This window comes from Lagopus leucura, unplaced genomic scaffold (assembly GCF_019238085.1).
Source record: "Lagopus leucura isolate 7727_CA_CO unplaced genomic scaffold, USGS_WTPT01 Super-Scaffold_100024, whole genome shotgun sequence".
Classification (NCBI taxonomy): Eukaryota; Metazoa; Chordata; class Aves; order Galliformes; family Phasianidae; genus Lagopus; species Lagopus leucura.
Genome location: NW_024962276.1, coordinates 2354777 through 2426865, shown reverse-complemented (window position 1 = coordinate 2426865; position 72089 = coordinate 2354777). Strand labels below are relative to the sequence as shown.

Genomic DNA, 72089 nt, shown 5'->3' with positions numbered 1-72089 from the left:
ATTGCTCTGTAGAACTCGTGTTGATTTAGTGAGCTCAGTTATTTTGCTGCTAACACAGATATCTATTCCCTGTTTTCTGGCTCCCTACCAACCCGTGGTGGAAGCTTGCTGAATAAGAATATGTGGCTGCCCAGGTTTAACTCATTGGCGGTATTTTAAAGGGAGGATTCGTGTTGGTGCTGTGTGTGAAACATTTGGCTTTAATCCTCCGAAGAGACATTTTAAAACAAAGCAAAACGAAAGAAAAGAAAACAAAAACCTTTGTGCTAGATAGTTACAGCCTGAGAACCCTGCCTGCATCCCAAAGGAACACTGCTTCAGAGAGGTGGGAGCAAAGAACAATTAGACAAGAATTTGGTGGTGAGATGAAAAGAAGGGAGAATTCCTAAACCCTCAGAGGAGCAGTACAAGTTGATTTACCATGAAGTGCAAAATGATCAAAATGAGTAAAATTTAAGTATGTGGCAATTTTGCCTTCCTCTTTCTTCTTTCTTTTGTCCTGAGGCAAAAAAGATAACATTGTGCACTTCAGTAATTTGGCTTTTTTTTTTTTTTGATGGAAGTTTTATATATGGGTCTAAGCAGCCTGAAGTAACTACTTCACCCGTAAGGTACCATTAGGATTTTGTCTTCAAGTCCTTTGTGTGTGAAAGTAATTTTCATTTACAGCAAAAATTACCTTTCTGGGAGACCTGAGTGTTTGCATTCGCTGGTAAAGTGTGCATACATACAGAATGCCTGGGAGGGAGGCAGTCTCACGAGGATGGAGCTGTGCTGTCTGCCAACTCCTAACTTCAGTGAATACAACTTTCCAAAGGCCTGGTTCAGGCAAAGGGACACCATGGTCAGAACGGTGGTTTTCCTGTAATAATACCTCATGCTTTCAAATATGCTTACTGTACTTACAGGTACATTGCTCATGGTGGGGAAATGATGCTAGAAGTAACAGCAGGCTGCCCAGCACCAATGCCTTTTGCCTAAAGCCAGGGTGAACTCTGCACATGGTGGTAGGTTTTGCAATGCTGCAGCTTGGTGAGGATCACCTGAGAGCCCTGCATCTGATAGAAGTCAGCTTCTGATTTCCCCTACAGACTGAAGTGTTGGAAACTTTAAGTACTCATTCTGATGCAGGATGAAAACAAATATGAGGCTTTCAGTGCAAACATTTACTGGGAACTCCATAACAACCAACCTGGTTTTCAAACAGTGGAGTTCTTCCCCATTGTTTCCCTTAACAGACTTAGTATGGCATGAGCACCTCTATATTCACAGCTGAGGGAGATGAGGCACAGCTGTATTGCACTGTTGCTAGAACTTAGATTAGTGTATCCACTTAGTGTATCCACTGCTGTGGATCTTGCTGTGCAGCCCAGCATACCAAAGTGAGCCTAAACGTTGGGGGTGAGAGCAGTGATCTCATTATTCTAAAAGCTTTTCCTGGTGTTTCCTCTCCCCCTCTCCATTGTTCTATATTTTGCCAAGGATGCATATTTCTGTCTGAAGGAACCCCCTGATGGGTTTACCTTTATATATTAGCTCAGCAAACTTGAGGTAACTGTCATATACAGAGTGGTATCAGTGAGTGAGGCTCTCCCTAGCAGAAGAAACTTGTTACCTATGTCCAGTTTACCCTGAGAGGCTCTGCTGAAGCTTTCTCCATGGAAACTGTGTTTTTCAGTAAGCCTGGGAATGAACTGCTTACACTGTAGGAAGCAGCAGCTGAGGGCAATGGACAGAGAAAGGATGTGGTTTGATTGGTGCCTATCTAGTTTTCTTGCTTCCTCTGAAGTTAATAAGGGAGAATGAGGTTAAAACAGATTTTTACCTTTATATATTAAAAGCAACAGAAACGTCCAGGAAGGTAGAAACTGATGAAACAATACAAAGGATGGAGAACAGCAGGAGGGTTCATTTGTTGTACAAAGCAGTGCATAAAGTAATGAAGGTTGGATGACTCCTCAGGGAGATTTAAGCGCTTTTCAAGGCCTAGTGTGCCTAATGGGAAGCTCCCACTGATTTTAAACTGGTTTTGGGTCATGCTTCTGCAGAGAACTGAGACTGTTTCTGATGAAGTGATGCCTTTTTTAAGTGATAAGCATAGACACAGTCTCTTCTTTGGGAGTCCTCCATGAGGCAATGGAAATACGGATGCCACGTGAAGGGGAGGCCATGTAACATGGGAGAACTGTGTATAAAGTCTCAAATATATGCATGATTATTAAAATAATGATTGTATACTTGCAAGAACAGCGGTAAGTAATGCTTGTAAATTTGTGCTTGGATGGTAGCTACAACAAAGGCTTCTTGGTTCATATATAAAGCCCTAAGCATGATTAATAATGACAAAAAATAGTACCCTTGCTTGAACAAAGCAACACCTTTCAAGGTGTGAATGACCAAGTCAGCTCTGAACATGTGCAGGGTTTCAAACATTCCTACATACTGCCATGGAAATACTGCTAGCATACTGCTGACATGAACTCTTCTTTCTCTCCCTGTGTTGACTGGGTGGCTGTTCTAGGAAAGTTTTGTCCTAATGCTGTCACAGCGTTAGCATGGCTGATCCTGCAGCTTCGATATGTTTTGCATTCTGCTACTGCTCGTATTTTATTTGCTCTTGTTTACAAGGACTTGTGTGGCAATTGTTTGGAAGTGTGTGACTCAGAATGGTGTAAATGTCACCAGCTACATTAATATTTAGAGTGCAATTAACAGAATATTGTGGTGTGCTCCTTCCCCCGCCCCGGCCATGTGTAAGCAACTCGACAGTCATTATTTATGTTAGTAAAACAAGATATTTTATAGCTCTGTGGCACCCAGTGCTGAATCCCAGAATTTGATTACAGGAGACTCAGGGATTCAAGGTGACTGCCTGATATACTGAGCAGAGGTTTATGGAGGCAAACTTCAGGGGCACAGCAACACAAACCTTTCAAATAACATCGCTTCCCAGATAGGTCTTAGGTCATAAAGCAAGATGCAGTGATTTCCTCCTTATTTTACAGATGGGGAAACTGAGGTGCAGAATGGTAACAAGTCCTGTCTGTCACTATGGAGGAAGGACAGAGCTGTAAGTTGTATTTCATGAAAATTGAATCCGTTTCTTCAGTGAAGACACTGGAATATCACAGTGGACATCAGGTCTCAGAGCCTTCCTTCCAGATTACAAGGGAGCTGTGTGAAATTTCAGATAGGCCCACATAAAGGTTGCTATACAGCATGCACAAAAACAGTTTTTGTAGATTCCTTTTGTGGGTCTGCCATGAGTGGTTCATGGCATGGTTCTCCTTCCCTGCCCCCCAGAGAAGTGTAAGGCCTGAAGTGTGATAAAAAATGAGTTTGAAAGCAGTTTTGAACTCGTTAGATTAATGTTCTACTTTGCTCTTCAGATAGCTGCAGCTGGAGAAAAAAGCTCAAGTGAAATTCTCCTGTTGTAGGTGCCTGACTTTAGGTTAGAAAGTGAAGTTTTGAGCTTTAGTTTGTGCAGAACGGCACCTGAGTGCACAATCCTGCTTTCTTCGTGTATTTACTGTTAGGTTTGGCCAAGTGTAAATTGGGAACAGTAAATCATTCCTTGTCACTATCTATCTGGAGCTGGCTTTCTTTGTTCTGAATTAAATAGCAGGGAACTTGCCATAGCGTGCAGCACAGATGGTGGAAGGATGGGTCAAATAATCCCTTAAAAAGTTTTGCCTAAAAATCTCCTGCGTGATTGCATTATTCTCAACCACCACACTGTGCCTTATCAGTGGGAAGCAATACTTCAGATGTATCTGCAACGATCCCAGGGCAGAAAGCAAGTGTACAGCACGTGTGCTGTGTCACATTGTGATGGCCTTGTATCTCCGTGCAGAAGCAGGGCCAGTAGTTGAGTGGAGCTGCTCTGACCTGAGTACCTGCTGTAGCTGTTGGGTTTCCCAAGCAATGCTGCATTGCATGGAATGGATTAACCTCAACCCTCTTCAACAACAAAACTGAGCTGAGCCAGCCCAGTCTGCCAGGAATCAGAGCTTTAAAATAAAGAGTCTGTATTTGAATGTACCTTTGAGATTGCCCCACGTTGTGTTTCCCACGTGTGGTTGGTGGATATACCATACACAAGCCTATGGAGGTCTTGATCTCAGCAACTAGTCAGAATGTGTCTGCTTTCAGTTGCGTGTCCATATATTACTCCAAAGTTTTAGTTGTGTTCCATATGGGCAAAGTGATAGGAATTCTGATTGTGAAGTAGAAGAGGAAGATTGCTTATGTTTATTATTAACTTTTATGCTACATTTGTTTGCACACTGGGAGGAGCTGGCCTGCAAGCAGTGCCCCGTATTTTAACAGTTCCCTTCTTTGCTGAGCATGGAGCATCTGTAAGCCATCAGATATTGTAGCAGCTGATACTAGAAGTATAGCCACCTCAGGCATGTATAGAAGTTGCATTCATGCATTCTATTTTGTGCAGAGAGTAGCTCCTTTTCCCAAGCTATAATATGCAGTTTCTTGATGACATTTTCAATTCCAAGTTTGATGATGAGAGGACACTGCTAGAAAAGCACAGAGGCCCTTTGGTTTGATGCATTTTATTTAGAATATGTGTTATCAGTTCCTAACTTCTGATAGGAGGTTTTCCAGGGCCTAGGGCTAAGATCCACCCTCTGACCAAACCACCTCCCCACCTTTGCTGCAGGGAGGTGAAAGCTGGCCTTGTTAACTCTCTAGCTAGCTGAAGCTCCAAGGAATACAACTTGACAGAAACAAATGTGGTTACCTTCTAATCTGTATGTCAGCTGGTATCATGTAAGTGTTTACAAGCTCATTCATCCCTCCGCATGCTTTAGGACAGACACATTTTCTCTGTTTCTTGAGGACAGGAATGATTGGAGCAATACACTGCTGTTGGTTGCAACATCACAGTATGGCCTGTGCTCTTTGGAGGCCATTCACATGAAGGAAGGCCATGTGAGCTCTAACACCTTTCTGCCATGGTACCCAGTAACACCAGTTGGTACAGAATATGCTCCTGTATCGCATGTGTCACTGAACAGGAGTTAAGGGTTGCTTCAAGAAGCTCTTCGTGAATTTATGACAAGAACCCAAACTGGAATTCGGAAGTTGTCTTTCACGCAGTGGAAATCTGCTTCACGTATTGCTAGAGCATATTGCTTTGCATACAGAATTTGATTTATTTTCTGCAAAAACAGATTTACTTTTAAACACCAGAGTATTTCAATGTATTCATTCACCTCTGATTTATTTGGATAAACGTGACAGATTTTAATTCTGACCACCTCCAACCCTTTGCCCTTCTGCTGGTGATTAATTCATACTTTGTTCCTGTACCACTTAGAGCAGACTTAATCAGTTGTGGATGTTATCCACATCTGTGACGTTCATACAAAACCCATAGGAGCCTGACACTGTAGGAAATTGCTCTCATTACACAGTTCATTTTGAGGCTGTGAGTAGCCGTGTTGCTCAGAAAACAGGAGTAGGGTGAAGTATTCTATTAACACGCTTAATCCATAACTAAAATAATATTCATAACTCCTATCATGTTTTTTGGAGACAAATGTGTTATTTAAGCTGTGAATGACCTTTCTGAATATGAGCTACACAGTTGCAATATAAAATGGAAGTCCATAGTGATAAAAATATGTTGAAGCTTGCAGTGCATCAGAGAGAAGGCAGTGCAAGAGGTGTCATTACTTTGTCAGAGCTGCTTCTTGGCAGCTGGCAAGCGTAAAATGGTAATTCCTTCCTTTAAAAACTATGCTGTGATATGCTGGAGAAGTCCAAAAGCTGTCTTCCCAGGAAATGTCTGAGTTACTTTCTATTAAGACGCTGGTTTTTCAGATCACTGACTGGTTGCTGGTATTTCCATGATATGTGTGGCAGTCACATTTCTGGCTTTGTGCGCCAGGACTGAACTGGAGGAGTCCAGAACTAACACAATGAGAGCCGACAGCTTCAGTGTAAGAGCCAAGCTCCTGTCGTGGGTGGCTGTCACAACACACATGCTTCGCGTGTTCACTAGAGGACAGCGTGAACAGTAGTGCTGTGTTTCCCCCCGTGCACAAAGGCTGTCTGTAGTCGCTGTCAGAATTACTTCTTCTGGATTGCAAAGCACTGCAGGTTCTTTGTCAGCGAGCATGCCGTGCAAGAGTCATGCTGATGACTGCCTTTCATTGAAGTGAACGCAAAATGGCTGGCTGTAGGAGCAGAGCTGCAGCATCATGCAAGGAAAAGGAAGGCACAGCTGCTGTGTGCCAATTAGCTTTGCAGTGCTCCCTTGCCTGAATGCTCTAAACCCATCGTATTGCTCATGGGTGTCCAACCTTCTGGGTTGCACTGAGTGAAGAGGAATTTCCTTATGCTGCTTATAAATAGGTTGCTCCAAAAGTAATGCCTCCTACTTGTTTCCATGGAAATGACAACGGATACAAAGAGCCCAATAACACTTCGATAGGACAAATTCTCAGCTACAAAACACTATTTTTTGATGTGGTCACCATCATTATCTGTGCATTTTTTGTCAGCAACGAACCATGTCATGCTTGTAAAAATCTGTACTGGGAGGGGTTACCACTGTGGCTGTCAACACTGCTTAAACACTCTACCCATCACCTCTCTGTACTTACATCCACTGTTCAGTCTCTACAAACCAAGCATCAAAGAATGTCACTGGGTGCCTATTTTCCACATGGAGGAATTCAGTGACACACCTTTGCTTCATGCACACTTTCATGCCAGACATCATTCTATCAGACTGCCCCTCTGCTGCTGTCTGTCACACGGTAGCAACATGTCATGGAATATGGGTGGGAAGGTTCAGCCTTTAACTGCCTTACCTCCATCATCTGCCTCTGATATCGTGGGCCAACATCATAAACAGGAGGCAATGCTTTTGGAGCAGCCCTCACTAAATATATTGCATAGTTAATGTATATGAAGTAACAAAACTTATTTTAATGTTTAATGTTTTTATTTAAACGTATACAAAAGAGAGCGATAAGTAAAACTAGTGGGATGTGTGACCTTGTTATTGTGACACGAATGTCCTCGTCAGGTTTGTTGGCAGTGGTTGCAGTTCTTGGTGAGTTCTCATGGTGTTCAGCAGAGATTTTTGATGAAATTTCACTCTTTCTGTGGTTCATCCTTGACAATAATTGTTCACAAATGTGCGCACTGCCACAACGATGACATGAATATTGCGTAGCTGTGAAGCGAGGGGCATTTCTTTCTGGTAGAAGAGGGCTTGTAAAAGCCTGGTAAGAGACAAAATGACATTTTTAACTGCAACTCCACACATTCCATCTGAAAATTCACGAGCCCAGGGGAGGCTGCAGGCGCGCTGCTTTGGGTTGGTGTGAGGAGCTGGGCCGCCATGATGGCATGGGGGTGAGCTGCATGCAACCTGCAGGCCGCAGCTTGGGCATGGCTGATGCTGCGAGTCCTAACAAAGAATAACAGATCATTTAAGAAAGTATTAAGATGTTTCTAGTGATGGGAAACCTTTAAAAGCAGTTGAATGCTTCTTTTATTTGAGGCATCCTGGTGAGGCAGAAGGAAGCATCACGTTTTTCACTCTTCTTTGGGAAGGGTTTTGTCAAAAAGGAGTTGTGCTGAGGAGAGGCATGCGTGCATCTGTGGTGGTAGTTTGTACCAAGGATGGCTGAGCTGAGGGATGCTCTGTGTTTTGTCTCTGTTCTGCCCAAATCAGAGTGAAGTTCTTCCATCAGCAGAGTTTCAAATGAGCCCGAGCAGGGACGAGATTTGTTTTGCCCAAATTCACAAGCCTAAATGCTGTTTTTCTGAAGTACAACACGAGCACATGGGCCAGGAAAAGAGGAGAGGCAGCGTTGAGAGAAAAGAGGGGAAAATACGAGTAGAAAAACTTAAGAATTAGCAGAACAAGTGACAGAAGTAATGAAACTGCAAGGTAAAATTCCCATTTTGTACTCATCCTTTGTTGAATGTTGGTACCTAGAACAAGAAAGGGGAATGGAGGGTAGGAAAACATCAAACAACTAATTCTGCACAGTTTTTGAGATTTACTTTCTTTTCTTAGTGAGAAAGAAGCAGCAGCAGAGCAGCCCGGGTGTGTTTTGGATAAGGAACAAACCTGGACATTGTCAATGCTTTGCTCAGGTAAGTTAAGCAGTTTTCACGAGGAGACTTCATGTTTTGTGCAGCTTCCTGTGCCACTGGGTAGAGAACCCTTCTGGGTTTCTTTTCTGAAGTAAGAATCATAGAGGTGGCAACAAAGCAATCTTTTGAAGGCCTTTTCCATCGTGACAGGGACAGGTGCCCAGGATTGTTCAGAAATAAGTCCTAACTCCCTCTGAGAGATCAATTCCATACTTAGAGGTGGAAGTAAAATCTTTATTTTCTGGACCACCAATTGCCTTTCTTACCATCTCTGTGATAGCATTTGTTTGGTGTTTAAATTGTGAAAATATTTTTATATTTATGGACAGAGGACATAATTATGGACATAATTCTGTCAACACGAAGCTGCTGTGGGTGAACGATCATCGTCAAGTGTTTTCAAATGAGTTTTCAGTTGAAATCCATCTTGGAAATGAGGGATTAAAATAGATGAAAAAAAAGAAACCCAAAAAACAATTTTTTTTTTTTTTTTTAAAGTCAAAATTATCAATGAGATAAATATCATAGAATCATAGAATCTTTAGATTTGGAAGGGACCTCTGAAGGCCATCTAGACCAGCTCCCAAATATTTCAGTTAAAATGCGTTCATGTTTCATTCAGATGCCGTTTCTTCAAAAGTCTGATCTTGTGGAAGCTTTCAGGGATTGTTCAAGTATGATGTAGAATACCTATCATTTTCTATGATCATTTTGCTGGCTTTTGTGTGCCATTTATGAAGAAGCTATTCAATTTTATCTGTAATAAATTGTATGGGTCTGCTCCACAAGGGAGCTGCATGTGACTGCCAAGTGAATTATCATGAAATCCCCTTTTCACATCTTCCTGGGAAATCAGTGCAGCAAAAAAACCCTAATCTCAATCAGAATACAACTTCAATGAAAATGTGTTTGGGCATAGAAACAAGCAGAAACTTCGCCAGTCCATGTAAAGTGAGTGCATGTAAAGCGAGTGCATGTAAAGTGAGTGCTGACGTTTAGTTTCAGCCAGAAGCATAACCTCTGATCTACATAAATGAAAAGAAACTGTCTCAGTTGTTTGCTTCCCACTGAACAAGACGAGGAAAGCCATGCCACGAGGAGCACTGGTGAGGAGCTTCATTTCATAAATGAAAGGCACGGGTCATTTAGTTCACTGAATGATGATAATCAAGGTGCTGAACCATTGGTCAAAAGGCAGTGGGGGCTCATCTATGGAGATGCTTGGCTGCAGAGCCCCCCAGGAGCACTGGGTTCCCCTCTCTGGATGGGACTCTGGGGCCCAGACACCCAGAGGTGCCCATGGTGGGGGTGAGATGGAAGCGCTCACCCTCTGCTCTTAGCAGGCTGACAGAAGTTCGGGGTTCTGGTTTTGTGGTTTTGGAGAGAGGAGTTAAAAAAATAAAAGAGCCAACCCAGGTGAATGGAAAACTTTTTACTTGTAGAGATCTTGTGTAGCACAAGGTGGCAGTAATGCTCCACCGTTTTACTGTTTTTGCGTTCACCTTTAATAGAGCAAGCATGAAGTTTCAGAATGCAGCTGAAATATTTCTTTTCCCGTGGAGACAACTTCATCTCCCCTCACCTTGCTGTGTTATCCACATTATTCTCACCTTAAATCCAAAACACAGCACTGTGCCAGCTGCTCACATGAAAATTAACAATCACAGCCAAAACCAGGACGTGACCTTACCTTGTGTTGGCCTTTCCTTCTGCTGAATATCATTGCTAATCACTTATTAATTTCCATTTAGGGCTATTCCTGAATTTGTTAATTCCATAAAGCAGCTGCTGAACTATTTTCATTAAAAATATGATTTTATTCTTCTAAGATAGAATTCATACTGCTCTCATGAATAGATCTGGGATTATTTACTTGAAAAATGTCTGCTTGCTATATGAAGAATGGGAAAGAGATACTAGAGTGCCCACAGTCAGATGCTAGGCATTGCAGTGGTAGTCCTTACCTTGGCACAGTTTCATACTCTCTTGTCAAATTTGGTCAGAAAAACGGAGTGCATCTGGTTACAATACCACTGCCCATTGTTTTCCTTCCAAGCTACCATCAAGCATTGGTTTTAAAGCCCATATATGAAGTGTCTCTGCCTGTATTGCTAAGATAGTGATGTCTGAAGGCATCACCATTTGTGTGTTTCTGCATGAACAGACACCCTACTTCATGGCCACAGCTAGCAGGTTTGGGTTATTTTTCCCCTGAAAGGGCTGTTGGGAATGAAGCTTCAGTACACTGCCAGACAGTTCCTCAGTGTTAGGCACATCTCATTCTTGTAGATGAGGAAGAAAACCCAACGTTCAGCAGCGTCAGTGCCACCAGATGTCACTCTTGGATTGCAAGAGAAAGCTGTATGAGCAATCTCCCATTCTGTCTGTGAAACTGCTTTTCCCCCTCATTGCTGTGATGCTGCCTTGATGTGATCTTCTAGTGTCCTGGTACAGTGTTTGCTTCAACTGCGAGTGTTGGGGGAAGAAACAGGGATGACCCCCTGTGGCTGAGTGTGCAACGTGTAACTGCACAGCATCACTGAGTTTTAGTACTGATTACAGGGATGGATTTTTCAAATAATTCCACAGTGTGTAACAGAATTACCAGGACTTACAAAGCATCTGTAATATCAATTTATTTGTCTGATTATCTTTATAAACTAGCAATTGTATTTCCACAGTTATTTTGACGTGCTGGCAACATTTAGTTCTTATATTTGAGTACGTAGCACCTTTTGAAAGTAGAAGTGATGCCACCCTCATCCTTCCTCATGGCACACACTGAGGACTGGACCTTGGGTTTCTTGCCTTGGGTTTTGTCACCAAAGGTTAGTAAATGAGTCAGTGACAGTCTGTAATCTGGAAGGCTATTGAAAAATTGCCCGGTGTCCTGTTATGTCCTATAGCAGAAGGAGAGCCCTTAACAGTTCTCAGCGTGAGAGGTCTGGATTCTGCAGCCCTGTTGTAGAGGAGCAAGCATTTGCTGGACTTAGGCTGACTGGAAGAATGTCTTTTTCCTGACTGATGATTGATTTATTATAATTATTTTTAATAAATTAATAATTATAATATAAATATAATTAATAATTTTTAATAAATTAATAAACACTAAAGATCTTTCTAGGTTGTGAAGAAATGTTATATTTTTACCAGGTTACTTGTGAGTTGCTCTGAATAGCCTTAAGCACTGCTTAGCAATGGACATTACATGTTGTTGAATAATATCAAAGCTTGCATGAGTGTTTCTGACATACACGAGTGCATCCATGTGTGGTTTTTTTCAGTATATGATAAGAAAGTTGCATCAATGCTCTAAAAACCAGACTGTAGCTATTAAGCATATGCTACAGCTCAAAGTTTCCATTAATTTAATGTGACATGAATTGCTGGAGAATATACTGTATTAGCAGGAGGTTCCCTCTTCTAAGCAGAAAACAGGATTTGGGATCTCATGTTTTGTATCATTTCCTTGTCTTGACACCATCTTAAAAAATACTGAAGTGCTTTTTGCTGAAGTTTCTCTTGGTTTCCTCTCCAAATAACTTCACAAACTGTTAGGTTCTAAATTAATAACATGGTCCTCGTGGTGCCAAAATATAATGAGAGAAAGACATTCGCTCTCCAGGCTGTTTCCTCCCTGGAGTGCAGTGCATCTTGTGCAGGCTCCTGAAAGGAAGTCCATCCTCAGAACTTGGTGTACTGGATCAGGACCCGTGCAGGTGCTCTGAATCAAGCCTTGAGCCTTTGATACAGAAAAGTGTCCACTCCCCTGTCACGCATGTGGCAGACCCACTTTATCTGCAGGAAAAGACATCAGGGTTGTATCTGTGTTCCTAAAGGAGGGTAATGCTGCAGAATGCTTGGGTTTGCTGGCCTAATGTGCTAAATGTGTCTATTAGCCAGTAATTAATAGGGAAGCAGTAGGGACTTCTGCTTGCTCTTGGCAATATGTGATCACATCACTGGCTTGTTATTAGCCAGTACTGTGTATTATTATTTACTAATGCAACTGCCCCACTGGATGCATTGAGCTAGTAGATATACCACATACTGAAAAGAACACCTGCTAGAGCTTAAAACTGTGCCTTAGTTTTGCTGTGTGGGATGATTTTGTGGTCCTTTGTTCATAGCACTGTGGTTGAGTCTTTCAGGTCTCAAAGGTAGCACAGACTAGTTCTATTTCTTCACCGTGCATTTGGTAGCCAGAACGTTTTCTTCTGTCCCGCTCTGTAAGTTGTGACTATCACTTTCCAAAATGCTTGCATTGAGCGTGTCATTATTTAGAGTGCTGTTTGAATGACACCTGTTGTTAAGTGCATTGTTGGGTCAAGGCAGTCAGTGAATTCATGCACGCAGACTTAACCCTGTCTTCCACCAAAGCAATTAAACTCCAGAAATGCACAGCTGTGGCATCAGTCAGCAACGTCAAAATTTGCTTCCATAGCAGTGGATAAACTGATCTTTTCTCTCATGACTTACTTGTGTGCTCTTTTTTTTTTATCTTGGTGGAGTCTGAGAGCTGGATACTTGTCAGATGCTATAACATGAAGTATTTGACTTGGGGAGAATGACACATTGACACTTTTCATAGTAATTGCTTCTTACACTGGAAACCTCCAGCTGTTTTGGTGGAAATAACATGATGTGACTGTGACAATAACACAGTCTCAAAGCCCACAGACTGAAAACAGAAACTTACAGATCCAATTTTAGTTGAAAAGCAGGGGCTTTAACCTTTATTAAGCTGATCATAAAGATGGCTAGATATGGAAACCAAAGGAATCTCAAGAAAATTCTTCCAGTGGCTTACACGTGCATTGGATGACTTTATGAATAAAGATTGTTGTAGTTTCTGAAGCAGTAAATATCAGAAATGCCCTGCAAAGTGGAGTAGGTTTATATCATCTCTTTACTTCGGGAATCCAAATTGCAGGATCCTGTATCCCAAGATCACCTCATCCTATGGCAGCAACAGAGTTCTCGGGTGCTCTTTCCCTTTGAGGAGAGCGTATGACCAGCCCCAGGTTGAATGGAAAGTCATCTGAATGTTAGTGTGTGGGGAGACAGCTCTGGGGTGGATCTCCCTTTCATGCATTTCCTATAAGCAAAATCATTGGTGTAAATAACAGTCATTAAAGTTAGATCTGCATGGGGAATAATTACGTGAAATATTAAAGACTGGACAGTAAGAGTGCTTCTAATGAGACTATAACTACTCTGTGAAAGGCAGAATATGGTAGCTGTATTTCATTATCTGTTTCTTTGGGATTAGTGCTTCTATCCCCCCACAATAAAAACAGGATGAACGCATGTCTGCTAAATCTTTAATGTCTCTAATGGCCTCTTGATCATTTGCATTTCAGATCCTTCTTCGTACACAGCAGTGGTCTTGGAACATGCAACTGATTGAAGCTGAAGGTGCTGCCTATTATTATTATCAAACCTTCCCCCCTTACACCACCCATTCAGTTGTAGGATGCAACAGAGAAGGCTGTTGTGATAATTCTGGAGATTCACTGCTGAGAACTCAGCATCAAGAGGATAGCAGCTCTGTTTAATTGCGTTCTAAAGGGAATATGTATTTATGCATCTTTCTTTTTGATGACAGGAATTCAGAAAAAATCATTAAAAATAATTGTTGAAGACTGTAGAAAGGCCATTAGACATGACCTGTAGTCATTGTCCATGGCGCTCAATGATCACAGAAGTGCCACTGTGTAACTGGATGAAGAACTGGATTAAAATCGTTTGATTTTCATGCGTCTCATAGGTGGTGGCAGAGACACTGATGGAGCAGCTGCTGAAAATAACAGCTCATGGGACTGAAGGATATTATTAAGCCATAATCCACCTACAAGTCAGCTGGTTAGAAATGCAAGGTGCAGGGACTTGAGTAGAATCCAAACTTTGTCAATATGGCCCTTAGAGGAATCTCCTCATAAAACACGTTACTTTCTCAACCTGCATCATACTGAGATTCTATGACACTGTGAATCCAAGAACAGTTTTCTTATTTGTTGTCGAGGTTACTTTAGTAAGTGTCTGTGTTTGTGCAGAATATCCTAGTCTGGATTAAATCCTATGACATGGCTTTGAAGAAGACCTGGAAGGTAGTTAACTACTGTAACTGGTTTATTTGAATTTCTGCCAGCAATCAGAGCATATGTTCTCCTTGCATTTTTCATTGGTAGCTACTGAAAAGTTTATTTTCTTTTAGTTAACTTTAAATCTAGTTACTTATGGGCCATATTGTGGAAAGCTAATAAAACTCTGGGCTATAATGATGTGGAGGAAGTGTTAGGTCAGGGCTTGAACTGGTGATTGAGCACCTGGTGAAGGGCTGTGGCTGCCCAGGGAGCACAGGCAAATTGTTTGCAGCTGTGCTCCCTACCAGACCAGAAGAGGTGGACCCAGGGTAGAGCTCCTATAAGGGCAGCCAGAGCATCCCTTGGACTGAAGGTGCTTCCAGGGAGGGGATGTTGTGTGGCCAGAGAACCTCTTCACCAGTTGGGTGAGTTTGGCTTTTTCTTTCTGTGTGGGACTGTTGTGTCACACACTACTTGTGAATTCTCTATCTGGTATTGCCAAGAACCTGTCAAAAGCAATTTTGCTTCTTCATATAACAGAACAGATGACCCTTTTTGTTAAGGCAGGGGAAGTGGTTGTAAGGTATTTATGGAATATGGCTATTTTGTATCTTGAAGACTTTATCTTGCTTTGGGGATACCAAGCGGAGAATGTGTTTGCTAATTTTTCTCCTAGGACAGCAGTTTCTCTCTTTCTGGGCCATGCCAGATTCTGCCAGGTGCATCTTGGGAATCCTTTCATGTTATTTCTGCTTTTTCATGCTTTTGTGAGACTCACTGAGAATGGATCTGGTTCATATCTAACGTGAATCCTCTGCTTTTACTGGATGTTGGAACTAGAAAATCTTTCTGCTTGACTATGTAGAACCTGTGACTGGATACCAGGATTCAGAGTTGGCTGGTTGCAGTTCAAAGATTAAACTGGTCTTCTATCATCTTCTTTAAGCAGAAAGAAAAGAGGAAGTTAATACTTCCCTGCCGTGTTGACATAATTTTTTTTTACTGTCACAGTTGTTCAAACTTTGCTGTAACTTTCTATGTTTAGATAGTGCATGCTGAAGTGTAGTGCTGTGGTCACTCTAAAACTTGTTTAGTTCCCCTTGTCTCAAGGAAAGGTATCTGTTATTGACTTCACCAATTTCACTGTCACTTCCAGTATCACAAATAGCTGCTCAAAGCCACTGCAGAGAGGTTATTCAAGTTATTCCTGCCTGTAGTGGCTCCAGGTGGTTGCTAAGCTTGCCAGCCAAGTTTGTAGTGCGTATGTCCTCATCTGCTGTGGAGGAGGACCAGGTGTCAGCGTTGCTTTGCAGCCTGCAGGCTTCATTTCAGTGCCAGTCACAGGAAGGTGATATGCCTGTTGGAGCCTGGCAAGGATAGATCAGATGCCCTCAAGTGTCTCTGTTTTTCATCCTTAAAAGATTTGGGGTTTTCTGTGTGATTGCTTATCTGCCTGGGGAGTTAACTCTACCGTGGGATGGAAATGAGTGTTGGCATCCATGTTGTTCAAGGCTATGAAGTGATCTGAACAGCTGTATTAATACATTGGACTCGGTTGTCTTGCTGGATCTGTGTGTCACAGGTAGAAATGCATGGTTGAAAGGGTCCAGCTAATATGTGACCTAGATAATGAGGGAAACACTTCAGCAGGAATGCTGCAGTCATTGAGCACCTGGTGAGATGCAGCTCTGTTTCCCTCACTGTAACTTAGTCTGGGGGCTTTTCTGTAGAGTTAGGTGTCTCAATAACACTCCAGCATGGCTTTTCCAATTAGGAGATCTGTTCTGGCCTATTGGGCAACTGTTTTGGCAAGTATTGTACCTCAACTGGATGTCTGCGATTTATTTTCCTTGTAGTTGTGCTTGCTTGGCTGTTAAGTACCTAAATGCAGATACTGAGCTGCTTAAACAGTAGCTTTGTGACACCTTGTGTTCAGCATGCTTCCTATTTGTATATAGGTACAACAGGGTTGGTCAGCACTTGTCTTCATCTCTGAAGTGTGGATGTAAACACCCATGCAAAGGAAAAAAAATCATTGCTTACAACATTACATCCTAGGCAAAATAAGGTAGGAAACAAATCTGGAAAATACCAAAGGAGACCATCTTCCATCTGTTTTTCTCTTCTGCCACTAGGTATTGTTGTTTTGAATTGCATGTAGGGTTTTATATCCTAGGTATAATTAAACAGACTGCTTCCCTGTAAGATACTTACTGCAGTTTGTCACCCTGTGCAGCACTGCAGTGATTTCTGTACTTCAGTTATACAGGCACCTGCTGAGTTGTTGGAGCACAAACAGCCTGCCAGGTGGCTGCCCAGTGTCTGATTACAAAAGAGTAGCATGGGTTTTGTCATATGTGTATGAAAACATAAATCAGGCAGGAGATGATGAAGAAATGTTCTTTGCCTGAGTTGGGCACAGAAATAGGAAGAAGCATTAGTGACTAGGCTGGGACTTTCCCACAAACATTTCTGCGTGTGTCCTCCTCGGGATGTATGGCACATCCTTCTGTTGAGCTTCTTGCAGCAATAGTGGAATAAGACCTGTCCCTCGTGACCTGAAACGGACAGACGTGAATTACTGTATCTCCCATGTCTGTTCAGCTAGTGCTGCTAAGGATTGGTTCAAGTAGAAATTTCATTTTTTCACTGCTGCAGATGTTAGAAGGAGGTCTTTTTTTTGCCAAAAGTTTGTTGCTAAGAAGAGAGGAAATAGCTGCTAAGTGTTCTGATGCATGTTCTTCAAAAGGTCACTTCCTCCTACGTGTGTAAGAGGAATAACAGCATGGTATACTAAAACCTCATGTATGTGTTGTAATTCAGAGGGGTGAAATCAAGTGCAAGTGAGCAAGCACTGTGCTGGTCAAAGAGTCCAAGTGGAGGAGAAGTATGGTACATGGTCTTGAGCTGCACTTCTGCCTGCCAAAGGTGCTCTGGGAGACTCTGAGCAAGCACTGCTGGAGGGTTCTCTTGCAGCTTCCTAGCTCTTGTTTTGTTGTTCAGGTAGTAAATATTCAGAGCATGTTCTGTCTCGAGATATGTAGAGCAACTAGCGCGTAGGGTCTTGCTCTCTGGGCACTGTGGCAACATGAATAATAATCCTTAGCCAAGGAAGCAAGGCTTTTTCCCATTGCAGCATAACAGCACTTTAAATTCCTGCACTGTCCTTGGTTAGATGGATGCTGACACAGCAACATGAGGGGACGCTGTGGATGTTTTTACGTATGCTATGGGTTTGTGACTGTACTTCCGCAGCCATGTAAATCAGAAATAACTGCTGAAAACAATGTTTTAGGTACTGCCATATAACTGTGGGAGAGAAGAATGGCTTTATTTTGAAAAATGAGAGCAGCAGCTTGCTTAATGTTTCTTTCCTTGCATTAAAGAAAACAGAATGTGTTGATGATGTTTCCTAATGGGCTTTAAAGGCTCAGCCCTTAAAATAAGCAGGTTCATGAATAAAAGAATTGTTCCTGGCAAGGAAGAACTGCCAAAAATATATTCTTAATTTATAGCACTGAAAAAGAAATACTCATGTAATAAATGAGTTAGTTTTGCCATTCGATTATGCAGCTAACATTACAGCTATTACAATCTTAAAGTTGCTTCCAGTTTCAATCCTGTTTCCTTCCTGCATTATATAAATACTGTAAAGTAGTTTCTGGTTTAAAATGGATGTGTAGTGGGGAAGGAAAACTTCCCTTTGCTGTATATCATTGCATAATACAGTTGCTGACCAAAATATCAGCCACCAGCACACTGACCTATCATCCTGGCTGTCTGTTCTTATGAGATGATGTGGGTGATGACAGTGAGAGAAGGCTGTTTTTTGTTGACCGATGCCCTTGCAACATGTTTCAAATGCATTTTTACGGTGTTCTGTTATAAAATCAGAGCATTACTTTGTGGTGTTTCCTCAATCTAGTGACTCATTTCTTCTGTATGTTTAAAGGTTTGTCATCTCTTGATATGGGCAAGCAAGGTGTTGAGGCTGTTTCTGAGTTCAGAATGCTCTGCTGTGGACCTGGAGCAGTCAGCATCAGCTCCTGGATGCCCAAGGGAGTGAGCAATGGAGTCTGCACTGATTGTGAAAATCAGATGAATGGGGGATTTGGATCAGCAGATTTCATGGTGGTTATATAAAGCTGTGGCAGAGGAGACAAGACTCAGCTGGGCATTCCCTGGGCTTGTTTTAAAATTCTCAGATTGGGTGCTTTTTGTCAATGTTTTAAGGAAGCATTATTTAGTAGGAGGAGCTGATTACCCCCCCAGCATTTACTATTTTGTAGTTCTAGATGCATGTGAAGAGATTATATTTATCTCCACTTATCAGCTGTGGAAATAGTCAGGGAAGGGGAAGCTGCTGGCCTCCCTGAGGTGTCACAGCATGTTCAAAGGCAGAATTAAGACAGTCTGTGTTCCCAGGTAGTGCTTTATCCATAGGGCAGCTCATACTTCATCAGGCTGAACAAAGTGATGCTTAATATTGTTGTCCAAGGTTCAGTGTATTCTTACTACAGAGTAAATAACATCGTCTCAGTTGAGAGCACTGACTGAGGGTGCTGGAAACTAAAGCAATTTAAGATCAACTTTTTTTTTTTTCTCCCAGGAAATAATGTGTTGCAGGTCTCTCAGAGCATGCTAGTTCTGTGAAATAAAATAGAATTGAAGTTGGTACTTAGGACGTTAGGCTTTGGTCTTTTAGGTCTGTGGAGAATCACAGGAGAGGCAGTCCCCAAAATCTCCGTGGTGCTGCTGCTGGGTTGCAGGCTGAGTTCAGGTATATAAGCCTAAAAGTGGCTTATAAGGCCTATATAAGCCTCAAAGTCAGCACTGCTGTGCTGTGAGCATTTATTTTCATCCAGGAGTTGCCACAAGGCCCTAGAGCTCTGCCAACATTTGGTGCTGTGTGAGAACTGCCTCCTGGCCCTGTTTCGTGAGTCCTCTGCTAAGCTGCTTGCAGCCTTTGTGTCTCCAAGGGATGCATGTTATGGGGTATGTCTTAAGCGTGTTAATGCATGCTTCATCAGTGTGAAGTCAGCTCAAAGCCATGGTGGGGACAAAAGTGAGGAATGGAAAGGTAGCCATGTTGTTTTGTGTGAGGCTCTGCATTTAGGGTGGTTTCCTTCATATGGAAAACTCAAAATTCATTTTCTCTACTCACCTGCATCCTCATTCAAATCTGCAGCATCTTTTGCCCGGCGCTGGTAGCAACTGTAGGGCTCAGAGTGGTGACTGGTGGGAAGTGTGGGATTGAATCTCCCTCAAGCAAAGGAGGAAACCTGCCTGGACACCTACCTGTGCGACCTGGTGCAGGGAACCTGCTTTGGCAGGGGGGTTGGGCTTGATCTGTGGAGGTCCCTTCCAACCCCTACAATTCTGTGATTCTGTGCAACTGAAATTAGACATCCTGTATCCTGGCCACGTGCTCTAATCAGCAGGGCTTTGGTTAAGAGGGCATACAGCATCCCAGCTCAGCCTTATTTCAGAGGAAAGAATGGCAGAGAAACTGCCAGGGAATGTTGTGTTACAAGATTTTGCAGATATCCTGAAGATGTCATGAATGTACAGCTCTGAGGTTGTGGAATGGAAAGCTTACGGTTTTATGTTAGGTTTTAAGTCTTTCCTGCGGTAATATAGAGGTCTTGCAGAAATGGCTGGGATTTCACATGTGACTTCTGGGTTACCTCAAAGTAGGGAGAAAAAAAAAGGCAGACAGCACCTCATTTCCTCTCCAGAAAGATCTTCCATGATGAGTTCTTCTGTCATTGTGACATTGAAAGTGGCTCTTGCCCATAGGGTGCCTTTGTGTCTGAGTTTGTAGCTCTTAATTTGCTTAAGGAACACTGAAATCAGAATAGTTTCCTATGATTTTTGCAGAGGGATTTTTGTGCATAGCTGCTTCCCTCCGCTGAAGAAAATACTGAGGTTGTGTGAGGAGGTGAGTGGAGAGGGCATTGCTTATATTGGCCGTGCCTAAGGTAAATATTCCTGGGGACAATCAACGAGTAGAAAGCCTGTGCTTTAATTGACAGGCTCAGACATGAAAAGAGAAACCTGTTTGATGCATTTCTCATTACTGGGCAAACAGAAGGTCAAGCTAATTAGTTCTCTTGATAACTTGCTTGCTCCGCTGTGGGAAAACTTGAATGTGTCTGAACAAAACTGGTTTGCAGTGCGATGGAGAATTACCTTCCAAGATCATTAAAGAAACATTAAGGAAATCACAAATGTAATGCACCTGAGCAGATTACAAGGCTCTGTTAAACCAGTGCGTATTTAGAATTAGTTCTACGTTCTGCCTTCATTTAATGCACCCTCATGTCTTTAATGAGGACTCTTGTGAATTTTAGCAAAGGGGGAGATGGGAAGTCTCCCAGGAAAGCACTGCTTTTGCACACATAATTCAGACAATTGTTCTCTGGCCAGGTTTAAATGGCTGATAGTGCTTTGTCTGCTTTGATCCCAATAAGCTTGCACTCTCTATTGAACCTACTCCTGCCTCTTAGGTTTGTCAGTGTTTGTCTCGTTCCAGAAGGATGCTGTCCTTTTCCTCAGTAGGGGAAAGCACTCAAATTAATGTATTGCTGCGTTCTACCTCAGTGAAGTGTTTGGAGTAACTTCATGGCTTGAATTTCCATGGAAATACTGAAGTGTTCTCTGCTCCATCAGTGAAAAGTATGTTTAATGTTTACGGTAATCTAGTAGGACATGTTTTCTGATTAAACAGCCCTGTAACCTCTCTAGCACTCTGCTTCCTTTGTTCCATGCTACAAATTCAGAGAGAAACGCTGTGTCCGCAGACTTGCCTGTCATCACAGCAGTTCTATGCTGCATCCCTACATCCTGGCTGTCTGCTGCTGCACCTGGATTCAGCAGTGCCTGCTTCATTGAAAGGCTGAGCCTGGATGTGCCCTGGAGTTTCCTTTTAGCTGGTAGAGCTTTCTCCATACTTTGTTATTGGTGCACATCAATGGGAATCGAGCAGCAGCAGAATCCTAGAGCACTGTGCAAATGAAGTTTAAAAACCTGCATACCCTGAAATACCAATCAGCGCAGAGGGGAACCAAGGAGATGTTTTTATCTACTTATGGGCAGCGTAGTCCAGAAGAAATGAAGTAATTTACTGTAGCTCCCTTGGGGTGGAATGAGTCTGGGGGGGAAGAAGTTGGAATGCAGATATCCTGAAATGCAGGCTGATGCCCAGCAGCAGAGCTGCTTTGCACATTGATGCATCTGTCCAGAAAGCAGAGAGCATTTCTGCACTGTGGGTTTAGCTTCTTTGTACAGTGGAAGAATGAGCCTCTGGGAAAGGACTCAAATGCTTTCTGAGAGCAGTTCTGAGATATCTGGTCTTTTAAAAGAAGTTCTGTGTAAAGCTGTTCTGTGGTTCAAATCAAAGGCATGTACAGATTCTGAAACGAAAGGTAATGTGCAGGTCAGCGCAATTTAAAAGTGGGAGTTGCTTTAATGTATATTTTCCATTGGCTTTGTCAAGCAGAGAGGGCCTGTGTTTTTGCAGGTTAGAGCAAAACTCAGTATAGATACAGGGGTTGAGATTTCTTTCTTGGTAGATTCTAAATGGAAATGTGGTGGGAACATGTTTTAATTTTAAGCTTAAGTGTTTATATGGACTAAATGTTAACTCTGTCAGGATCGTCCCTGTTTACAGTAAAATCTGATTTTGTATAACTTCCCCTTTGAAAAACAGGGAGGGAGGTTTTGGTTGTTGGTATTTGTGTACTTCATCTTTCTCTCCTTACCCCTTTCCTCTGTGGTGTATTCCCTGCTGGCTCCTTCTGCTTTGCCTTGACATCTGGGCTTTGATCATGCATAAACACCACCTGATGGTGTCAGTGGGACCCCTGCATACACGAGTGTCCTCACAGTAGCGCCCTGCCAGCAGCAGTGACATTCCAGCCCTAAGCCTGACATTGATACCTGTTCCAAACAGGTGTTTAAGATGACATACATGGGGTTTTAAATGGCTTTCTGTTTTTACTTCATGTCTAAAAGCATCCCACTGCTATCTTAGTTCTTGACTGTGAAATAATTTGTGTATCGCTTTGCATGCACAACTTACACATGAATGAGAATTGTGTATGTATAAGGGAAAAAAAACATATCAGAACTCTGTGACCATAACATTTTTCATGTTTAGTGCCTGCGTTTGTCAGTTGCTAACTGACTTTTAGAGTTCTTTGATATGTAGTTTAGTTACTTTTTATTTCAGATGAAGTTGAACTAATTTCCCAAACCTTCTTTCTTTCCTTGAGACTTCACTGTTTGTTTTATTGTTGTTCTATAGGTAAATAGAAACCAGAGTTTCCATGTGCCATCAGCACATGTCAAGTCAAAAGATCTTTCTGCTCTGAAATATACAGTCCGTTCCCATTTTGCTGCAGCTCTGCGTAAGAGACACGAAACTAATCTGGATGCAGTTCAAATAACGATGTCACTTTTTGTTAGTTTACTGTGTGGCTTGTAATAATTAGGAGCCATGTGTAGTGACACTCTTTATTTTCCCACATCTTGATGTGCGTTAATGGATGGCAGCTGCTGTTTGTATGACTGCAGTAATCACAAATTCTTTTGATTCTGGCCTTGGTGTAGATGAAATTGTGTTGCTGGTCATAGTGCTTGTGTTCCTCATTGAGTGCGTGATTAAAAGCTATCTGTGTGCATAAGGGAACTCTACTTGAACTGTGTAACTGTAAATTAAATTATATTAAAACTGAAGCCCTCATGGAAACCTGCTATTGTAACTTCAGAAGTTGGATGTTATAGTGCATATTGAGAAAGCTGATGACTAATGTGAACAGAATGAGTTTTATTGAGTCTTATTGAGTAAATAGCGAATAAGGCCTGGTAGACTGATGCTGATTTGTGTCACTATGACTCTAGCTATTGCTAGGCCAGCAATAATTTTGCTATTTGAAACCTTTGTTCTGGCCTGTGCATGCATTTTAAGAGGTGGGACAGCCTGGTTTAGTGTAAGATTTAGAAAGAGAAACTCTGCAGCTGCAAAATAAAACTTTGAGCATTCACAGTAAGTGATGGCTGGTTACTGTAGGGCTGGAGGTGGGCCGGAGGGAAGGTCATAGCAGTACTCCTATTATGTCTTTCATGGCCTTCTTATTTTGTACAGGACTGAGTTGTCTCTGCTAAGGAGAACAGTATCACTAAAATCCAGGAGGGCACTATGTTAGATGGAGGAGGACTCATTTGTTTGCCTTCTAAGTACTGCTCCCGTAGTGCCTTAGAGCTTCATCTTGTAGAAGGTATTTTGTAGGTCTTCTGGAAGGTCCAGCTTTTACAGCATCTCTCTTATGCTGCTGGCAGACTTTGTAGTAGGAACACTTATAACTTCTCCCATCTGCTCTGTGGTTAAGAGTCCCTGTGAGCAGAAGCTGAATAGGCAGCACTTGCAAGCATCCCCCTATCCAGTCTGCCTCTCATTCCAAGGAATGAGCCCAGCAGATACGTTTCCCTAAATCAGCGTTCAGATATCAAGATGTTCTGGGTGGGTGGTGTGTAGATTTACTGTCAGTTGAATGTTGTCTTTCTCCCATAAAGTTCAGTTGTAAGATTTGACTTTATCTGTTTTGAAGATGAGGTGAAGTGAAGAGGGCAGGCATAAGGGTGACAGTAGCTTCCAGCATCTTTCTTGCAACTGCAGCAAGAATGTGAGAGAAGGGAAGAGGTGCTTGCAGGCTGTCTTTGTTCATTTGGTGATAATTCATTCTTTGGTGGGTATCACAAAGAGGAAAGCTGGTGGAGTTGCTTCCCGTTCTAGAAGGATGCACTTTAGGTGAAATGTACTTTTCTCTGCCATAGAATGAACTGAAATTGACAGTCAGCACATTCCCTTCTAGCAAGGATTAACATCATAAAATTTCATTGAAGTGGAGCAAGTCCCCTTTCCTTCTCTCTCTTTGCTCACTTCAAAGCCAGTGACGTTTTTGATGCTAGTGTTTGTAGGACTGCAATTCCCAAATGTTGAAGTGGTAGGGTTTGGTCCTACTTCAGAGCTTTCTTCACATTTCTAAAAAACAAAACAAAAAACCCTAAAATTTATGTGATCATGTAAACCCACGGGTACAGACACGAATAAGATGAGCATCATGATCAAATCACAAGTCTGGCTGCAATGTGTTTGTAAGTCATTCCTGGATGGATTGTTCTGTAACACTAGAAAGTACTTTGAAGTCTTTTGAAGTAGGCTAGTTTTAAATGAATACTTTTAGCAATGACCTGCTTCCTATTTAAATTTACTTTCTTTACAAGGACACTCTCCTTCAGCAACAGGCTGCAGCATTTTTGGTAGGTGTGGAATGGGTGCTCTGTGTGGCTGCTTCCGGGTCCCTTGCATGTTGGGTGCTGCTGGAAAGACAGAGGCTGCCTTGCAGCCCTGAGCTCAAACTGGATCATGCTGAGCTTGGACTATCAGTCTTAGCAGGCAGCCCTTTGCTAAAGCTTGAAGCACGCAGTTTGCAATTGGAAGCCTCTGGCACTTATTATGTATCAGTTTAGAGAGAGACTGAGTGTATGTGAAGGTCTGTGCAAGGACAGTGGGATGTGAGCCTGAGTGAGTGAACTCAAGTAAAGGACACTGAGATGGCAGCTTATGTGGAGCAGAGCTCAAAATACAAAGTGTGACACACATCCAGGAGAAGAGGGAACTGAAGCCGTTAAGTTGCAATTGCTTGACTCCCTTTGCCTCTGAACCACAGAAACTGTATGCACATTTTAATAACGTTGTGGTATGAGTAAGGACATCATTGTGCACAATTCTTTTGCTGACTCTAGTAATAAAGCATTCTGCCCTTTATTTATAGGACTGCCTCAAGGATCTGACAGGAGGAATTGAGTATGCTGCCAAGATATTAAATGAAATTCCCCAGAAAGACATTCAGTGCACTAAAAGAGCCTCAAAGGCAGAAAGGGAAGGAAATGGGCAAGGTAAGTCATACATAATGATCTCAGTTGGCGTCCATTGATCTCGCCCGGCATCCTTTGAGAGTGGAATATCCATAAAAGTCTTTTAAAAGTCACTTGGATATTCTGGGTAGTGTTTGTGCTCAGAGATGCACATTGTGCAGCAGTAAGGCTGACTGTGACAAGCTGTTTTCTTTTGACCCAAATAATTAAAAAATACAAGTGAAATTGTTGCCACAGTCCCTCGCTGTTAGTCTGAAAAGCCAACAAAGCCTATTTTCTCTTGGATGTCTCCAGCTCTCTCCATTCTTCTGAGTTTTCCCTGAAGGGGAATCGTCAGCATGGGAATGTACCAGGAGAGAAGAAAGGTCTGTTGAGCTTGTGCAGTGTTGCACATGGGTCAGTGGTTGGTACTGGGATGAGTATAGGAATAGGGCAAGTGTGTAGAGACTTCAGAATCATTGCTTTCAAACCATCTGTGGCTCAGCGCCTTCCTTAAAGTCTCCCTGGTTCAGTATGGAATACGTGGGCCACCATTCCATTTCATGCTCCCCTGATTTCAGACTCTTTCTCACTTTCCCCTTTCATTATGTCCTTTCCTCCTCAGGAATCCTTGTCTGCTTAAATCACTTCTCATACAGAAGCTGCTCTGTTCATTTATCTGAGTTTCCTGCTCACAAATCTTTTGCAGTAAAAGGGAAATGGTTCTTCTGAGGCAGGCCTGTTGTGAAACTAGTTATGTAACATCTCTGGGCTGTAGGTGTAGTGCTTGAGGTGGGGAAACCCCTGTTCTAGAGGAAGTCCTAGGAAAGGTACAAACAAGTGACAGTGCAAAGGTATTGAAGTCTGTGCAGCTCAACTAAATATCTTTTAGAAAATTTTATTTTGGTTAAAGGAACTGCTTGTGGTCTGAAGAAACACTGCACTAGTAAGTTCTGTTACAGCTGGGAGCATGGGGGTTCTTGGTTTTCTGTCTTCTGTGCTGTAGGGAGTGTGTTTCAGAGTTCAGTTAGGGGCTCTTGCATTTTAATAGTGAAACAGCTACTTTGAGGAGATTGGATGGGAAGCACAAATATTTTACTAAAGACAAGTAAGGAGTACATGCTTGCTTCCAAAACACTTAATAGTTCAGGTCAGTGTTTAGCGGCAGATCAAGTGTCTTCCATACCAACGCTATGGTTGTAGATTGTATTTTGACTCCTTCCTTTTCATTCTTCATAAGACTACTCAGGCTTCGTCTTGCTTTCTAAAACACAGCTCTACTGCATTATTATCATTATTACAATGAGGTTCACTGTTTGGAGCTGTACAACCCATATGAGATGTGTTGAGGCTACAGTGTTTGAAAATTGACAGACTGTAGATCATAAACTTGCTCCAGCTGCTCTGATTTGGGTAATTGGTGAAGAGTATAATGCCTTTTCTTAAATAGACCATATAACTCTATTCACCAATATGACAAAGATAAGTTATGTATTCTCATTAAATTCACAGGCATTAGCTGCTTGAGTCATCTGTATTTTCACTGTTGTGTTCATCTGAATGTTATGCAGTACAGTAGCAGATGCAGCTTTCTTATCTGAATAGTATTTGTTATGCTCTGTACAGCTTTAGTGATTGATAGTGTTTTTGAAAAACTGGTCTGTCTGGCCTTTTCAGATCAGTTCACAGTCAGCAACTCAGAAGGAGTTATTCCTCCACTCAATGGCTAAAGGTTGCTAATAGTCTGTTCTCCCTTCAATGCTGTGTGTTTTATTCTTATAGGTAAATATCATGAATCTTTCCTCTAGTATAAAAGTAGTGATGCCATTTCCCACAGTCATAGAATCACCAAGGTTGGGAAAGACCTCCAAGGTCATCTACTCCAGCCATCCAATGCTGCCCACTAACTGTGTCCCTCAGTACCACATCTAAGCATTTCTTAAATGCCTCCAGGAATGGGGATGCAACCACATCCCCAGGCAGCCCATTGCAGTACCTGACCACTCTCAGAAGAATTTTTTTCCTAATATCCAACCTGAACCTTTCCTGCTGCATTCCCACTCATCCTATTGGACTAGACTCTTAAATAAGACTGTGGACAAAGCTTTGTAGAGTTCTTAGAGCCCAAAGCTGATAACAGACTTGATATCAAGTTGTTTTTATCACTGAAGTGCAGTCACTTCTAAGCAGGAAATACAGCAGGTCTTCTTTACCAAAAATGAAACTGGATAACGTGCTTTGGGGCTTTTTCTTCTTAAGACTGCACCAGTTCTGATTGCTTTGGAAAAGCAGCCAACTGTGGCTTGGTTGGACTCTGGCCGAAACACCTGTGTGACACTAATTTACAAAGTCTCTCCAGGTTTTGATGACCTAAAGATGTCAGTGCTTTTTTAAAAAATGAACCTGGGCAAGTACTTCACGCTGTTCCCTGATGTTTTTAATAGAGTTGTTATTGATTACAGAGGGAGTACTGGCTTTTCTAGCACTGGACTTTTTCCCCTAAACAGCTGCATCTAAATTCTAGCAGATGTTTCTCTATTTTGGGCTTTTTGAAACCTCTAAAGCTATTTTCCATCAAAGCACATTAGGACCAAATGGTGAATTTCTGAAAGTCAAAAAACTTTGTTTTTATAATAGAAGTGCTTTCTAATAACAGAAGAGGCGATATTAAAGCTTTTATTGTTGTCTTCTGGATCAAATTGCTACAAATTATTCCATATTTAGTCCAGCAAAACGCTTGTGATTGCTTTGTATTGAATATGAGCTGTAGTGAAGTAAAGCAGCAGTTGAATAGGGTGATGAATTAAAAAAGAGCATCTTCTACAGCTGGGGATCTGTCTTTGATGTGCCATTCATTATTTCCATGCTATACCACGTGCTGGTGGTAAGTGTGGCTTCTTTGTAGTCCGTGTGCATTTGTGTATGTGTAGTATCTCAGCTTTATCCTGATGTTAAGATGATAGGAACCATTGCTTTCAGTGAGTACAACTATTGGAAACTGGAGTTGAGAAACAACTTTTATTCTGATGGGAAAACACACAACTGAGCACTTGTACCAGTTCACTAAGATTAGAAGAAGTTTCTATTTGATATTTCCTGAGCTATGTGGAAACATCCAGCACGCTTATGTTTTCAGTTGAGTATCAGTGCAACAACAAAAATGACTTCTGTCATTTGAGTAGAGAAAACTGGAAAACATTTTTTTTTCTTAGGGCTGCAAAATTTGCATTGGAGAAGGGGTTAGGTGTATATCCTCCTAGCAACTAGATTCTTAGCAACTGCCAGGCTTTCTGTGAGACACTTGGGCATAACTTTGAATGTGAGAGGTCTCCATTGCCACCTTGTTCTTTTGGTCTTCTGCAGCACTTTCTGTTTTCCCTTGTAACGTTTAAATAACTTGGTTCACTTTGTAGATGTAGTCCCCATTTCAGCTGCCACACAGAAGCAAGGAGAAGAGATCAAGCTCTTGGGCTGCTCTTCCTATGTATAGTCTTTTTCTAAAGCTTTTGCTAGATTATCCTAGATTCCTAATGAAAATGTAATCTTTCAAGCTATATTTAAGATGACCATTGAACTAGAGATATGCTGCCTGGTACCTGGGTTCTAAAGACCATCTGGCCTTCCCCAGCATGAATGTCTGTCAAGATACTGCTTTCTTGATGATGTGAAGCTTATGTTATGGGAAGCCACTAGTCTTAGTAGCAATGAGAGTACAAAAAAAGCTGGAAAAGACTTTTAAGATTGTGTCCAACCATCCCCTCAACGTTACAAATCTACCTCTAAACTGTGTCCCTAAGTGCCACATCCAGTGTCTTGAATACCTCCAGAGGTGGAGATTCCACCACCTCCATGGGCAGCCTGACCACCCCTTCTGTAAAGGAATTCTTCCTGATTTCCAGTTTAAGCCTCCCCTGATGCAACTTGAGGCCATGCTGTGTATCCTATCATGAGATTTCAGACACTGCAGCAACAATCTAGGGCTGTGCTTTCCTGGAACTCAGTTTTGATCTATACTGTTGTACATGTTGAAATGGAACAAAAGTCACCATAGAATTAACCTGTGGCCAGTTCTAATGCCTCCTCCTGTGCCTATGTGTTTCAGACACAGTTTTACTGAAGAAGCTGAGGATAAATTTGCCAGTCAAGAGTATCTTCTATTACAGTGTGCTTGTCCAATATTTCCAGGTGCCAGCAGCATCCAAGCAGGCTCAGTGCACGTGCAGCTGTGAGATGGTTCTTGACCATCACCCATTCATACAATGGCAGCAAGTTTTGCTCCTGCCAAAAGATTCGGTTCAGGATTTCCCCACCCCTGCTTCATTTGGATCAGGTCTGAGACACTGGGCCAACTACAGATAGATGAAGTGAAAAGTCTTATTGATTTCCTCCCCCCCCCACGGAAACTGAGGTAAAAAGCCCTGTTGAGGGATGCGGACTACTTGACAGTGCTTGGTGCTGGGGAAATATGCTTATGTGCAAGCTTAGAGTCTGTTCACAGAATACTGTGTGCCTATCCTTTGGAATATAAGAATAAACTCATTTTTCTCTAACAGACAGGGATTGAAAGTCAGGAGAATGATTCTTCTCATGGAACAGGAATGCTTAACATTTTTGTTCCGTATTAAATTTCAATTTTTAAAATGTGAAATGCTAGATAGAAAGAGCCTGTGGGGATTATGGGGATTTGGCATTTGTTCAACTGGATTAAAAGCCTTTATTGTTTTAATTCATCTATGCCTTCACAACTTGTGTAGCCTGAGAACAGAAGCCCTAAAAATGTGTTAGGAGATCACTGCAATAGCTGTCATCTTTGATTCATGATTAGAGGATGTTTCAGCCCTTTACGTGCTGGCCTGTCCTTTTATGTGGGTGAGGCTGAATGCAGTGTAATAACTTTTTGTCATGAATGTTCAATATCTTCTGGTATTTTGACTTGTAAAGAAATCTGTCCAGATACATGGGAATGAGATCCTCTGCTTTAGGAGAGTTAAAACCAGGTTCTACCCAGAGCAGATTCCTGTCCACGAAGGAAGAAGCCTGGAATACAGAAATGAGGAATTTAAACAAGGGGGCTGTATGTGAAGCAATAGGGTGTGACTTTGTGGGACCATAGCCTGATTTCATTGAGAACTTCTTATGGTGACGCTGACTTCCTCATTGCAGCCTATCAATACCTGAAGGGAACCTACACCCAGGAGGGGAGTAAACTCTTCAAAAGGGCTGACAATAGCAGGACTAGGGGAAATGGATCCAAGTTGAAGGAGGGAAGATTTAGGTTGGATGTTAGGGGGAAGTTCTTTACTAGGAGAGTGGTTAGGCCCTGGAACGGGCTGCCCAGGGAGGTTGTGGATGCCCCGTCCTTGGACGTGTTTAAGGCCAGGTTGGACGGGGTCCTGGGCAACCTGATCTGAATGTGTATGTTTGGTGGCCCTGCTAGGCAGGGGGGTTGGAACTACATGATCCTTGGGGTCCCTTCCAACCCGGGTGATTCTGTGATTCTGATCCCCAGAACAACTGGCTGTGGGAACCTGTAGATGTGCGAACTCTGGGCCATGTTCCTGCCAGCTTCCTGAGTATTCACGCAGGAGAGAATATTTTCCCAGCAGGGAGCTCCATAAAGTGAGAAAGGCTTAATGATTTATTCTGCTCAGTGTGATTCAAGGGGGTAAGAGTCCTAATGATAGATGAGGCTCTCCTTTGAGGGAGCCGCTGTCACTTAGCTGTAGAATATATTATGTTGACATATAGCAAACATGAAAAAAATTGGTTTGGAAACTGGTTTGGTTAAAATAAGAGACTAAGCTGGTGTGGAACTGGGGAGAAGCCATGGAGGAAGCACAGGTTTTGTTTAAGATGCTCAATGACTTGTACTTGGATACGTTTTTCTACTTCATCCATAGAAATAATATTCAAACTTCAAAAGGTGATGTGTGCAGTAAGTTGTTTTTCTGTGAGGCAGGTCTCCAAATTCATTTCCATCTGATGTGAGGTGTTAATTCAGAATTCTCAGTGACTTCTTGATCCCGATTTTGGGAACAGAGCCAGTTAGATATATTTAAAGTGGAGGTAATGTCAGGAAGGTTATTCACGCAGCTAGGAAACCACAGCAGTGACAGAATAAAGACCATCTATCTTCCAAAATCCTATAAGCTTAGAGCAAAATAAGGAAAAAATTGTGCTGACTTCCTTGAATTGTTTTACCTGAGAGAATAAGACAATTGAAACTTGTTCCTAGCTTGAATGTTCCATTGATTTAGGTGAGGTGTGTTTTGGATCATAAGCTAGAACACGACATTTATTTTGTTAATTTTAACACTGGCTGTTTTTAGCATTTTGTTTCACCAAGAAAGCAGTGCAAACAGCTCTGCCAGCCAACTTTCCTTCCTTTCCCAGCTCACCTTGCAGCATTTTGTTACTGATTTTTCCACCCCACATCCCCACAGTTTGTGCTATCAAGTAAAGAATCACTTCCTTCTTGCCATACTTTAATTTGGGAACTAGTGACTGCTACACAAACAAGAAAAAGTTCTAATTTTATGGCAGAGTTGCCTGTCTGTCAGAATAGGAGTGAAGGACTTGTTCATTTCTGTTCTGAATAACATTTGGATTTGGACATTTGATGGATTGGAGAAGTGGGTTTTGAAGTGAGTTGAACAGAGGAAAATGAATATCTTTAATTTCAGGGATGCTGCTGGATACATACATATCTATTGTCTTGCTTATAGCAGCCCTGAAGCTGGGAGTTAAAGGTTCAAGATACAAATTACATGGCTTGCTTTTGCCCTGAAAATAGCTTTAGTAGTCATCTATAAATGAACAACGTGCATCTTTTGGTAATATCAGGGTGTAGTTAAAGTAGTTATGCTTTGACTCTACCTTTAATCCTAATGGTCACTTTAATTTCTCTTCAGAAAATTAGTTTCTCCTCGTATAATGGATCCTTGGGTGTTTTTTCAGTGCTGCTATTTTTATATGCAAAATCAGTTTGGGGCCACATTTTTGGTAGAAAACTTAGGAAGCTGTTCTATGGCATTTCTGACTATCAGTAAGCATCAGCAATAGTTGATTAATGTTGCCTCTGAGCTGCTATTTCCTAAAATACAGTCATTTTTTTTTTTTTCAGATACGTACATTTGTTTCAACGAAGTTATTTGTAATTATAGCCACTAAAATTCTACTTTCTTGTGCAGATGCTGGGCCAAGCTTGACATCATTTGAAACTCCCAGGAACTTGAATTGATTGGATGTATTTAAGCAAAGTTTTCATGTTCTCTACGGGAAAGAATGAGGTGTCTGCCTGAAAATGTAGTCCTTGGAGACACTTCTTAGAAGGAACGCTCTCTGTGTTATATGTTAATCTTTATTATTACTAGGCTTCTGCTCTTCATAACAAAAGGAGAAAAGGACTGTAAAATCCAAGTCATGGCAGTAAGATATGAACAGAATACAAGGTAGGAGCTCAGTAATGGAGATTTCATCTGGTTTGCTCCGCTAATGGTAGATGGAAGATTTGTGGTTTTGTTGTATTTCATATTGTCACTTATATCCAGGAAGGTGCACATCATTATTTCTAAGATGTGTAAGAACAAAGGTGTTAAAGGTATGGGGGACCAAAATCTGATAGCTGAGTGAGAAGGTGTTGGTACCATGGGTTTATTTTGCCTATGGGTAGAATCTTCCACAAGGGAGCTGCAGGACACTGATCTTGTGCTTGCAAATGAGTGCATCAGCTGAGATATTCCAACAAGCCTTATCTCATGTCTCTGCTGTAATTATCCATCTTGGAGGCTTGGTGTGCTAAGGCATGATGAGTACAGATGTTCTCTGCTGCATGATGGAAAAACAAGCACTTTGCAAACCAAACAAACATGCTGGTTACAGTAATCCTCGTTCCCCATGGCGGTTTGCAAATCATGCAAACATAAACAATTCTATAGAATTTTGAGCAAGTGTAATCTGCTCCCATTCAAAGAGAGCCGGATTGTTGCTTCTTGCAGCTTTAGCTTATGAAATCTGTAATGTAATTATAGTGTAGAGATAGCAAGAATGGAGGGAATTTGGCTTAATGTGCAGCGAGTTCTCAGATGGGAGATAAATACAGATATTTCAGGAAACTATGCACAAATTGAGCAACTCATCCACTGAGTGAGAATTGCATCTTGGCTTGGAGGTTGTTTTGGCCTCTTCCTGAGCAGGCAACACTGCAAGAGAATTTACTCCTTCTCCCCATGACTTTCTTGACAGAGATTGATCCAAGTCAGGTCTGTTCATCCCATCAAAGAACTGGGAGCAGAGCTGAAAGGACAGGAATTCCCACTGTGTGCATCCTTAACATAGGGCTCAAGGGCCCAATTTTGTGTCCACTGTTGGCTGTGGATTAGATGAGCATCCCTGAGGTGAGCCCCCTGTTAATAGACCTGGTTAGCTATAGAACGTGGAGCACTTCCAGAGAATTCCCTTCCTGTCTGCTCTCATGTGCCAGCCAGAAGTGGTGGAGAGATCTACCATGGTACCTTGTAGGACCTCTGCTAAAGGAGAGCTTATCTGTCTGATGAGGGAACACATGCATCCCTTTCTGTCCCTAGCAAGAGGTTGTTTGGAGAGCCTAAAGCTGGCTGCATGAAGGGGAGGCTCTAGGTGATGCTATGGGTATGTGAGGGTGTTAAAATTGGCTAATGTGAGTTAGTGCACTTGGCCTGCTGCCCAAAAGTACAAACAATTGTGGGAAGACTTCAAATGGTTTTTAATAGCTACAGCTACAAGAGCTGTGAAGAATGCCTTTATGCGTGCATCTTTCACAAATAAATTATGAGAGGAAGTGTCTTTCCATTGAAACAGAGTGGTGTAGTTCATAATGCTCTATGTAGCAGAGAGCTGAAATGCAGCCATAAATAATGGCAACTGCTGCACAGAACAAATAAGGGATTTGCCTTTTGCATATGCTTTGCTAATTTGCTTAATAATGCAAATGTATGATGGGATTTAACATGAAATCCTTATTTAAGTGCCAGCCTCTTGTCAGAGCAAGATGGGATCTGCTGTTGGTAATTAGCACTGTTTTGGGGGGTGAAACTTCCTAGAGTCTTGTGGAGTTCAGTGAGTTTAGGCTAGCTGGTGTTTCTGGCTTTGTGGGCTCAAATAATTTCTTTCTGGTGGGCAGATGGGGAGGTGCTTAGGTGACTTGGCAAATGTAGGTGAGTGTGTTTGGGAATGGTGGCATTACCTGACCTGAGAATTGGGCAGGAGTTGAGAATGGGAAGAGTGGAAGGGAGGTCTGGAGGGAGAGGAACAAAGACAGTGTAAGAAAGAGCAGAGAACATGGATCTCTTGGGGTCTGAAATAGTAAGCATGAGGTGTTTTGTTGTGTTTTTTTCTTTTCTTCAAATGGACTTTATCCAAATAGAACTCCTAACTCAGGGCTGGAAAGCATTTGTTTTGTACTCAGTGCTCAGATGTGTTTCAAAATTGGCACCTTTGTGCGCCTCAGAACTGGAGAAAATCACTTGTGTTTACAAAAGTCTCTTCTCTGCCAAAAAAAGGTCAGTTGTGTTTATGTGCACTGGCTGGATCTCACCTCCTCCTTGGAACCCCATGTGTGTGTGCTGGAACTCCATCAACGTTGTTTTTTAATGTTGTGTGATTGATCTGCCCTGTGCCGTTGCTGTTAGCCTTGGGGCTAATTTTTAATACATGCTCTGCCCGTGCCAGCAGTGTGGAGCCCATCAGATGGCTCTGAGGTGAGGCAGGAGGGCAGCAAACACAGCTCTGTGCCTTGTTGCTGCAGCTAGAGCACTGGCATGGAACTTGGCGCGAGGGCAAGCCTTCCCACTACCCCTCCTAAAGCCTGCTCTTTTCCTGGCTGATTTCTTAAACATGAGCACAAAGCGACTTGCGAGGCCCTTCACCATCCCATGGGAACTCCTCCACTCTGCTGCTGGGTGGAATTGGCTCCTGCTACTGGGAGAGTCCTGGGAGTGTGTGCAGCTTCTCACCGTGTGCCTGGCCAAGAGGCTCCTTAGAGACATGAGGTAGGCTGACGTCCTCAGTCTTGCCGGCAGATGTTCATTGCTTTGTATCAGGATGAGGGAAGCAGGTAAAGCCTCTGATGGGCTTGAAAGTTAAGACCTTGGAGAACAAATGCTAGGTCTTAGCTTGTACAAAAATGAAGCTACTGTGGAGTGAGTCATGTTCACATCTCCATTAATCACACTCCAGCAGTAAAACATCACGATGGAGGCAAGCTTTAAATTGAAGAGATAAGAAAACAGAAAACAATGCAAGTTGTAACAAATTAATCTCAACTGTGTGTAAATTGAATGTGTTAAACCTCTTTCTATATGGGTGCTGTGTCAGAGCTGGAGTGGCTGTAATTTTCTTTACATTTTTAATAGCATTGAGGCATTTTCATTTTTCAAATGAGAGGGTTCACTCCAGGGTTTATAGCTCTTTCTGCAGAGAAACCCATATGCATGTTTTCAGCTGCTATGCTTCCAGGCTATTGATGAGTGGGTTATTTTGTAGTTCTTCATCTCCTGGTACTTTTGTTGTTTTTTTTTTTTTTTTTTTTTAAAGCTTTGTTAATGATCTCAGTGAGGACTCTGGGTGGACTTACAGCCTCCTGAGTGGCTATTTCTGCCTCCACTGAGATAGTGAAGGAGTGGTGGTAAGAAGAGAGGTGCTGGCTTTGCATTTAAAACCACCTATTCTTGGCATCTCTGCACTAGTAAAACTGGCACACCACCTCGTAAGCAGGCAGTATGCCATCCTGACAGATGGCTGTGCAAACAAGCAGCCAAGAGGCTATACATGAGCATCAAATGCATTTGTGGAGGGCAGCACATCCGGCCAGAATCCTCCAAGAGGTTCAGCAGCTCCGGGTTGAAAACCAATATGTGAGAAAATGTCATTGATATTTCAACTCACAGCTGGATTAACTGGATAAAGGCAAGGCTGGAATTCCCAGATCATAGTTCTGGGAAGTATAAGATCAAATTCTGCCTGCTGCAGGGTGTGAAAGGGAAAAGACTATCGCATCGATTCCTCCATTTCTCTCTTGAAATGCTCTTCATACAATGGGCAGAATGGCATCCTCACCTATTTCATGTCAATTAGTCAAGAATTTGGACACCTAGGGGGCTGCTTTTCTTTATTAAGCTTGAGTGATGTTTCTGTAGTTAGGATCCCTTGGCAAACTTATTAATGCTAAAATACAGAGATGATGGTGAAGGTGATGTCCACGTTGTAGCAGTACAGTAAAATGCTGATATGCTTCTCAGGGCAATTGAGTGGGACTCAAGATTTCTAAATTCAGACCTTTCCTGACGTAGCTTCACAATGCATGAAATTACTGTGCTTCATCTTGAAAAACTGTTAGCTTTTCACTAAATGCTCTGCCTGGAAAGCAAATGGTAGGAAACTTCCTCCAATTCTTTGCACGTGATTGGAACTTGAAAGAATAATTTGAAACCAATATAATAAAGAAAAAGGCAGAAAACTCTAGTTTAGCAAATCTGGAATGCAGCTGGCATCTACAGAAGTATTCTTTGTTCATCTGTGGGTCCATAGCATGTGCTTCTAAACAGTGTAATTACACTGATTAGCTTTATTCACAGAGTAATCAGATCAGTGCCTGGTGAAATGAGTTGTTCCCCCACCCCCCACGCTTTAAGACATAAGGAGATTATTTTCATTTAGTAGGTTTCACAGTTTGTTAGTGCCAATATGTTCAAAAAAATAAAAAGTACTGATAATCATGTGGAATAGTTGGAACTTGGTGAGTAAATTGGTGTTCAGACAGGAACAGATCCCAAGGGCCTTAGTACATAGCTTGCAAGGGAAATAGCGGGCTTCAAAACCATCAGTTTCTCACCTAAATATTTATTTATATTGCAGTGATACCCACAGAGGCTCCACCTGATGGGGATCCAATTGCAATGAGAAGCAGAGCCACTGATGCAGGGTATATTGATAACTGCACACCTTGGCCAGCTTTCCCACCACCTCCTGTGTGCTAAGGCAGCATCACTGGCAGATCCAGGTTCTTAATCTGTTATCATTATGTTGATCTGGGGTTCTGTGTAGTGTGAGCTGAAAAATCTGATTTTATTTGTCATATCACAGAATGGCCAGGGTTGGAAGGGACCTCAAGGATCATGAATCTCCAACCCCCTGCCACACGCAGGGCCACCAACCTCCATGTTTAATGCTAAACCAGGCTGCCCAGGGCCCCATCCAACCTGGCCTTGAACACCTCCAGGGACGGGGCATCCACAGCCTCTCTGTGCAGCTGTTCCAGCACCTCACCACTCTCTGTAAAGAATTTCCCCCTGATGTCCAGCCTAAATCTCCCCTTCCTCAACTTAAAACCATTTCCCCTCGTCCTACACATATCAACACTTTCAAAGAGTTGATTCCCCTCCTGTTTGTAGGCTCCCTTTAGGTACTGAAAGGCTGCACTGAGGTCACCCTGCAGCCTTCTTTTCTCCAGGCTGAACAAGCTCAGCTCCCTCAGCCTGTCCTCATAGGGGATCTTAGTTTTCCCATTTTGTTATTATATAGGAGAAAAAAACACAAGACAAAGGCTTCTGAATAGTTGCATTATCTTGAATGTTTATTTGGTGACCAGTTACAATTTTTCTGCCTCTGTTTTTCATTTCAGCTAGGATAAGAGTATCTAACATGTAAGTTAGATGTAAGGAACTTGACAACGCCACAGCCTCAGTAATACATACGCAAAACAGATCTACGATTTCCTTTGCTTATTTGAATTTAAAAAAAAAAAAAGCTAATTTACACTATTTAGTAGAAATAAGTTGTTTTCCTTTTGAACAATACTGTAAACTAATTAATAATTTGTCGAAGCTTCGAAGGTCTACTGCTGACCTGATTTACTTTACTGCATGCTGTTAAGACTCCACAGCGGTATGACTGAAGAGTGCTCTTGTGGTCTTCCAGAATTGAAATGACTCCATAAATCTCCTTCAATCCAATAATACATTAATTAAATAAATGTATTGTGCATGCCTTTTGAACACAGATATTCATTATTTTGCTTGATGAGTGACCTCAGCTAGAATTTGCTGATGTCCAAAGGGGTAAGCTTGTGACCTCAGGAACGTGGTTAATTTTAATTAGTCCAAGACGTGTTCAGACTCTGTTGTTTTGAAGCATTTTAATTCAGTTTTGATGGCATTATTCTCAGGGAGCATGAAACAGACGCACATAATTCTTGTTAGCATATTACTTGAAGCTGACTTCAAACATGTGTTCATTGTAAATTGTCAGACTGTTTTCATCCACTGGGAATCCTGTCTGCCAATCTGCTTTTCTTTAAAAAAATAATTGTTATTAGTACTACTGTTATTGTTTGCAGCTCACACACAGGATCTATGGCATGTGGTTGGCCCTTTTTATGTTCAGATCTATATGGAAAAAAAATCTCTGCTTATACAAGCTTGTAGTATAAGCCTCGCTATTTCTCACTTGTTTTTGTTCTATGGAAGACTGGTTTCTTTAAAGGAGCTACTCTTAACTTTTGTTGCCAGTTACAATTTTTTTTCCTATTCTGCCTTCAAATTGAATGGTGGCCATCTCAGCACAGTCTTATAAATGATAATGAGAGTACCACGATGACCTGCCTGAGCACAGCTTTCTGCTTTTGGGTGCTGACTGTGGCATGGCAGTTTCCTTGATCTCAGGCACTTTGCAGTAGGAGGTGTAACTATTGCATATGCGTTGCTGCTGTATACAGTACTGTCTGCTCAGGTACATGCAGGGCTTAAAAGATCCATTAGTTACTCCAAAGTTGTGAGGTTGGTTGGTTTTCCCAGTAGGAAAGAACTGAAGAGTTTCTGTCTAGAAGTATTGGCAGTACGGTGAGCTTTGTAACAGCTCCCTGAGCTCTGTGCACCTAGATAGGGTGCAAATGGGATCATAAATTTGTGCTGCTGCTTCTCTTATGTGTATTTGAGAATCTTTGGGGCATTTGTATTGCAACGCCAAGGAAGAGATCAATTTAAAAGTCATGTTTAGGACGCAGTTTCTGTTTCTTTGTTTTTTTTTCTGCCCATATCTGGTACAGTTTTAGGCCATGTTGTCTTACCAACTTCCAAGGTGTCGGGCATTGATCTGGGATCAGCCTTCCCAGCAAAAGACCAATACATTTTGCCTTCTCAGGAACTGAAGGCAGAAGGCAGAGCTTGATTCTCACTGTGGGTACTTAAATACTATAGCAGAAAACAAAATAGAAATTACAGTGGAAATTGGAAAAAATGTTAATCTAGGAGTGAATTTTCATTTTCTAATACTCTGAGAATGTTTTTTAAAACTGTCACAGTTTCACTTTTCTATCTAGAAGTAGAGATGGAAGAGCTAGATAGCATGTAGAGATCTACAAGAGATTTACTCCCACCCACTATTTCATTGTTAGCATGTGAATTTGAGTGCATTTCTTCACCAAACTGTCCCAGCGTTTGTGGATTACAGATCACTCTGCAGGTTTTTCCTTGACTTCTGATCACTTTCAGATAAGAAATACTCTACGTCATCTCGTGCCAGGTGACCACTGCCTCTCTGCATAGTTCTCTTGCTTGACCCATTCATTATTTTCTCTGCAGTGTGTATTATGATATCCTATGTTATGATGTTGAATAAGGTCTTGAGGTATTTTTTGGCTTGTTTCTTTTTGACAGAATAAACTTGCTTGCAGAGTAAGCAGTCTATTTGCTGAGTGCTTAATATGTGATTTCTACCTAGATGAAAATCTCAGGGATTTCTGGCTTATGTTGGAATAGAGGCTCATTAATTACCCACTGCAGTCAGTGGTTACTATCTGAGTTTTTTTTCTCTGCAAAAGAGAAGATTCTGTTCTTGTGGCCTCTTGGGGTCACACAATTGTAAGGCACAAACGTCTTGATGCTGAAAGGCTTGGCTGAGCATAGCCATACAGCTCTGCTTTGTTAGGCAGGAGCCTTAGTTTACAATCTTGGCTGTAGTTCTTCCTCCCAAGTCTGAAAGGAGCTATAAAGTTAACAGTTCTCTGCAAAATTTATGCACCTTGTGAAAATGTTGGAAAACATTCTTTGGACCTCTCCCCAACTAAAATTTCTTTAGCTTGGGAGAAACCAGTTACACAGCCAACTTCTCCTCCTGCTTTAGATTGGTTCATGCTTTGTGTGACCCTTGATCTTGAATGCTTTCATTATGTGTTACTTACTCCTCTGTAGTGTTCTTGCTAGCAGCAGACAAGTGAGGACTGAATTTGGTCATCTCGTCAATGACATAAATTGGATTCGAGTTACAGTAAGACGTGATGCTTGCAGTAAACATGTTGGAAGGAGAACAGCACATGATTTTGTACTGTTAACAACTTGATGCATGGGACAGTTTTGTTGTGTTTCTCTCCTCTCTCCCAGTAGCTGTTGCCCCATGGCAAGGGTTGGAAATGGTAAACCCTTCCAACTCAAGCCATTCTGTGATTCCAGGATTGTGCAAAACTGTTCCTTCTGGCATCAATACTTGGGTTATCCTATCCTGACATGTGGAGGGACCTGCAGTTCTAGCAGCACTCCCTGGTGTTTGCTGAATTAGTAGATACTGGTTAAAAGAACAGCACCAAAAATCCCTCAAACACCACCACACAAAGCCAAAGAACCACAAACACTGAAGGAGCTGATGTGAGGGTGTTGTCCAACAATAACATGTCTCCATTACAACTTCCTGGCTCCCTTCTGTTCTAAATGCCAGTACCCATGCCCAGGTACTAAGAAAGCATGCAGAGGAAGCATGGGCTCTCTAAGGCTCGAGCAGAGCTGTGAGGGTGTAGCACCAATCTATTCATTGTGCTCTCTCATGTGTATGACTGGAATTGTGTGATCTATCAGATAAAACAGCTGCTCAAGGGATGTGCTGACTGGGATCTCCACCTCCTTTAAGAAGCAGAAGTGCAAAGCACTGAGCTGTTCAAACCATCCTGTATCTAGGAGGCAACTGAGTGACTCTGGTATGTGACTTCTGGGGGAACGTTAGACTTGGGAAGACTTTCCTCCCTGCTCCTTTCTTGAGAAAGAAAGAAGTTTCCCTGTATTGCTTCAGGCCTATATCTCAAAATGACACATTGGTACCAAAGATTGTAGAGCAGAGCACATCGCTCGTGATGCATTGCTCCCTATCCACATAATTCCTCTGTTTTATGATCAAAATAAAACACTTGAAATATGCTGGATGGGAGAGAGAACAAAATGCTGGAGGGGAACCTTTAAGTTGTATCTCTCTGGACTTATTTATAAGATTGAACTACTTTTTTTTTCCTCTTCTTACCCCACAACCCTTTCCCTCTTTCTCCTCCTTTCCTTCAAATACTCTGACTGGTGCTGACAGAAATGATTATAGCTTATGAGTGATAATATAATTCAGTTTCCCTCAAGGAGAGATGCTATCAGAGAAGGTTTCTTTTAAATATACTGGTTGAAAAGAGCCATCTTTCTTCCTAGAAGAACAGTTATTAATCTCTTACTAGTACATTTTCATATCGTTTTGGACATTTATTTCCATGCTGTGATATTATAAAACCAGGCATTTGTGTCAGTTTTGATGCAGTGCAACATGCTGGAACATGAAAAGGCGTAATTACCACTGTGGTCATTTGAATTGCTAACCAGATCCTGACATTTTCAAATCGGACCAATTTCTTAGTGATCCAGAAGCGAGCCTGGATGCTATATGAGCTGCATTTCAATTAAGCAACTCAACATTTAAAAAGGAAGCACAGAGCACACATTCCCAAAGCAGTGCTAAAATGAGGAAATGCTTTCCTAGTTTTCTGCTGCTCCACTAGAGTAAATGTTTTGCTTGTGAGTTTCCTTGATAAAATCATAGGCATTGTTAATTCTGATGCGTTTAAATATTCCATAAGGTCTCCTTAAGGAAATGTTTTCAACTCTTTTTATGGATGTAATCACAGCAACCTGCTCTAAGACCACATTTATTTGTGAGGTGAACTCTTGGCATTCCTGAACTTTGGTGTTACGGAATTTGTTCTCTGGGCCCCACTTGTGGTGCAGGCTTCATAACAAGCACAACCTGTGCTTCCAACACGACGAGGGAGCTGAGTTTTAGCTAGTGGATGCCCTTGTCTGTGTTTCTGCTTGCAGAGGGGCAGTGTTGCTTGGAGAGCTTATCTTGTAGTGGTTGGGATGTAATGGTGCAGAGCAGCCGTGAGAGATGGTCTGATGTCAGTGAGTGATGCTTTGTGATGTGAAAAGCTTCTTTACAAGAGTAATTCGGAGGATGTTGGCATCCTGTGTGCTTTTAGCCTCCTGGACCTGTGGAATGTAGCTAATGAGTAATGGTATGTTTCAGACCAGAGACCAGGAAAAGAAGTGCAGCAAGGAGGGAAAATGAATGGGAAGAATACTTCTGTTTTGTGGAGAAAAGTGGCAGTTTTGAGAAAATGTCTCCCTTATTCGGTGGGAAAGCAGCATCAGTATTAGACTACAAAAGGCAAGAAAGCATAAAACACAGTGTTCTAAATTAATGTGAAATACTTGTATAGGATTACTCAAATTTTCTTTCATTTACTTGAGAAGTTTTACATCTAAATACCTGAGGAGGTTGCATACACACCACCTCTCACCCCATTTTTCTTTGACAAATGCCAATACGTGGAAAAGGTAAATTCTTGCTCTTGTGTGGGGAGATGCGTGGTTCTTGTCCTCCTGTGGACTAAATCCTCATTTTTCTTAAGCTGTGGGTCTGCTTATTGAATGAAGGAGAGAAAGATGACAGAAACCAGCTGCAGGTTCCTTTTAATGATCATACTTGAAACTTACATAGGGATTTCCTGCCTGAAAATATTGGATTTGCATATCTGTCATAATATTTTTGCGTATTAAACTATGGAAGTATAGCTGTAGACAAATGAGGCTAAAAATTGACTTGAATTAATGGTTTTTGTTATAACTCATGTTTCAAAGGGTTGAGAGGAATGCTCTAATTCATTTTTGTGGAAATATTTAAGTATTTCAGACAGTCTTTATTTTCCTGGCATGCAGTTCAGTGTCTGCAATATCACTCATTGAACCTACCACGAATTGTCCTCCTATCCTTAAAGTTGGTCTCTGGATCTGCTCGAGTCCCACGCGAGTCTCGGAATGGCTGTACCTGTGCTGATGGTGTTATGACGTGTGGTGCTTAATGCAGCCTTTTAGGAAGTAAAGTTGATCTTGAGAACACAGATAATCTGTGCGTGTTGTGCTTTGCAGTCAAGTTGGCAGTGGATAATTTCCATGCAACAGATGTGTTTGATTATGGTAACCTGGGGCATGAAATTACTCCTAATTCTAAAACTAGTGGATTCAAGACAGTGCTGGGCTGTGCAGTTATTTCCACTGCAGAGATGTCTAGACACCTCACCCAGGGAGCCAGGCCCCAAGGTAATAAGCACTGCAGTATATGCAACAAAAGCTCTCTTCCAGACTGAAACAGGTTTAAAAATACACTTTAAAGCACGCTGGCAGTTCTAAAAAGGGGAAGAAAGTCTGTTCAGATTGTGAAACTCCTGGTTTAAAAAAATAAAACCACTGCATGGCAAGAAGTGAACGTGATACTGTGCACAGTCAGGGATTCACTCATTACCTCTTAGATTTCTCTTCTTTTTGCATGTCTGTGTCTGCTCAGCCCACTGTGCATCACAGCTGCTGCCATATGCTGGTTGCATGAGCGATAGTAGGCTTATGATAGAAAGTATGTATGATGCAAGGGTTGAGAGACTGGGGTTTTATAATGGGCTGCCTCTTGTCAGCTTGCTTGACCTCTCACCAGTGTGCTGGGAATGGTGTGGGGTGTCTGTTTTAAAGCAAACTGATGTAAGTGGCTAATGAACAATATTTATGGCTGGATGTCTGAAGTTCAAGCACAAAGTATGAAACAATTAATAAACTCATTGGTACTTATGTTTGTGGCTTCTTTTGTGAAGTGCTTCATGGTAAGCCACCTCAGCCACTTCTGCATGCACTTCCACAGCCACGGACTACTTGCCTGTGCAGTGCTACTCTCAAACGAGCATTGCATTGCTTGTCCTGAAGAAAAAAATGCCAAATTTTCTTAATCTGAGTGCAGATGGGATTCTCAGTGCTAAGAAAAGCTGGAATGTATGTGCATCTGTAACATGGTGCATCTTCTCTGCGTAGTCAATGTCACACTGTTAAATCAGAGCCCCATTTCTGGAGCATTTTAAAAATATTCTTTTGAATGTTGTGTTGGTTTTGTTCTTCAATTCAGCTCTGGTAGAAAATGGGTCAGATTATGACCCAGCCTGGAGCTGAGACAAAGACTTGTGGGCAGAGTAATGGTTGCTGCCATCCATCACTTGCTCCTCTGTCAGATGGGACAAGGTGAACCTCTTCCCATTCCCTGTGGAGGCACTCTGGCCTCATGTCATCCCTCCATCAAGAAGCTGTCACCTGCGATGGCAGCAGGGACACGAGTAAGTACTTGCAGGGATACAAGAAAGCATTGCTGTGAACAAAACTTTCAGCTTTAATTAGTAGTGTTAAGTGATGTCTTGAAAGCCTGTAGGTATAAACAGACAAATAAGCTAGTAGAATTAAAAACAGATGTTAGAGCTTAACTCCTTTAATAACATCCTCTGCCTCATCTCCATTTAAAAAAAAATCTTATGTCAGTTAATGCCCAATTCTATTTATACATTTCTCATTTGCATGCAGATTTAGCATAATGTATTCAGGAAGGCAACACGCTTTTTATGTGAACAGAGAGGGCCGTTAGTATTCCTGAAATCTTCCATTTCTTACCTTCTTCCTAGCAACTTGCCCAGATGGAAGGAGCTTGCCTTTAAAAACTAAGTTGTGTCTCAAGTTCCATAAGCTTTGTTGTCCATAATGGTAAATAAAATCTGTAGTGAAATCCCATAGAAATGTCACCTGGGTTACTGGAAAGCACACTGGAAACTCTTAATGTGAAACTCCTTCAGTGCCATAGAAGCACAAGGAACTCCTTCCAGATGCACTGTCCTCTGCCTTTCCGAAGCAAGCTGTTAATTGTGACCATCTGCAACTGTAGAAACTGTAGAACTGTAGAAATGAAGCAGGCATGATTCTCATCTAAACATTGTGAGTGCACAGCCTCTGACCGTGGCCGGGGCACGAGAGGAAGTGTGTGTTAAGACAGCTGCTAATAAGGAGGAAGAAGGGGGGAAAGAGAAGGAGAGGAAAATGCTGTGGCAACTTTGCATCTCTAAACCAGCTTTGCTTTGCCCGTGAAATTCCTGGTTGCAAAATGCCTTGCGTTGCTGCAAGTCTGAAGAGCGTGAACCAATTGTAGTGTTTGTTTCCAGCATCTGGATTTATACTGGAAATGCTCTGAATCTTGAAAGAAGGACCACAGAGGTGAACACTGTTGTCAGCAAAAGCCTTTTTCAGTAAACCTGACTTGAGATGTACAAATGCTTCCTGACTGACTTTATCCAAGGATCCCTCTAGGATCCCTATGGCAGGGATGTCAAAAATAGCACCCAGGTGGATCCTGAGTGACATTTGGCAAAGCATAGTGAGAGGAGAAATGACTGTGAGAAGTAGGGACATCAATTACAATGTCCTGCTGAGTTGCTGACGTGACCAGAGCAGAATCCCCATTCTACACAAGCAAGAGGTGACAGATGAGCAGCAACTTGCCTCTGAGCAGCAACATCTTCTAGCTCCTGTAATTGTTTGTCTCTGTGCTTAGTGCTGGAATTGAAAAGAGAAAATACAGTCTGGTCCAGGTCTTGCAAAGGAGAATGAGCGTGTCCTGGTGGTGAGAATGTAATCAGAGCACAGCTCTTCCCATCAGCTTCCTTAAGGGGATCAGCTCTTTGGGAACACTTGTAAACATAGGTTTTCCTTCAGGTGTGTACCAGGAGGGGAAAATCCTGGTCTGTGATCTAACTGCTACAGCCATCTGACAGTGGTGTATTTCTCTGGATGACATATTTTGTGACAGACTTCCCTTATTGGACTTTGCTGGCACCCGAGGACCGAGCAGTGAGCGCGGGTGTATTTTGCAGTGACTAATTGCAGCGCACTCTTTCAGCTATTAGTCATTGTTTTTCCTGCAGGCTAGGCCCGTATTTCTGATGTAAGTTGCAAATGCTCCAATAAATTATGAATAGGCATGAACTGTTTCAATCCACGTGCTTGGATGAGAGGCAAGACTGGAAAAATAAGAGCAATTCTTGATCTAATCTGGTTTTCACAATATGAGTGATTGCTGAGGCTAGAAGGACCTTCGTATACTTTTATTCAGTTTTTACATTACTCGGTGCAGGAGGTGGGTGGCCAAACAGCTAAGACTGAACTGCTTCTACAGACCATGTATAGTCCCATGATGTAAAAATGAAGTCTATGTCAAACAGATTAAGTAAGAAGCTTGAGGGCACATCTTCTGCTTTGGGTTTGGCTTGTTGATGATCACAGCTTGGTAAGATGCGGCTAGTCCCACAGCCATTAATACGATGCCACTATAAAGCACTGCTCCTGTTCTTATTCGTTTTACTGAACAATGTCATACTGGAAACAGAAAAATGGGTAGTTACACATGAAATCAATAGCTATCGTTTCTTCTACAGCACTAAGATGGGGGGAAAAACCCTAAATGTAGATGGTAAAGATTTCTTCTGATAGTTAGGGGAATAGCATGTCAGTTTCAGATGGTACAAAGGAACACTTGCATCAAGATTACTCTTCCACACCTTTTCTCAGGTTCATATTGTGTGAAAACACCGGAAGGGGTAATTAATATAGGGGTGGTTCTGCTTCTAAAATGGTTTTCATCTAGTGGTAATTGGCCCGAGGCTTTCAGTGTGTGGAATCTGAAACTGGAGGTGTTGAAATCGGGAAATCTGGTACAAAACTCTCACTGAAGGTGATCAGGCAGTGGAACAACATCCCTCAAGCTGGGGAATCTTTCACTGAGGAGTTGCTTTATTTCTAGAAAGAATAGTTATGCTGGAAGTCGTGCTCCTGCTGCACAAATACACTACTGAGGCTGCGTGTCGTGTTGTCCCACATCCTTACACTGTGTCACTCCATCCTTTTTTTCTATTGCAGCTATCATTTTAACAAGGATTAGACTGGGAGGATGAGAGCCTGAAGGTAATTTTCCCTGTTTTTTTTTTCCGTCCTGGGAAGCATTGCCATCTTCAGCTGCCAACAGCAGGCTCCGCTGCTCAGAGTGCTGCAGGTGGGTTGCGCCAAGGAGCCCATCAGCTGCAGGGCTGGATTCAGGCAACAAATGGTTTGTCACCCAAACGAGGCACTGAGGTGACTGCAGCTTTCCTGTTTGTTAAGACAACTTTGTTAAACAATTCTGATAGTTTGCGTTCTTCCTGTGTTAGTTAAAATTTGGACAAAGATCAGTCCTCAGGCTGCTGTCCAATACGTTGATAGGATCTTACCTAAACACAGTGCAAAAACTGAGCTGCCATTCAAAGAAAAAAAAAAATCATACTGGGATTGGAATGATATGGGGAAAGCATAATAAAACCAAACAACAAAAAACCCCACCACATTTAAATGTCAGAACAACATCCCATGGTGATAAACGGACAGCTAATTCTGCCTGGGCAGGGAAGGCTGGAATAGACACTCTGGATCTGCTTTTCTGCACTGATGTGTTTTCTCTGTATCACATTTTCTGGCCATATTGGCAAAAAATTATTATTCTCCCTTATGAAACAAAGCATTAGAAATAATCCTTATTGGATTGTTCTTGGCAGGTGATGCTGAAAGCTTCATTTCCCTGTAGTTGGTGCAACTTTGCTGCCAGCTTGCTTATTCAGGTTTGTGTGTTTCTCATTCAATTTTGAGGAGTTTAATATCATGGAATGCAGAGAACAGCGCTGGGACTTTCAGATTCAAAGAAAATAGTTGTGAAGGGAAAGAGGGACTGTTTTCAATTGAACCTATTTTTGTTGGTTTTGCTTTTTAATAGTTGATGAATTCCTTTGTCTATTCATCCAACATTGTCTGGCATTTCTTGCTGTTTAATTTATTTAATAGAAATAGTTTTAAAATAAGAAGACATGAGAAAGAACAAACACGAGCTTGTGCCTCTTTGGCAGATAGAACTCTGCTGCACATCTGCTAGCTGAAATTTGAGAAAGCAGGCTTGGTGTTGGTGCTGCAAGCCTGGAACCTGAGCTGGTGTCTGCTCACGTGCAAGGGAATCTTGCCACGAGCTCACTGGGCTTTGCTTTGCAGTGGTTGATCAGTCAGAAACTTGAACCCCTGTGTTCTCCCAGAGTTCAGCTGGATCATCCATTTGTTTGCACTTAAATATGCCACCACGTTAATTCTTTAATCCTCCAGACTGTATTTTAGTAAATACGTGCATCTCTGTATTTGTTTCCATGTAGAAGAGACAGCTATTTTCCCTCTGCAGTGAGGCTGTTGGAGAAGTATGCGCTATTGGTGGTGGTAGGAAAAAAAAAAAGTCTGAAACTGTTAGTTTGATCCTGGAGACTTAGCTTGTCTGTGGTTTTAAGACTTGCAGCAAAATTAACAGTACAAATAATGGAAAACAAAGTGCGTCTCAGTCTTGTTTCTCTTTTCTCTCATATGGAGGCTGATGTGTGCTCCGTGGGCAAAGCAACAACCGACATATCTTTTAGTGGTGTGGTCAGGAGCTCTCGGTGGCCTGATTGTCAGACTCACTGACTTGTAGGTAGGTTTGTGCCATAGAAACCCAGGCACAGCACCACACAGCAGGGTGGTGAGTCCATTGGGAATGCCTAGAAGGCTGCTTTCCAATATGAGAGTTTGAAGCTTGTTTAAAAACGACCGAATAAAAAAATATCTGATGCAAAAAATGAGATGCTTCCACCAAGGAGAGCGAGATGGTTACCTTCTCTGGGCTGTGGGAGAATGCTAACATATGCCATCCTTACATCCACTCGGATTGATGAATACCAGATGGAAGTCGTGCAGAATGTTTTCTGCAAGTACGCGTAAGTGTTGCTGGCAGCTTTTCAGTTTTTGATATAGCAGAAGACAGTTGTGTTTGCTTTAGTGAGTTGAGATAAATGCCTGCAGACTCCAAAATCTGAGAAGCATTGCAACTCTAAAAGTTAGCAGTGTCCTTTTGTGTATTCTTGAAGTATCATGATTTCTGCCATTAACAAAAGCACTCAGTGTAGACAATCTTTGTAGCCATTGCTGCAGATAAGCAGCCCTTTCACACAGCTTTATTTTTCGTGAGTTTTTATTCAAGTCTTCGTGCTCTGTATCCAAAGATACATGTTGAAATATTCCCAGCCATTCTCATGAGTTATGTATGACTGCTGAGTTTCATACTCCTCTATTTCTTTTTCCCCAGCACTTTGTCCATCTTGTCCATTTGGGTCTTGCAGCTGCATTTAATCTTCATCAGTAGAGTTTTGTCAATTGTAGCCTAAAACAATGAGCTGTGCGGTGCCAGCGTGGTTATCTTGTGTGCCTGCTCCCGACTGCATTGCAAACTGCATTCAATTACTGAATGTCTTCTAGCTAGCAGTAACAGATCATTTGAGATACTACGGAGCGTTCATCTACTGAAATACCCAAGCATACAGCTGTTGAATTTTGGCAGTGTTTTGATGGTCTTTCCATCAGTGGATTTACTTCTGAAGGGCTTTAACTGACTTTATTTTGAAACTCTAGTATTTAAGCTTATGGTATGCAGCAGTTTGTCTTCCCAGAGTTACAGTGTGAGTGATGTTGGTGGGGATCCTGGGTTCATCTGGTTCTCCTCCTGCTGCAGTAAGGCCATCCCCAGCAGGATGTTTGGGCCTGTTGTTGGGCAGGGTTTGACCATCTTCAAGGTGGAGACTCCACAGTGCCCTGAGGCAGTGCTCTGTCATCTGCACTGCACAGAAGTGCTTCCTGATGGTCAGACAGCACCTCTTGTATTCCAAATGTATCTTCTGTAGTGTTTGCCTGTGATCTGGGTCAGATTTAGGTGTGATTTGTGTGGGCATTGCTTGTTCACACCAGCTTCATTTGCGATTGTTTGATGTAATTCAGTTAGACTGAATTTGATGAGTTTAGGTGAGACAGGTAAGAGCTAACTGATTTCTTTCCAGGCTTTTTTTTTTTTTATTACAGTAGAAAATGCTGGTTTTTAAAAATGAGAAAAATTTTCTTGACATATATTGGCTTAGCTAAAAGCTTTTAAGGAAGATTCTTGGTTTGAATCTTCTGAACATGAGAGTTTTTGCACCCTGTTCAACCTGGTTGTTGGAATACATCCCCACTGAAGTTCTCACTTTGCTTTGCTGGGGCAGTCAGGCAGACAGCAGGACTTGTGGCTGCTGCCAGGGTTACTGTCCTTGGATGTTCCTGCTCCCCAGAGGCTGGGTGGCAGAGCTGTTTCTGGATCCATCACTTAAGTGCTGCATATTGCACAGCTAAGAGATCAGTGATGTGTGCTTTAAAAATCACTTGGTGAATGCCCTGCTGCAACTTCATTGTAATGTACTAGTACAACTAATGTACTACTAATGTACATTGTACCACTAAGTACTAAATTACGCAGTACTGTTCATCAGTACTCACCCTCTGTGACCAAGGTGCATCACACTCCCATGCCTGGGCTGTTTTCCAGTGGCTCAGTACTGCCACTGGAAGTAGTGCACTGCAGTGTGCTGTGTTCCTTACGCTGCAAAGTAAGATTGAACAGCTTAAAATCCTTATCAGGCCTTCAGAAGCATAACTACAATCTGATGTATCAAATGATGTGTCCTGGAAAGGTACCAAAAGCAGGGTTTGGATTTGTTGTGTTGCACAAAGCTTTCTCACCTCAGGCATGCTGGAAAGCCAAAAGGCTAAACTACCTCTAACCTATATTGTGCATGAATTACTTTTCCTCATGTCTCCATCTCTGTGTTGCTGGCCCTGAGCATCCCTCTCTTTCAAGCAGCAGGTGGCCTATGCTCTGTTCTGATCATCTGTGGCAGCTGTGTAGGATGCCTTAGAGAATGAGACAGTGGGTGGACTCGCTGCATCCCATTGCAAGGGAGACAGAGTTAGCCATTCAATAGGCAGGAGTGCCTCTGTTACTTAACAGCTAACAAACATAAAAGAACAGCATGCACAAATGTGTGCTAAAGCAACCATTGTGCTCCCTTTCCAATGGGTTGCAAAAAGATGTTTTGAGCCATGGCTGGATTAATGCCCACCTTTCCCACTGTTCTAGTGGAGCTGGCTAGGGATGCATTTGCAGTTTTTGGGATGAGGGATTTTTCCTGAGCTCATGTGAAGATCCGTTGCGTCTGAAAATCCCATCCTGTGGGACTTATGGAAAGAGAAGCATTAATAATATTGACTCCAGAAAGATGAGACAACAATGGTGAAACGGTAAAAGACATCCTGAGTGAATATATATATATACTTTTAATCGAAGCACGATTACAGGAGAGCTGTTGCATCAATGTAGAATCTCGAGCTGCTGAGATGGATGCCAAAACGTCCACGAGCGATCTGGTAAGGCACGAAGCAGAGCAGCCCTTTGACCAGATGATGGTGCTGTTGTTTCACAAAAATGTTCCCTGCTGTAGTAAGTGAATTTTTTTTGACGTGACTGTTATTGAACTTTTGTTCTAGCCGGGTACATCAGCAGCGTTAGCCCTGCAGTGCTGTGTCACTTGGGGCTCCTGGCCATGACTTGCAGTGATGTGGAAACAAAACTGCTTCCTGCTCCACAGAGCAAGACCCACATTGAAGAATGCCTGGTGCTGAAGCATCAGCTCTTAAGGGGGTTTGGGATGATCTGAACCTATGGATGCTCTGTACCACTGTAGGAGATGTATAGGATTGGCTTTGATATATGGAAAGTAGTCCATGAAACACTTTGCACTTCCTTTAGCCCCTGCAAGCCTCGATGGATGATGCGTAAGTCATGTGTTAAGTACCACAGAGGTAAATAATAAGATGGTCAGAGTGCAGCAAGGGGAAGCCATGCTTGGTGTAACAGTTTGTGTAAAGCAGCAGGAGAATGCACAGCATCTTTTGGTTAAAGGATCTCAGAGGAACACATTTCCTACGTAGGCTTGGTAATCAAAGCAATTAAGAATGAAAGTATCCTAGATTTTCCAGTGGGAGCTCCCCATGTTTATTCCTAGGATCCTCAGTGACTGTTACAGCAGCTTAGCAAGCAGCTCATCTTCCAAATTTCAACCACTGACCATCCGTGGAGGTAGTCAGTAACTGTGAATGATCTAACCACCACCAAATGTCATCAGATTGCAGCTGATGGTATTTTCTGTAGCAACCTGTGAGCCCTTTGGACGGCAATGTCATTGTATTGCTTTAAGCAGAGCAAAGTGAAAAGCTGTGTGAGCAAAGTGAGGTCCCAAATAGTTGGTTTTACCTGATGACTGCAGGTGGATGAGCATCCGTTTACACAGATGTGGCTTTCTCCCTCTTTAGTGTGGTTTTTAAATACAGAACACTGAGCATTGTCAGAGGAATGGGGATAATTAAGGATATTGCGGTGTCCCTGAATACTGTATTTGGATATCTCAGTGGTAACTTAAATTTCCCAGCAAAGCTTTTGGCATCCCAAATGAATTCCTTTAACCATCCTTAGGGGTTTATCTGTGAGCATTCAGGGCTTGTTTAAAATATCTCAGCTGAAGTTGACTGTAAAGAATCACTAGTACCCAGGGAATTGCTAAGAAGGCTGTAGTATAACTGTTGCAGAGTAGTGCTTATTCTCTTCTTTGAGATATAGCCTCATTGTAATGGGTTAGCAGTCAGTTAAATAGGCTATTGAAAGGTTTGGTGCCAGTGTTTTTTTTTTTCTTCATGGGGGGAAACTTCTGAGAGGACTAAAGGACCACTGGCTTCTTTGAGTTCATCTAATCACTTTGCTGGTAAGAGTCTATCAGTTCTAATGAGTTCTGGGCTATGAGAATATCCATGTGTAAAATAAGGGAGTAAGGAAAAAACTTAGAAGATGCAGGAAGGCATCCTCTCAGCAAGTCCCACATGCCAAACCCAGCTCTGACCACCATCACGGCAGTGAAGACACAGATGCCATCCATGACTTTGCACTGTGATTCCTGAGCAGTGCCCTAGGACTGAACACAGAGTGGTGGTCGGTGTTCTGAGCAGGGGGCACGGGGAGGCAATGGGAGGCCGTGAGCTCACAGTGTCACTTCCAAAGAGCGTAGGTGAAAGTGAGCCTCTTGGCTTCTACCTGGCAGTGCGACCCCACGCTGATGGAAGCACGGGCTGCAGGTTTGATGGAGGGCTGTGCAGGCCTACCTGCTCCTCTCACTGGACTTCATGCTGCTGCAAGCACACTGCCCAACAGTCAGGAAGCCTTTGCTGCTCATCTCCTCTTGGTGTCACCTCTGTGATACTTCCCTAAGACATGACTTAATGTCTCCGCAGCTGGAGTTGTCTGTCTGTGAAATGTGGAAGGGTGTGCTGTCATTGTAAAGCACTTTGGGTGCTAATATGCAAGGTGCTGTGTGACAGCCAGGCAAGTGCTGCAGCTTTCTGTTTAAGGAGCGTTATCGTTCTCTGCTCAAATCTAATATGCAGGACTTCTCCCATGGGATTTTGAATTGCAGGAGGAGGGGAGGGGAAGGTCTGCTTCACGGTGACTTGCGACTTCTGCATAAAACATTTCCTCAGAACTAATTAAAACTTTGAGAAATCATCAGAACTTAAATGAATCAGTGCTGCGTAACTAACAGCTTATGTTAAAGGCTTTGAACAAATATCCACAATGCATCAGTAAACATGCAAATTAGTTTTTCATGTCAGGATGCGCCTCGCTACAATGCTGTGTGTTGATAAAAGATTTCTCTGTGTCTGTGGCTTTCCATACTTTGAAATTTATTGGTTTTCCTAACCCCTTTCAGCCTCTTTAATATAGTGAGAAACACTCTTTTGAATGATTTACCAAGCAAAATTCACCGTGCTTCAGCAAGAACCAGCAGTTAACAAACAGTGTCTAAATTGAGGACTGAAACAAAGCTGGGACCAGTTATTTTCAATCATGGCTGTTAACTTTGGTAATCTCCTTTACAGGGGGTTATTACAGCTATAAAATATTTTCCCATGGTTATGATGGCAGTTGCAGAGAAGATTCATGACTTGCACAACTTTTGCTGGGCACAGTTTGCTCATGTGTTCCTTACTGGAATACTTTAAAGCCTCACTTTGGAGAGGGGAAGAGAGATTGGATCCAACAATGAGTAGCATTAGCAGCCCCTGGTAACTTTCTGGTTTTTCACAAGCGATATTCCTCTACTACTTGAGTAGCTTTTACCACTGTAGGGCTTTTTGGATGACTTCAGACCTGTGCGTACCACAGATCAGCAAGCAGTGCTGCTTTGCTTTTGCAGGATGGCTGTGGGCCTGAAGGCCGGCTGGCTGCTAGCATCAGTGTTGCACGACTTGCTGTAATTGCTGCTTTGCTGGCACTCCAGACTGAACCAGACACCATGAGAAGCAGTGTGAGCTGTCAGAATAGCACTGCCCATATTTCCTCAACTGGAAGCATCAACGTGGTGATGTGTGAGGGCAGGCCTTTCAAGGCCAGCGTATTCTTGTGTCAACCTGAGGAAGCCTGTGACTAGAGCGGCTTGTTCTTAACCAGCATTGTATCATATTGGCTTAATTTATGAGGGCTGTGTGCCGGCCTTCAGTGAACCAGGTCAATATTAGCACGATGGTATGTTATAGACACTTAGCATGAAGTTTTGCGTATGTTGAGTCGCTTCTATTTCCAGGCCAGTGTTTTCTACCTGTGCTGTGGGATGTTTTTGAGGCTGTCCTAGAAGCATTTATAGGGATTCCAACACTTTTTCAGGGATAACCAATGATATCCTGGGTTACTGCAGTGATGAATATGCATCACAGCATTACATCAGTGGGAACAAGAAGGAGGGAGAGGTGGAGTGCAGCAGGAACCTCTGATGCTGGCTTTGCCACCAAGGAATACACATTGTGTAACAACACTCTGCAAATTAAATGTTACGCTTTCATGCTCTTCTTCTTCCATGTGCCGTAATTAAAAGCCTCTTCCTTTGGTTTGTGGGTTCAAAACTGTGTAATGATGTTAAACAAACATCTGACCAAATTCCTATCTACCAGATTAATTTTTAACAGTTTAGTGAATAATGGCATGTCATTAAGGGTGGATGGTGCGTTTAAACTCCTGTAAGGCTTTCTGAGTGGCGCTGAGTGTCCTTCTGGGATGCCAAGGGAGTGGATTTCAATTTGCTTTCAAAACAAAGAAAGAAATAAGGAATTATATTTTTCTAAAAACAAAAACAAAAAACAAAAAAAACCCTTGCAACTATTATGCTATGAAATATAAATTCCTTTCCCAACTACTCTCTAAGCATCTAACAGCCATATTTCGGAGTGATGGCACGGGAGAGCTGAAAAGTATTCATACACTTCAGAAGTTGAGAATGAATGAGCTTTTGTTCAGACATAGTTATGAAAATCTAAACAATATCATATTTAGATTTGTAGGGCAGTAAGAATAAAAGAAATCAGTGGTTTATGTAAACTAAATCCAGCTAATTAACACAAGATGATGGCATTTAGTTTCTCATTTTCTGATAGCCCCTTGGCTCTCCTCTAGCCTGATTAATGCCAGACATTGTTGCAGTGCGTTGAAGCAGCTCTTTCAGAGCAAGGAACAGACTCTCTTTGTGAAGCAGTCCAAGCTCTGCCAGTCATTGTGGCAATGGGTGGGATGTCGGGTTGTTTGCTTCATGGTCTGTGCTCTGCTTAATGGAAGAGTGCTTCCCTTGGGCTCTCGTGGAGAGGAACCCACAGTGTTTGTCCAATTGCATTTGGTTTGTGGATGAACTGCTTTTTCTCTAGTTAGCTGGGAAGAAAGAAACAAAACTTTCATACTTTACACAGAGCTCTTTGTATTCGATTTTCTTTGAATTTGTATTTTGGTAGGAGCGCTTGTTTTAGGTTAGGACTGCTGTGTTAAGCTCAGGAATATGCTGTGCTGGACTCCACATGCACTGATCATATTCCTGCATCCCAGACTGTCAGTATGATGTAGTTGGAAGCGTGTTTGTGTAAAGAAACCTCAACCATTCTGCAGCCCTGTGAAGTGGCTGTGGTTTTGCTGTGTATATTTGGAAGCTTGGTGAGTCTGCTTTCCTGCAAAGGCACTTCAGGATGCAGAAATAAAAGTTTTGTTTGTTTCGAGGAGATTTAAAAATATATATTTTTCAAATAAATTTAGTACTTGTTTTAATGAGATTAGATGATTAATCTAGATAAAAATGAGGCATTAGCACATATAGGTAACATAACTGACAGAAAGGTGATGGTATCCTCTATGAATAGCAATGCATTGGATTCTTTTTTCCTCTTAGTTCTGAGAACCAAGTGAGTGGATCCTCCTTACTAACAACACTGATTTACCTACTTGCTGCTGGTAATGGCATCCTGAATGAAAGCGTTGCAAATTGCATGACTTGTTGGTAAGCTTGCTGGCACTGATGTTGCTGCCCTGGCTTCTGAAACAGCTTGTGAACTGTGTATGTCGTTTAGCAGAAGGTTGTCCCTTCTCTTTTGCCAGGACTCACTGCACAAAGAACACTCCTGGCTGTGGGCCCTATTCTCATGCTCTAACACCAGGTACAAACATCCTCCTGATGTAATACGAAGCAACGCACCTATGGCTTTTTCTGCTTACAAGTACGTGACCACTGTTAACCTTTAATATTTTACCCAGTCAGGCTGCTCAGACCTGGCACATAGCATATGGAAAGTGCTATTCCAGACAGAACTTCTGCACTTCATATATTTGTGTGTGACTATTCAACTTGTCACGATTGTCAGTTCCCAGCCTCTTTCCCTTGCGTTACACCAGTGAACTGGAACTCTGATAAAGGAGTTATGTACAGTGATGACAAGAATTGATTTCCAATTTCCTGTAGAATGACTCTATCATTGCTTGTGACTCAGGCAATTTAGCTTATATTACAGTGCTAGCTAGGGGCTATAGATCACTCTGACAGTCATCTAGTCACAGAGCATGCTGATTTTGACAAGATATCGAAAGAGATTTTAGGAGAGTTTCCATTGTGAAACAGCTTAAAGTGCAGCTTTCTATTGTTGGATTTGTAGGTAAAGAGATTTTGCATGACGCACTGTAAGAGTATTGGGGCTGGTCTGTGTAATTTAGACAGACTTGGGGAAAACCAAGCAGCCTCATTCTGAATCTGATCTGGAACATTCTGAATCTGATCTGGCACATACAGGTGCCTGCATTAGGTTTGACTTAAGTCCTAGGATCTTTTTAAGTGTGATAAGTAGTAGACAGTTAAGGAAAGAGCATAAGAAATTAGGCAGATACAAGAGGAATCCTTTCCTGGATAAGCCTGGCAGATTCAGCTGTCAGTGATCTGGACACTTGCTGGGCTGGGTTAAAACACTATACAGGAAGGGATGCTATTACTGTTCTCATTCAAGAGCTTCTGTTGCTAAATGATCAGACTTGCTCACTCCCACCTGGAAGCTGTAACAGTCTGCTTTTTAGATCTCAGCATCTTTTGACAGTGCTGACCTGTAGGCAGAGCTGGGTGGGAGTTCAGTGTCCTGTTGCCAATACAAACTACTTCAAGCATGCCCTCGCTCGGCTGTGTCATTGTTAACTGAAGTGCAAGGCCCCAGTGACAGCTGAGGTGGGAAATGAGGAGCAGTGAGTCTTTGGGGCTTCTGTCACTCAGACAGAAGTGTAACAAGACAAGAGGAGGCTTCAGCTGGGAAGGTCTCTTGGCTTCTCAGCTGTGGCTCAAGTGCAGGCCTTGATGGTAGCAAGCTCCATGCAATTGAGGCTGAGCGAGGCTGAGAGCTGCTGCATAGGTATTCCTGGAGGGCTCAGTGGGGAGGCAACAGTATCTTAAAAATAAAACCTCCATTTACAGATCAGAGGCGATGCTTGGGGCAGTCTGCTGCTGGCTGTGTGGAGCAGCCTGTTTTGTTTCGGGTCTCTGCTGAGCAAGTTTTTACACCGTTTCATTTTTAACATTTTGGGCTCTCATGTTATTTACCAGGCTAATATCTGATCATTCTTCACTTTCTCAACACAATGCATTGGGAGTGGGAGAGGGTCAAATCCTCATACTGTTGGCAAAATGAGAATGTAGAGCAAGAATGTCAGTCACCAGCAGATACATGGGACCCGAGCTGCAATTCTTCTCTCTCCATTTCTTTTGTGCATTTTTATTTAAATCACTCGAAATACTCAAGGCTTCCTCTTTCAGTAAAGCCCTAAATATTTTCAAGGGCTGAGCAGTCTGATTTCTTCAGCCTTCCTGAGAACTTCATTACTCAGGAATTAAACTTAGGGTTCTTCTTAAAATGTTTCATAATATGGGGAAACATCCAAGTGTTATCTCTGGGCTTTACCACTGAGAATAGATCAGGTTTGTCTGAAATAAACAATTGGATGGAACTTGCACTTGGAAGTCTTGACCTAATGCTAAAATCTGGAGTGTATTTTATATTATCAGAGAACACCAATAACTTGGTGGAAGGTAGGGTCACTAATTTCAGTATTTAAAATAATCTGTAGGAGTCTCACTCTTTGTCATTTCAATGCATTTATTTGGTAGCTATTTCTCAATTTGTTTTAACCTTAGCTATCTGTTTCTAGCTCTGGAATAGCGATTATTCAGTTCAGATTTTTGTCACTGACTTTTTGGTACAGCTTTTTGAGGTGGAAGGAGCTCCATCTCTTTGCTTTTGAAAGATATCTGTAGATACTGAACTGTTCATCAACCACTGTTGGTTGTTGAAAGATTCAGGGTGAGCAGACAGTGTGTGCTTGCAGTCCAGAAAGCCAACCGTGTCCTGGGTTACATCAACAGTGTGACCAACAGGTAGAGGGAGGTGATTCTGCCCCTCTGCTGTTGCATGACTCCACCTGGAGTACTGCATCCAGTTCTGGAGCCCCCAGCATGAGAGGGACATGAAGCTGTTGGAGCTGGTCCAGTGGCGGGCCACACAGATGATGAGAGTGCTGGTGCACATACCCTGTGGGGACAGGCTGATAGAGCTGAGGTTCTTCTGCCTGGAAAAGGCATTGGGGGACCTTTATAGCAGCCTTCCAGGACTTGAAGAGGGCTGCAGGAAAGCTGGAGACTTTTTTTGTGAGAAGAATACTTTTGTAAGAAATCTTTTGTAAGAAGAATACGAAGAAATGGCTTTCAACTGGAAGAGGGTCTATTTAGACTAAATATTAGGAAGAAATTCTTTACTGTGAGGGTGGTGATACACTGGAGCAGGTTGCCCAGAGAAGTTGTGGATGCCTCCTTCCTGGAAGTGCACAAGGCCAGGCTGGATGGGGCTGTGAGCAACCTGGTGTAGTGGGAGGTGTCCCTGCCTATAGCAGGAGGTTGGAATGAGATGATCTTAAGGGTTTAATGGCAGTGCAATTGGATGAGTACGCAGTCCCAGGAAGCTTCATTGCATGTTTTCTGTAGTCAGTCTTAAAAACAAGATTAGCGTTTAACTCACTGCTCCTATTTTAGATTAATCCTTATGTGGTGACTGAGGTTGGGAAGAAGCAGAATAAAAAAAAAAATGCCAAACTCTCTGTCCTTAGAGCTGAGAACAGTGCGAAACAGCATGCGCTGTCCTGGATACATGTAAGGAACGGGTCAGGTAGTGAATGTGAAGGTAGCATGCATGCATTCGTGTATCACAGCATTCGTGCTTGTCAATGTAATGCAATTCTATTTTTCTTCTCCTGCCTTTGTTTTCAAAACATTAATTAAATTACATTTAAGAAATGATAAGCTCTTGGTAAGCAGTAATTATTAACTGCCATTCCCAAGTTTCTTAGCTTTCACGTGGTTCCATTCCTTCCGGGCAAACACTGAGGGATGCATGTTTTAAAGGTGACTCGATAGCTGCTGTTCTCCTTGCAAAGCCCAGCATAAGAGCATTTGTGCTTGTATTCTCAGTGGGTGGGGAACAAGCTACTAAACGTGCAGGATCTCAAGTGTCTTTTACTTGTGGTATTGTGGAAATGCTTTGTCTGCCAAACTTTAAGAACTGCTAAAGCAAAACCCTGGTTAGGCCAGTGACCTGTGATTCCCTGCTTTCTGGAGATTGTCCAACACCTGTGCAAGCAGTATTTCAGCTCTTTTCTCCCCGGAACGGTTCTGTACCTTCCAGTGCTCCCACTCTGGCACCTTTCTAAGTCTCTGACAGTCACTCATGTTGTGCAGCATTAATGACTTTGGAGGCTCAGATGTGATGGTATAATGGGTCTTTTCACACCTGTCAGGTATGAGCTGCGTTAAGCAGTGTACATGAGGTATTTTTAGCTTGTGAATAAAGTGATAGAGGGAGAAGGTACCCCAGGGGTCTTATTTAATTGGTGTGAAAATGACTTTAATAGAGAAATACACTTACAGAGAGGACAGCACGGAGGGTGAGAGATGCTCACTTCTGCTGTATGAGCGTGACTGATGCCCAGATGAAGTGCGTGCACATATAAACAGGGAGCATGGTGAGCAGGCAGGAGGATTCAGAGGGCTGCAGCCTCATAGGCCGCAGTGATGTAGTGGGATACTTAAACAGCAGTGCTGCAGTGGGGCTTGTGAGCCCTGTGGGAAGGACAGACTGGGAAGGAAGAAAAGGAGCTGCCCTGTTGGAAAGCAGCAAGGGTGCTGTAGTGAGTGATGTGCCTGCAGACAGCTGTGGGGCCAGGACTGCAGGAGGGCAATGTGGGCAGTATTGTGGTGGTTGTCTAATCTGTACTACCTGATTAGGAAGAGGAAATAAGAGTGGAAGAAGTTCATGTTTATAGGCTCTGGTTCTTGCAGGGAGCTTTAACCACCTCACCGTCTGCTGGAAGGCAACTCAGGTGGGCACAGGTAATGCAGAGAGTTTCTGAAGTGCATTGGTGAGAACTCATAATCAAGAAAACAACAGGGGCAGATGTTCTGCTGCACCTCATAAGGTTGGGCAGGTGGGTTTGAGGGCATTCTTGGAGACAGCAGCTTTAAGATGGGAGAACTCCTCATCTTCAGGAAAAGCAGTAAGGCAAGTAGTAGGATCCTAACCTTGAGCTTTGGGAGAGCAGACTGAGACCGAGTCCTTGGAGGCAACCAGAACATGACTGGTAGTGGTCCTGGGCAGTCTGCCCTCATGGGTCCTAATTGAGCAAGGGTATTCATTCCAGTATTTATTAGCACATGATTCTTACTTTATGTTTTTTAAAGGCAAACAACTAATTTTCTTGAGTGATGTACTGCCTGCATGTTTTAGTAGATTACAAAATGCAACTTATTACTGAGTTGGGCTGTTATATTATGGTAAGCTGCACATGATTAACACGGCTTTCATGTTGAAGTATGGTGGTACCTGAGTTCTCTCTGACAAAGATGGCTTCAGGGGATAGAACTGGATTCTGCAGTAGTTCTTGTCTGCTCACTGAGTCAGAGCATTGTGCTGGGATGACTGGCCTATGTAATTGTGTGCAGTAACAACTACATTACTTTAGTAATGCATTTAGTCTTGTCAAGTCTACATGCTGTGAAAAAATGCCAAGCTCTGCTGAGATACTGGCTATAGGATTTCATGTGTGGGAAGAAAGTTATGTAAAGGAAACTGTAATGCACTCTATGTCAGAAATAAGATTAGCAGCTCTAGATCTGACCCAACAAGTTAACAAAGACTCCTTCCCTATGAAATATCTATTTCATTAGTCCAGGGGGGAACTGAAGGTGCAGGGAGATGTGGGCACGTGCTCCTGCAGGGCTGGCTGCAGTCCAGGTAAGCTGTCAGTGGTGGACCTAGAGCATGTTGAGATCTGTGAAAAAGCCTTGTTGCTGTGTCATGCTGACATTCTGAGGATCTCAGTGCTGGCTTACAGGCAGACTGTTCAGGAGTTCTCTCCCACAGATGAGTGCATCAAGACAGATAAAATTCAAGGTGGGATGCTTTGGGAGCGTAGTTACTGTTAAAGCAGTACATGGAAACAGCTGTCAGGTGTTCCTCCTTTGCCTGTCTGAAGGCTAATGGGGATAGGAGATCACTCCTCTTCAATGGGCTGAGTGGAACTAAGTGAAGTCATATGCTCTATGCCATGCAAGTTTTTTTTCCCCCTAGTGATATCCATTTAGTTCCTAACAAAAAAGTATTCCAAAGATTAGTGGCATAACACTTGGAAGCTGGAACCACTCAGGACTAATGATATAATTACTCTATAAATCCGTTTGTAAAGCAATTATGTACTATTGTTCTCTTTTGTTCTGTATCTTTATAAAGGCAAGTCATCTTGGCAAGCTGTTAGGAATGCATTGAGCTGTTATGTAAGAATATGAATAATTTGTATGCATATTTCTAAAGGAGAAGTGATGCTTTTACAATATAACCGAAATATTTGCTGGTTAAAAAAAAAAAAAGTGAGCTTGCTGGTACAATTTCTGATCATAGAGTCACAGGATCGTTATGGTTGGAACAGACCACCGTGGTCACCAAGTCCAGCCATCTACCCACTGCTATCATACCACTGAAAACATCTCTCAGTGCCACATCTCCATGGATCTTGACCACCTCCAGGAATGATGGCTTCAACAACTCCGTGGTCAGCTGTGCTGCTGCATACTGGCTTTTTTGGAAAGCAAATGTTCCTAATGTCCAACCTGACCATCCCCTTCCTGTTCCTGTCATATGGGAGCACAGGCCAACCCCCACTTCCTCAAACTCCTTTCAGGAAGTTATAGAGAGCAATTAGCTCTCATCTGAGTCTCCTCTTATCCAGCATGAATAATCCCAGTTCCCTCAAGGGGAAATGTCTTTTGGAAGTTCACAGACAAAAAAGAGCTTCCTACAGAAATATAGCCAATGAACTCATTAATAAAAAAGTACCCAGGGATAATATAGGTATCTTTTTATCTCTTGGTCTGGGTAGCATAAATATCTTGGCTGATATTTCCTTAATTAACATGTATCTCGCTGCCCCATTTTGCCAGCAAACGCTCTCTGGTCTGTGGTGTCACTGTGTCACTACAGTGGTGTTTGTAGAGGATCTGCTCCTCACAGCATGGATGCCACTGTGCTTCCTCCTGCTGGTGGCAGGACAGGCCTTGTTGTGGACAGGGATTTCTGTCAAGGCAAAAATAATTTAAGAACGCCAATGGAGACACCATCAGAAATATCAGGTGTTTCTGTTCCAAACACTGACTCTGCAGTCTTGGCTTCTGCTGCCCGTCGAGTCCGTGGTAAAAGAGCAGCTCGCGATGCTGCCTTAGGACCTCTCCAAGAAGAAAAGACTTCCCCAGTTTCTGGTGGGGAACCAAAAGACCATGTCACGATCTTTCTGAGAAGTGCTCTGCCAGAGCCAAGGACTTGTCATCCTGCTCCTTTCTGAGAAACCTCTGGAAAGTTGTTGAAAGCGATCGCTTCCAGTCCATCTGGTGGGGCAACGATGGAGGCTTCATAGTGACTGAGGAACCTTTCTTCACAACGGAAGTACTGGCCAGGAGATGGCCTCTCCTAATTTTTGGTGTTGTCACCATGAAAGGTTTTGTTCGTTTCCACCACCACCACGGCTTCTACATTACAGGGGGGGATTTCCCAAATTCTGCCTCAAGTGATAAATTCCTGGCAGAGGAAGCAGCAGTTTCTACTCCTAGCGAGGTACGTAGTCCCTCTACCTATGAAACAGCCCTCAGGACAGTGGGATTGGTGGCCAGTCAGTCCAAAAGGAGGTGACTGACAGCTGGTGATATTTGGGTACTTATGCTTCAGAGAATCCTACATTTCTCTGCAGCTCACAAATGTAAAAAATGCAAGCGAGGGGTGGTTGTTATGAGGGCTGCTCTGAAGGCAGTGCCTCCCTGTTTGAATTGCCCCTGAGAGTCCTCTCTGGAGATTCTTAGTTATTGTACTTTGTTTTTTTTCTTCTGAAATGATGGTAACTAAATCTTCCTCTTTGCAGTTACTCTGCTACTATAACCCCTATTCCAAGGATTATCTCCGGTGGCAAAGAAGATTCAAGCGAGTAGTGCCACTTAGACAGAGTAGAGCAATTTAAAAAATAAATGTTTGAAATGTTTTTCTGTTGTCCTGTCCCATTTCTTCAGTCTGATGGCTACTCTTCCCCCCTGAGAGTGGGGGGGATGCCTTCAGGGAGCTTTCATTTCCCCTGTCACTGTCCTGTAGGCTTCAGCAAAGGTGCTAAACGTGAAGCAGGCGCTGTGGTGAAGCAAGCCTGGTCCATGGAATGATGAGAGCATGGGGTGTGCAGCTGGAGCTACCCAAAGTGTCTCATCCCTCTGCCTGCCTGTCCTCTGTGGGTGGGTGCTGTGGTGACACAGGGACGGGAGGCCTTTGCAGGGCCTGTGAGCAGCATGTGTCTGCAACTGGTGCTGCCCTTACACTTACCAATCTGAGCCAAAATGCAAGGCAAGGGTAGCTATTACGAGGGCTGCTCTGCAAGTAATGCCTTCCGTTCTTCTGATGTTGGCCCATGATGTCAGAAGTGGGTGTTGGTGGGATGGCAGTAGATAAAATAACATCTCAATGTGATGTAGCCTGTGTTTTTGCATGGGCAGCCTTCTACAGGAAGGCTCATTCAACAAAGGAGAATGTGACTGACTTGTTCATATAGTTTATAGCACTAAGCACTCATAAATAAAGTGCCTTTTCTGCACTGCTTTCTTTCTGTTTTGTTGCTCAGCTTTCATGAACAGGAGAGGTGCAGCTGTTAGCTGGTTGCAGCACACGTTTGACCATCAGCAGTGAAAGCACTTCCAGTCTTGGAATGGCACTGTGGAGTTTAGCTGGCGATGAAGTGACATACTTCATAATGCACAGTCTTCTTTGTGTGCAAAAAATAAAATCTAATGTTCATCAATCCAAGATGATTAAAATGTTTTGTGTGTGTATGTGCATTATGCTATTTTCTGCTAGTTTTTCTTAGGAGCGTGGTGATTTGGGCAGTGAAGTTGGAGCTCATAAAGTAATCCTGTTGGACAGTGTAATTGCCTTGGTTTCCTGTTGTATTTTTATAGCTTCTTGGCTTTATAGCTTGATATTTGGTACTCTTCCTTTGAACAACTCTAGTAGTTGGCAGATACTCTGCATTCCATGTAATTTCCATGCTGGCCCAGGTGATGTTACCAGCACAGGCTTCTAAAGGGTTGCACTGGGACTCTTCATGGGCTGCCCAGCCCATGGTAAATGAGGTACCCATGGCACCACTCAGCAGTACAGCTGCTAAGAAGCACTGTCCCAGAAGATGATTCACTGCATATAGCGATCTCTGGTTAGGAGTTTTTGTACTCAAATCTCTTAGCGAGCCCTTCCCCCCTCCTTTGCACGGAACGCCTCGTGCAGCCCCGCTCCGCCGATATCTCAGCATTGGCCGCCAGCTCTCGCGAGATGTGCTGACGTGACTTGGCATTGCCGGGGCAACGGCGGGAGCTTTGCTTCAGAGCCGGGGCAGCAGCGCCCGCAGCCGCGTGTGCGTGACGTGGGGCTGCTGCTCTTGTTGGGCGTTCTGCTGTTTGCTGGTAGTTTAGCTTAGGAGTTGTGGTGATTTGGAAAGGAAGTGAAGAAGAGCTCCCAAAGTAATCCCTTTTAACGCTTAAATTGCCTTTCCAGTTGTACCCGTGTTACTCGTATTTCATGCATTGCATTCCTGTAGTCAGAAAATACCTGTTAGATCATCCACCTCAGATCGCAGGAAATATTGATTTCTAATATATTCTATTTTTTTTTTCCTCCTTACAGCAGGGTAACATGCTAGTTCCAGGTTGAATTTTTACTTCTGCTTTGCAGAACTCCAGCACAGAATGCATTAATTACACCTGTCTGCTGTACCAAATTTAACTTGCTCAATTTTTTCTCTCAGGATTTTTCCTGACTCTGCTTTACCTGCAGCCTCAAAAAAACCAGCTTGAATGCTAGAACCCATCTAGCAGCTGTATGCATACAGTGAGGTTTTTTTTTTTGGTTGAAATCTGAATGCCAAATGAATTTGACCTGAACATTAAGAAGCTCCCTCCTGTTAATACTGCTGAACTAAGAATAAGCCATCATGAAAGCACTTCATGTGTGTACATGAAACTGCGTTCCTTGAAACATCGTAGAGTTCTTTGAAGTATAGGCGTCTGTAGCATTAATAATACAAAAATTTGGCATGATAGCAGGAAGGAGCTGTCATGGGGCATTCTCAGTTCACCTTATGGAGCCTTTAAAGTGCTAATTTGGGTATCTAAAACTAGCCTGGACTAGAGATACCACACATCTCAGTGCACTCACTGTAGACAAACTCCTCCATCCTCAGCATTTTCTTGTTTAAAATACAAGAGAATAGGGAGAAGACAGATGATATGTGTGGAAATGGGGAGTGGAGGGGCTGTGGTGGTCTCTTGGCGATGATGGTGGGACCTGAGGCAATGGAATGGAGCTGTGTCACTGAGGGGAAGGTAGGAAAAGGTTCTGCACCAGAGTGGTGGGCATGTCATCGAGCTGCCAGAGCTCAAGGAGCATTTGGGCGATGCTCTCAACATACGGTTTGCATTTGGGGTGGTGCTGTGCAGAGCCAGCAGTTGGACTCAATCCTTGCAAGTCTCTTTCAATTTGGGATATTATGTGATCTTATGAAAATGACCTATGAGATAGATTCCTTCTTTGAAAGGTCGTGCAGTCCTGTGGTATTTGTGCGTCTCTGCCCTTTTAGACTTAATTAACACCTCTTAATCAGATTTGAAGAAAAGTGTTTCTACAATAAAACCATAGAGCTTAGTTATTTATTTCAAGCACATTAAAAAAACTTTTATATGGAAGCTTCTAGTAATGTTGGTCCATGATGTTTCTTAAAAATGCTTATCCATGGAAGAGTTGTCTTGGCAAGAATCAACACTGACATTTGTTACAGCAAATGCTGCTTTCTTTCTGCTCAGTCTGCAGCCTTGGAGGGAATATCAGACACATGGTATTTGCAAAAGATGTGCATGATATCAACAAAGTTTTGCACACATTTTCATATGCAGGGATTGAGGGTGACAACAGTGAACTTGCATTGTTTTGAGTGGCCTCTTGGAGCTGGTAACATCTTACAACATGACCAGGAGAAATTAATAAGTACATTATTTGCCTTGCATGTCTGTAAATGCCACTTCCTTAAATAAATAAATAAACTGTAACTAGATTAATCTGGTCTTGAGGAAATATAATCTTGACAAAGTATGTTTCTTGCTGTCACAGAATGCCATTAGCTCACTGAGCTTTATGTGTCAATTGCTAGGCGTTTAAGTACTGCACCAGCCAAAGTAACTGCGGATTGCTGGTGCCAAATGTCAGTAATGTGGAAAAGCTTTTTTCTGTCCTAACCTTATTTTCTGTAATGTAAAGCTGAAAACTGGAATTATTCTGCAGTCAATTAGAAAATTACCTGTTGCCTCCTAATCTCCGGTTGTGTTTTCTAGAGAAAAGTCTTCTGTACGTAGATTTGAAAATGAAACATCACACAATTATTAATTCCTTCACTGGAGTAACTGGTGGTGAAGCTTTGCTTAAACATTTTTATTGGCAAATGTTGATAATTTGAAATCAGCTTTCTTTTTTTTTTTTTTTTTTTCCCTAGAAAATTATGTGTATGAATATAAGTAGGACTGAGGAGATGGAAAGGAAAGTGAGTGGGCAGGTGAGCTCAGGCTGCTTCCCTCTGTAGTGACGCGAATGCTGCAAGAGATGAAGGCTCAGGCTCAGCACCCTGCCCATGTGATGGCTGGCTGTGTTGGAGGCTGGGCTTCCAGTCTGTCAGGGGAAATGCCCCCACCACTTGGCTCTTGGTGCTCATTGGGACAGAGAGCATGTTGGTTGCTCTGTGAGTAAACTCTCCTATTTATTTCCATGCAACAGATGCAAAGAGCGCCAAGACAGTATTTGATAGAACAGATTCTCAACTATAAAACACTATTTGTCAATACAATCACCACTGTTAACTCTGCATTTTTCACTGCTGATGAAAAGAGCTTGCATGCTGTGCTTGTAAACATCTGTACCAGTGTAGGTGACCCAGTGTCACCACTACTGAAATGCACCACCCACCTCTCACTGTGTTGACATCCACTATTTAGTCTCAATAAACATTCAGCAGTCATCTATGAATGCCAATGGCTGCTATCTTTTCTTCACGGAGGAATTCTATACCACACCTTTGCTTCAAAGTCACTTCCATGTCAGACAACATCCTGTCTGACTGCCCCTGTGCCAAACCACCATCATCCAACTCTGATGTCATAGGCCAACATAATCAAATGGGAGGCATTACTTTCAGATCAGCCTTCATACTTGGGCTGTACAGTTCTGTGTGATGTATGATCTTTGCCTTCTTGTCTTTTTGCTAGTGGTCTAACTTGTTCATTAAATGTGGGCTGTAAAACTAAGCGTGACAGATTTTCAGAGCTTGAAAATACACTCTGAAAGCAAGTCAAGGTTTTTCTTTTTGCCTTTACTGTGAGTTGGTTCACAATGAAATGAAAGGGAGCAATGGTAATACTGGGAGAAAGGATGGAAGATGTCAGCCAGAAGGTCCACATAGCAATGCTGAAAACACAGATCAAAACACAGAAGGGGTGTTGAGCAAGGAGAAAGCGGAGGTGGAAACAGATAGAAAAAAGAAAGGGGAAAATAAGAGTGAGCGGTAAAATAATGCTGTAATACAAAAAGATGAAAAATGGAGGAGAATCAAGGTGCAACTGGAGATGAATGCTGGATTTCAGGAAGACTGGGAGCATAAGGGTCACTTTGCACCTCTTGTTTGCACAGAGCTAGCTGAACAGGGAGGTGAGCAAAGTGGAAAGGGACCATCTGTTGGCTGGGAGAACTCTGGATCTGTGTAGTTGGAAGGACCATGTGGATCATGGGCAGTATAGAAACAAAGGACCTCACACTGATTTATGCAAGTGAGAAGTCAGCCCAAGTGCTATGGATGCAGAGGGGGAGCCGTAGGAATTTGCCACGTCTGCATGAAACTGTTCCCTTGGATGGAAGGGATACCAAGATGGGTCTACAAGAAAGACTCTGGCTTTCAGCACAGGATGATTTAAACTCTTTCTTTTTGGAAAATAACGCTTTCCAGAATTGAATTTCTGAGAAAATTACAAATCTGATCTGGACAAATTACTTTGGAAGGATGATTTCCAATATGCCTTGTAGCAATGGATCTCAGGAATGCAGCCTGTTCAGCTTATCGAAAAGAAGGAAAGGTGATTTGGTTGCACTGTAGAAGGTAAGTATTTTCTTGGGAAGGAAATGCAGGGTGCTGAAAGACTTCTTAATCTTGAGAAGGAATGATAACCAAGTGCTGGAAAGTGAAACTGGGTGAATTCAAATGAGAAGTAAGGCAGGTGCTAACAGCAGTGAAAGAGGAGGATCCTTAGTTCATTATCCTCCTTTTAAAAGTGGAAAACATGAAGGCAGTCTTACCTACTCTCCTTCAACATTTCAAACAAATGGATTCAGTCTGTGCCACTGAACTGTGCTGGGAGCTCACGTTGTCTCTTCTTGACTGCAACCCACACTTTTTCCGTTGCTGTTCTCTGAGTATTGCTCCCTAGTCTTGAAAACAGGACCAGGGAAGAAAAATCGACTAAACTGTTTTTTGTGAAAACACAGCTGAGGGAAAAGGGCAGGTTGTTGCAGGCTGCTGCTGTAAAATGTTGTTGCAGGGACACAGTATGCCTTGGTGCTTGTGCCTGCTGGGGACTGGCTGAGAACTAAATGTGAACTGAAATTGCAGCTGAGGACATTTTGCTCTAGATGTGAGGGGAAGCCTTTCTTGTTATGAAAGAAAATTAGAGACTGAGTTTACTTGCCGGGGCTGTGGGATGTTGATCGGTAGAGATTAGTTAGAAATAGACAAATATCTGCCTGCGTGGCTCAGATCTCAGCAGAAATATAGCCTTGGATGTTTCATAGACCATTCCATTCAGAATTTTTAAGATTTTTTTTTTTTTCCCCAGATGAGCAATTTTGTGAGTTTTTATTTTAGATCTATTTTGTTCAGATGGGCCCATGTCCCAAGTGGCTCTGATTTCTTTGTCAGCGCTCTTATCTTTTCTCAGTTTGCAAGAATTTTCAGTACCAATTCCCCTTGTTAGTTTTGCTTTAGTTACTTTTCCTTATTGGTGGAAGCATTTCTTCATGTCTTTGGAAGGAGTTCCATCCCAATCCCTTTGGGAATCCACTAGTAATTGAGTTGCAGGTGGCAAGTCCCTATTAGTGTCTGTGTTTTCAAGGTAAGTAGATATTTTTAACCCATTTAATGTGTACTGCAGTCAAGCTGTTTTCTTATGTGCTTATTTCAAGATCTTATCTAAATCTAGAAATCTGTACTATTAATCTAAATTGCAATCTACTGGTGGGTAAAATAAGGGTAGTTAAGAAGTAGTGTCCCCTGTATTGTTTTTGGGGGCAGTTGTTATACTCCTGGCTTTCTGTGGCTTCAATGCTACATGAGTTATTCTGTTCACTTGCACCTATTAATGTTAGAATCACATTACCGTGCTTTCAGTCGTCAAAATTGTACAAACTTAGTCTTAAGAATAGGGTGAGTCTCACCTGCAATTAGTTTTTAGTTAAGGGGAATACAACAAAAAAGACCCAACTCTGAATCGGAGAGTTTAGAGTTTTTTTGACCAATTTTCAGCCACTTTGGGGAGAAAATAGACGCACAAATATATATGAGCTGCTTTTTTGTTGTTTCTTGTTGTTTCTTTTCTTCTATTTACTGCTCTCTTGCTATGTTTTTATTGAAACAAATACTCTGTGCTTCTCTGTGAAAAGGAATGCATGGCGGTGGCTGAGGAAGATGGGAAATGCGGAGTTTTCAGCTGTGCATTGCTGGTTCATCGCAATGCAAGGCTGTCAATAGCATGGGAAATAAATACATAAAGATCAGAAACCACTACAGACTTAGTGGGCCAACTTTCAGAAGAAATACATTGGCTTTGAGAGCACATCAAGAGCTGTCAGCACAGCCCAGAGCCATAAATATTTAATTCTTCTTGACCCTTTTGATGTTGACAATCAATGTTGTTCTCTTCTGCTGCAGATCTGGGACAATTATGCTGACAGTGATACCAGTCAGTTTGTCAAATGGAATGACACTTTCTCCCCATATTCTGTTAGTCGTGGTCATGGGGTTCTGTCAGAAACCTTTGCATACAGTGCATAGTGTGTGAAATTTATGGCTGCAATCTTACTCTGAAGTAGAATAGAACAGAGTAATTACGTAATATATCTTCTTAACGATCATTTTATGCAACAAGATATACGAAATAAAACTGTCTGCATGCAAAAAAAACCCACATTAACTAATGATAAAATTCTAAATGCTTATAAAAGTCAAATGTTAATGTTGTGGTTTTGTTCTGCCATCAGTTTTTTTTTTAGTTTATCATTGCATTAAAAGTACGGGAAAATGTTTGCACAGAGTTAAAGATAGGATTTATCTGAAGCAACTGTTCTTTTTTTAGCTGACTTTGCCTGTTAGAGAGATTGCTGGAAAAAAAACAGGGTATGGCTGTCCAGCAATTACTCTCAGACATTGATTCCACGAGTCTGAAAAGGACATTAGTGTTTAAACCTGAGCATTTTAGTGAAAAACAGGTAAGTGGTTTGAAATGAGGCAGTTAAAATGGCTGTTGATTTCAGCTGCCAAAGAGGGGGGAGGACTGTGCCTGAGGTGAATGGATGATTATTGGTCATCAGAGCGATGATAATTTTTAACGTAGCATGTTTTGCACCGGCAGGAACTCAGAAGCAAAACGTTTCCTATGCAGTCTCTTCAGGTTGTAGATCTCTTGTGGAGTTTGGTTTGACTCAGCAACGTTTACCCCATGGTTTGTAAGTTGGGAATAGAGAATGATGCTATCGTTTGAAAAGT

At 42.4% G+C, this 72089-nt stretch overlaps 1 protein-coding gene and 1 long non-coding RNA gene across 2 annotated transcripts; both read left to right on the top strand.

The window, feature by feature from the left end:
• Nucleotides 1-14613: 14613 nt before the first annotated feature.
• LOC122184472 lies at nt 14614-54620 on the top strand. Its single transcript, XR_006180565.1, has 4 exons — nt 14614-14647; nt 25061-25184; nt 47246-47290; nt 54532-54620. It is a non-coding gene; the product is annotated as an uncharacterized LOC122184472 (long non-coding RNA).
• An 8703-nt stretch (nt 54621-63323) lies between these two features.
• On the top strand, nt 63324-64416 carry LOC122184745 (heat shock transcription factor, Y-linked-like). Its single transcript, XM_042879938.1, is given in 4 exon segments — nt 63324-63483; nt 63486-63826; nt 64128-64209; nt 64352-64416. Coding segments are annotated over 4 exon segments (648 nt in total).
• The last annotated feature ends 7673 nt before the right edge of the window (nt 64417-72089 follow it).